Source organism: Phragmites australis, chromosome 4, assembly GCF_958298935.1.
Source record: "Phragmites australis chromosome 4, lpPhrAust1.1, whole genome shotgun sequence".
Classification (NCBI taxonomy): Eukaryota; Viridiplantae; Streptophyta; class Magnoliopsida; order Poales; family Poaceae; genus Phragmites; species Phragmites australis.
This window is the reverse complement of record NC_084924.1, coordinates 7,661,248-7,724,635: the sequence shown is the minus strand read 5'-3', so window position 1 is coordinate 7,724,635 and position 63,388 is coordinate 7,661,248. Positions and strand designations below refer to the sequence as shown.

General features: G+C 42.8%; 4 protein-coding genes across 5 annotated transcripts in view; 1 reads left to right on the top strand and 3 right to left on the bottom strand.

Annotated features, from left to right (window-relative positions):
* Positions 1-2,676: 2,676 nt before the first annotated feature.
* Positions 2,677-5,840, bottom strand: LOC133915528 (uncharacterized). Its single transcript, XM_062358719.1, has 5 exons — positions 5,345-5,840; positions 5,133-5,260; positions 4,943-5,055; positions 3,819-4,004; positions 2,677-2,933 (listed from the first exon to the last, which is right to left on the bottom strand). Exons 1-5 carry the CDS (start codon positions 5,674-5,676, stop codon positions 2,904-2,906), a joined length of 789 nt encoding a protein of 262 aa, XP_062214703.1. The 5' UTR covers positions 5,677-5,840; the 3' UTR covers positions 2,677-2,903.
* A 2,809-nt stretch (positions 5,841-8,649) lies between these two features.
* LOC133915527 (thioredoxin-like protein AAED1, chloroplastic) lies at positions 8,650-11,667 on the bottom strand. Of its 2 annotated transcripts, none has more exons than XM_062358718.1 (8): positions 11,248-11,667; positions 10,948-10,994; positions 10,723-10,837; positions 10,341-10,385; positions 9,663-9,722; positions 9,468-9,563; positions 9,217-9,355; positions 8,650-9,129 (listed from the first exon to the last, which is right to left on the bottom strand). In XM_062358718.1, the coding sequence occupies exons 1-7, from the start codon at positions 11,524-11,526 to the stop codon at positions 9,236-9,238; spliced, it is 762 nt and encodes a 253-aa protein (XP_062214702.1). In that variant the 5' UTR covers positions 11,527-11,667; the 3' UTR covers positions 8,650-9,129; positions 9,217-9,235. The 2 variants fall into 2 exon arrangements, with proteins under 2 accessions (XP_062214702.1, XP_062214701.1); XM_062358717.1 differs by having other exon boundaries at positions 8,650-8,953.
* A 999-nt stretch (positions 11,668-12,666) lies between these two features.
* On the bottom strand, positions 12,667-13,360 carry LOC133914150 (uncharacterized). Its single transcript, XM_062357293.1, has 2 exons — positions 13,068-13,360; positions 12,667-12,994 (listed from the first exon to the last, which is right to left on the bottom strand). Exons 1-2 carry the CDS (start codon positions 13,313-13,315, stop codon positions 12,823-12,825), a joined length of 420 nt encoding a protein of 139 aa, XP_062213277.1. The 5' UTR covers positions 13,316-13,360; the 3' UTR covers positions 12,667-12,822.
* Positions 13,361-59,843: 46,483 nt separating this feature from the next.
* Positions 59,844-63,388, top strand: part of LOC133915526 (growth-regulating factor 6-like) — a 3,953-nt gene continuing 408 nt past the window's right edge. The window contains exons 1-4 of the mRNA XM_062358716.1: positions 59,844-60,453; positions 61,483-61,698; positions 61,839-62,208; positions 62,673-63,388. The exon at positions 62,673-63,388 is cut by the window's right edge and continues 408 nt beyond it. Coding sequence (XP_062214700.1) covers positions 60,090-60,453; positions 61,483-61,698; positions 61,839-62,208; positions 62,673-63,388 — 1,666 coding nt within the window. The 5' untranslated portion in view covers positions 59,844-60,089. The remainder of the gene's footprint in view (positions 60,454-61,482; positions 61,699-61,838; positions 62,209-62,672) is intronic.

Sequence of the window (63,388 nt, the reverse complement as noted above, 5' to 3'; positions counted from 1 at the left end):
TGTTCGAATGAGAAGGAACAACGCATGAGTTTTGTACTCACGCAAGATATTAGAGAGAAACTTTGATATAGAGGTGTACGTAAACATAGTGCCACGACTAGTGCAAGGTGATACAGTGACTGCTGTGGAAGGATCATGCCAGCAGGTAATGCATGAAGAGAATGGAGGGTATGTCGGGAAGCGCAGTTCCGATAGAGATAGAGCTAGAGTGGACCATTCTGAGGTAGATGCATGTATGATTAAATTGGTAGTAGCGGGATGAAGAAGCTGCTGACAATGATGATTCGGTGTCGATGATCTAGTACTTTCGTGGTGCTATGCTGCTGGATTGTGCCGTCGTTGGGTATAATACCTTATCTAACTAGGGATATCAGAATAGCGACATCCAGATTGAGCAATAATTTCATATCAGGGGAGGTCATCCACTTTATTAGTAAATATGATTTAATGATAAGAAGGGATCGTAAATATGTTCGATCTAACTCTATAGAGTATGAGATCAGATGTATAAAGCACTTGAATTATCTTTACTTCGTACGAACACATAAGCTAAAATATAAAAACTATTTTATAATCAATAAACACGTATCACATGCATACAGCGAAGAGACTATTAGTAATATGAGCCACACTGTTGAACTTCTCGTTACCCTGTTAGCACGAATATCACTCTGGTTAGTACGAACATTTGTTTATCGCCAACGGTGAGGAGAAGAGGAGAAAGGAGGTGTACTGGAATTCGGACGAGGAGTTCAAGAAGTTCATGGGAAACCCATCCATCGAGGCCGCCATCAAGCTGGAGAAGAAGCGCGCCGACAGGAAGCTCCGCGAGCTGGACCGCGAGCCCGACGCCAACCCGGTTGCCGGCCTGCTCCGGGGCCTGGCCAAGGACCAGCTAGCTCGAGAGAAGCACTGGCTGGAGCTGGTGGAGGAGCAGACCTTCAAGGCGCTAGCTTGACCTCAACAAGGTAACCTCCTGCCTGATGTTTGATCGGTCTTTTCTCGATTGGTTTGGGCCGTTTGATGAGGAGATTTTTGATATTTGGGCATGCAGCTCAGGAGCTGTTTTGGGTACGACACGTTCTTCGCGGTGGACGTCCGGAGGTTCGGCGACGGCGGGATCTTCATCGGGAACCTTAGGAAGCCCGTGGAGGAGGTGCGACCGAAGCTGGAGAAGAAGATCGCCGAGGCGGCCGGAACAGAGGTCACCCTCTGGTTCATGGAGGAGAAGAACGACGACATCACGAAGCAGGTAAAACCTGTTGCCGACGGCCGGCTCCTGAGCCGTTACTGCATTCGTACATTCATATACGATCATGGAGGTAACGCCGTTTTAATTTGTGATTTGGGTTTAGGTCTGCATGGTTCAGCCCAAGGCAGAGATCGACCTCCAGCTCGAGATCACCAAACTGAGCACGCCGTGGGGCTACCTGAGCGCCGTGGTGTTGGCGGTCACGACATTCGGGACGATTGCCATCATGAGCGGATTCTTCCTCAAACCCGGCGCGACGCTCGAAGATTACGTCTCCTACGTGCTTCCTCTCCATACTCGGCGTGTCGAGGTACACAACACATTAATCTCCGGTCTCCTGTCCACAAAGGCTCTTGGATATCATGTGTTCGACATATCTGTCGTGCGCAGGGTTGGACAAAAAAAAAGTAGCTGTGAGCTGGGCACGATTAAATTTTTAATGAGCCAAGCTGAAGATTTAGCTCATTTCGTTAATGATATGGCTCAAGCTACAAGCGAGGCTAGCTTATGTCGCATGATCGTGGCCAGGAGGCCTAAGTCTGGAGGCTATAAGGCACTGAGCAACATCTAGCCCTACCTGAAGCGCAGCCGAGCCAATTCGATCTCCATCGCTAGGAATTTGAGCATCACATCTCTATTAGCTACTCCCACACTCAAGACATCGCCACGCTTGCTCAGTCGCTCCCCCCTATGCTCGCTCGACCACTCCCTTGCCGGTCGAAGCCCATACGCAGACGTGACCACGCTGCCAACGCGCAGAGATGCCCATGCATAGTCGCTTCCCAGCCGACGAACACCCATGCCCACGTAGCCACGCCCCTGACGGTTGCAAGCCGCCTCACCCACGGCACGCTCCAACTCCCGTCAGGGTGGGTTGTTTTCATGTCGAGCTAGCGAGCCTGAGAAGCTGGCTCATGAGCCCAACAAGCCGGGTTTTTTTCTTGTTTCGTTAACCAGCCAAGCTGGCTCGGCATCCAGCCCTAGCGACGACGGAGTTGAGGCCAAGATGAGGCCCCGGCTTGAACCTAACAAGCCGAGTTTTTTTTTCTTGTTTCGTTAACCAGTCGAGCAGGCTCGACATCCAGCCCTAGCGACGACGGAGTTGAGGCCAAGGTGAGGCCCCTCCTTATCCAACTGGCCTGGGGAAACGTACACTTAGCGGCAGCTGGGCACGCTGCCTTGAAAGGCTTCCTCATTTTCATGCCATCGACTCCTATGGAGTTCCTCTCTTTTTTTCCATTTTTTGAGTCCAATCTTCCTGTGGAGCTGAGGAAGCACCAAGGGTATGTTCGAGTGAGTACATATGAACAAGTAGGAACAATCTATTCCTCAAAAAAAAAAAGGAACAATCTGGCACAGTGTAGCGAAATCATATAATGGTAGTAGAAAGTAATTGATTCAGTTGCTCCCAGTGGATTCGAAAATACCGGAACAAGAGGCAAAGTTTATTGATTAGAAGTCAAGCTACATATATAATTTTACAAGTGGTTGATCAGGTACATCTTATGAATAAGATACTTAGCACTAAGTTGAGCGTGCGATCTTTCCAAAGAATTTGACCCTCTTCACCTTCAAAATTGTACTTACACACAGGTAGTTGAACGTGGTGATGGGCGGTAATCATGGCCTTTTATGGCTTCAGCCTCAGACATCACCACCTCCGCACCAGTGATGTGAGTAACTGCATGAAGAGGAAAAAAGCTACTCAGTGTTGCTTGTAACAATTTTGAAGTAGTTAATCGCAATCAATAGTGAAATGATAAGCAATCTGTAAGAATGAGGAAAATTGCTTGTGGTAGATTGCCAAGAAACACAAAGCCTCAACATATTGTTTCGAGGGGAAAAAAGGCTTTACATATTATATAACTTATTTTTGTAAAGAATAAGCAAAAATTCTGTGTTCATCATCTTATTAGTTTAAAAGCTATTCCTAGTTCCTACCTTGTTGCAAAGGTGAGCTTGTCATTCGTGAGATGTTTGGATCATAATATAACAGTGATTTCCTTTAAATATTATATAAAGTCATTTTGTAAAGAATTAGTAATATAATTCAGTTTCGTCGTCTTATTAGTTTAAGTCTCTAGTTTAAGAGCTCTTCCTAGTTCCTAACTTGTTGCAAACATGAGTTTCTCCTTTCATGATAAAACATGTGCTCTTCCTAGCAGTGATTTGAGGGAAGAACATGCCAAATTGGCAGGCAACTAATAGCCTAATACTCTAATACCACAACAAAACTAGGAATGTTAGTTTCATGAAAGAAACATGTTATTCGTCAACAAAAAATTTCAACTAGTTTTATTTTAATAATTATATGTCAAAGAGAATTGCAATAATCCAAATGTGGGGGAACTGATAATATATTGGTATCCAAATAAGATTGCCACCCAGTGAAGTTCAGTAATGAATAAAGCCTATCTTTTTCCATCACTGTTTTGTTTGTATCATAAGAAGGCATAAACCTTAAAAAATATGGAATTATCACTGTTTTGTTTGTATCACTGTTTTGTTTGCATCTGGAATTATCAAATTACAACACAGAAAAAAGGAAAGACCCTGATCTTCTTACCTCAAAAAGCTCGAAAGGACTTCCACGCCGGTAGACATCATCCTGCTGCTTCTGTCCAGTGGAAAGGAGTTGAGAAACCAGGGCACGCCATGCAGTTAACAAGACCCCTGTACTTCCCATGGTAACCAAGATAAAAGGAGTTGGTGGAATATGACCAGATGCCACTGCTCGGATAGCAAGCCCCAGCTAACAGAAGAGAGAGAATCAGAGTCAGCATCAGATATTAAATATCAGTAACACATCACCATTAGATAATAAGACATGAAAATATTTAGAGTTCAGAACATAAGTAAATGCAGCATTGTTTTTTTCTTGAGACGAATGCATCGGTACACTTAAACAAGGTAAAAAACAGTGGCACCAGATTTTAGTTTGCCTTGCTCTTCAAATCACTATTTAGAAATAGGTTCATTGTAATTTAACAATATTATATATGGTTCAACAGTACACAAATGAAATAAGCCCCAATTAGGTCTTGTGTAATGGATTGGCACTTCTGTCTAATAATCATAGAAAAATCACCTTACTCTAACTAATAGAGTAAAACACCCAATTGTGTAGCCTAGGAGACAGTCTATGGTCTGTTTGGATCACTTGTCAACTAATAAAGAAAATATCTAAATTTGCTTAGCAAGGTTGATATATTTAGTAACACCAACAAAAACCATACAAAGAAAATAGTAGGTTGGTTAGGTTATCAATAAGGCATTCAAGCACATGGAAAGCTTATTTGGCTATGTTCGGTGGTGCCCTCCACTTAACCTATTAACAGACGAGAATAAGACAGCCCCTAAATACCTCGCTAAATATAATTGCATGAACAGATGTAGAAATAGATGTAGTATGTAATGTATTTGATGCAAAAAGGCATGGATACTGATGTACAATTGAAAGGCACATGAATAAAGTATTGATACAGAGCAGAATTAGCAAATTTTCATGCAAGAAACTGACGAGAGTCAGTGATAACAAGTTAACAACAGAATGTGTAATGGGGTCCTGCCTCTGTTAAGTAGATGGGTGAAAAAGGTTCACAAAGATTGCAATTCACAATAACATCACACATTGTAGCATGGATATCACAATTCACGGTTCATGTTTGAAACACTAGAACGGAAAATTACCGGTATCCCGACAACCCAGGATTTGGCGGCAGTGATAACAGCATTCCCCACACCATTTCGCCCTTTTGCATCATCTCCAAATCCACCAAGGAGGTAGGCACTCAGCAGCCACCCTGCAGAAGACCCGAACCCATGAGCAAATCCATTCGCCCGAACAGCAACCACGAAAAGGCAACGCCATTTCCCTAACCAGCAATGAACGGGTCGGCCGTCTTGAACGTCTCCGCATCGAGAATGGGCAGGCCATGGTTGAACCTCCCTATCGCGGAGAACACCAGCAGGCAGAGCACATCCCCGCCGGCCAGAAGCCCCAGCTTCCTGCGAACGCAGAGCACGAATCAGCGAACCGGATTGAACCAACGAGCTAGACCGGGGGAATGGCGGGGGCGACACGGCACGTACGCGTAGGAGACGAGCTTGGACTCCCCGTTTCCGTCCCCGGGCTTCTCTATCTGGATGACGCCCTCCAGGGGCACCCCGTCGTTGGTGACGCGGATGAGGACGGGGTCCTCGGCGGCGGCGGGGGAACCGGAGGGGCCCTCACCCGCGGAGGCGGGTATCGTCACGGCGCGGCGGGGTGCGTCGGAGCCGGCGCCGGAGAGCGCGAGGCGGCGGCGCGGTAGGCGGGGGTTGGCGAAGAGAGGGTAGGGGTTGGGGTTGGTGGGCCCCGGCGGCTTGGAGGGCAGCCGCCGCGCGGAGAGGGAGCCGTTCGCGGCCTGGCTCACGAGCAGCATCGTCGCGGCCTCTCGCTCTCGCGCCGGTGATGGAGGAGGGGAGGAAGGGAGCCTTTCGGGTTTGGGTGGTCTAAATTTTGTTTTCCAGTGGTCTAGAAATTGGAGGCGGCGAGGAGAGGAGGTAAGAATCGGAACGATGGTGCGGACGAGAGGAGCGGCGGACCCGGCTAGGATTTTAATTTCGTTTTTAAAAAAAATCGTTCACCAGCGAAAAGAGTCTAAAATACAAAAATAGACAATATACGCTAGCGTATTTGCGAAAATAGACAACATATCGGCGTATTTGTAAATCTAGCATCTGTATTCGGTACTTTAAAATCCGAAAACTCAATTTCGGTACCTCAAACTCCGAAAATACGTCGGGCCCACTGATTTCGGCAACTGAAGTACCGAATACGATACTGTTCACCGTATTCGACACCTCAAATACCAAAAACACGCTGTATTCGGCAACTGAGGTGCTGAAAGCCGTATTCGGCACCTCAGTTGCCGAATACGGCTTCTACCGTGCAGCGACAAGCTAGCAAGCTACAGTAGAACGCAGAAATGTGTTAAAAATTTATGTTTTTTATTTAACTCACGATTTTATTTGGGAGTATAAAAATAGTCTAAAAATTCTAAATATTTTCACGAACAAAATAGAGGTCACTGGCAATCCGTTTTAATTGGTTTGATCCAAAAAGCATGAGCCAATATTTAATTAAAATTCTCTAAATAAGCTAACTTTTATAAATTCTAGTAATTTTTAATACTCAAATAAATTCTCAAAAAATCTAGAAAAAATCACTAATATTCTTATAATGTGATGTACTAATTTATAAAAATATTTTGAACCCTATGTTATTTGGTGAAAAAATAAGTTCCTTTATAATGATACATTTATATGCATTCTTATCATTTCATGTCATATTCTCTTTTAATTCATTTCATGTGACATTCTCTTTTTAATTCATTTCATTTCATGTACTAATATTTTATTATTTCAAGCTCACCCAGCACATTTGACGATGAGATATGCTAATATCCCCTCTGTTTGACATCCTCATTTATATGCATTCTTATCATTTCATGTGATATTCTCTTTTTAATTCAATTTAAATAAAAATAAACGCATACATTCTCTTTTAATTCATTTTATGTGATATTCTCTTTTATCATTTCAAGCTCACCCAGCACATTTGACGATGAGATGTGCTAATATTCTTCTCATGTGATGCAGTCAACATGAACATATTGAGATTGATTTTCATGCACCTTTGTTGTCTGCACTAAGGAAGCAAAATATTCCCAACCAAACATTGTCACTCCTCGGTAGATCGAAACACCTTCGCAAGTGCGCAACATCTTCTTGCCTTGTCATGCTTTTCATCTTCTCAGCCGTATATCTTCACATCACTCCAGCCATGACAACAAGGGCGGTCATCCTCCACAAAAGAGAATATCGCATGAAATGAATTAAAAGAGAATGTATGCGTTTATTTTTATTCAAATTGAATTAAAAGAGAATACGACATGAAATGATAAGAATGCATATAAATGGATCATTATAAAGGAACTTATTTTTTCACCAAATAACATAGGGTTCGAAACATTTTTATAAATTAGTACATCACATTAGAAGAATATTAGTGATTTTTTCTAGATTTTTGAGAATTTATTTGAGGTATTAAAAATTGCTAGAATTTATAAAAGTTAGCTTATTTAGAGAATTTTAATTAAATATTGGCTCATGCTTTTTGGATCAAACCAATTAAAACGGATTGCTAGTGACCTCTATTTTGTTCGTGAAAATGTTTAGAATTTTTAGACTATTTTTATACTCCCAAATAAAATCGTGAGTTAAATAAAAAATATGAATTTTTAACACATTTCTGCGTTCTACTGTAGCTTGCTAGCTTGTCGCTGCACGGTAGAAGCCGTGAGTTGCCGAATACGGCTTTCGGCACCTCAGTTGCCGAATACAGCGTGTTTTCGGTATTTGAGGTGTCGAATACAATGAACAGTATCGTATTCGGTATTTCAGTTGCCGAAATCAGTGGGTTCGACGTATTTTCGGAGTTTGAGGTACCGAAATTGAGTTTTCGGATTTTAAAGTGCCGAATACAGATGTTAGATTTACAAATACGCTGATATGTTGTCTATTTTTGCAAATACGCTGACGTATATTGCCTATTTTTGTATTTTTGCCGCGAAAAGATGAACCTTTTGTTCTCAGAAAACAGTGTTTTGCTTATCTTCTAATGAATAATATTTTTAATTGAATATATTGATAGGCATATCTAAGAATTCATAGCATCTATAAAATTAAGATCCTCTAATTTCACTCATTTGTGAAATCAGATGACTTTAAACGAACCTAAGCTTCTAAGGAGATAATATTTTTAATTAAATATATTGATAGGCATATCTAAGAATTCATAGCATCAATAAATTTTTAATTTCACTCATTTGTGAAATCAAGATCTCGTTGATCAAAGACGCTTCAGATATGATGCTACAACATTGATCTAGTGAACCGTACTGTTTAGAAAGGCTCAGTTCGCTGTACGCCTTTGACTTGACAGCAGTGAAGTCAGAGGATGTCTAGATCTTGATCCAACATCCAAAAAAAGATGGTCAACTAATATATTGGGAAGCATTTCCTCTGAAGTAACGTCAGAGGGCAGTGATCACTGCGTGTGGATCCAGACGTGTGGGATCCACGCGTCAGTGACCACTGCACAACGTCAGTGGATCCCGTCGCATATATTGACAACCTCATTTGCTACTTGGCTTCTGTAGAAACTGTTGGCATTTAAGGTAAATTTGAACTTTTTCAAATTGTTGCGATAAAACAGGCAGTGCAGTTTCTTAGGCCGTGGTGTTGATAGACCAAAGATCCTATTTTAAACGGCACAAAAGATCACATGGACTGTATTTTTCCTAGCTTTCTGGAAGCACCAAACTAAAGTTTGGAAGAAAGAGCCAGGGCTATTGAGCTTCGAACGACGCGTTTAAATTTTACCGACTGTACTCTCCAGATGTGCAGCATTCCTAGAGAATTGTTAACAGCAACTTGCATAATTACAATGCACAATTCACAATCTCTATGTGTACCACAAGCCAACCTCACTAGGCTTCCATCACTGTCAAGGTATCACAAAGTTAACCAAGCATATCGATCCATGCATTAACCTTGGCACATTGGCACATCAGACGTACATTGATGGAGAAGCTACCCTTGCAGCAGCTAGTCTTCGAAATTCGGAAATAATGGGATGCCGAAAGTGCTTTTCAACTGTACAGAAGTAACTTAGAATGAGGTTATGCAACAATTGACATGGAGGGAACCGGCACAACATATAGAACCATGTGCAACTTGTGAGCAAAGCAAAGGATCTGTTGATGTCTAAAGAGAGTGGATGAAGACAATATGCATTAGAAGCATATTCTTACTTCTTTTTTGTAACCAGGCTGCGATAAGAAATTTCTATTAAACAAAGCTCAGAATGCTAGCGTTAGGATGGATAAAGAGCACGTCCGCACGAGTATCTGACCCACCGAGTCGTAGGGCTTGCCATCACACGAATGGAACTTTGCAGCAAATGTTGAGGACATCATCCAAAGGTGCATGGTCACCTGTGCCCTCATCTTTCCTTGCATACAACAGCTCTTTCCCTTTGAACACAAACATTCCGCCCTAAAACACATAAGAAACAAACAGTTCCATGGATCAAGGCTATGTGTTAAATTGCAAAAGTAAGTTCTGATGATGGTGGCAGAAGCTGTCAAGTGATGGGACATAATCTAACCTGTTGCAGGACACCTGCCCTATCATCTGGGGTTGCTTCAATTGTATAGTTCTTCACCGCCTCCTTAAGGGAGTCAAACCGTGAAAACACTTTCACCTTGAAATAATATGCTTAACTGTTTAAGACAATGCCCTTGTATATTTCATGACAAGACAACTGCAAGTGGAAAATCGCTGCTACACAATTGATGCTTACACTGGCTGGGTTGAAGAATGTGCGACCAATACCAAAATATAGACCCAAGAGGTCATACGCCTGAAAAGGTTCAATGGAAGTAGTGCAGTCAGGAAAGGAAGAACGAAAAAGTTTTGACAGACAATAAAAAATTCATAAAATTGATCCTCATGTATCAAATATGGTATCTCCATGCAAGTAGCTCATTCCATGCCTAACGTGTAAGTGTTTTCTGAAGGATATGTATCATACTCTTATTAAGGAGTTCACAGCAGCAGCAAAGAGCATTTATAATAGTATATTTACCAATGAATTTAAAGTCACAAATTTTATGATTGGAAGAAAAAAAATCATGTTCTGCATCTATAGAAGGCAGTCAGTTTGTGAATAAACAGCCAACAGGACTTATATGCATGCATCTTTTGGATTCACATTTCCCCTGATTAGCCATTACCAAAATACAATGTTTTTTTTCACAAAATAGCAATTACACTTTTGTATGGGACAGATTCTGTTAGTGCAATCCACACAATAAATGGCAAGGTTACATCTGTAAGTTTTACATATACAATATAAAAGAAAGCGGTACATTCAACAGTTAAATCATAATATGATGTGCATAGAGGTACCAATTAGGCTTTAGCATAAATTATGACAACACCCGATAGGTTCATAAACAGGTGAGCTCAGGATTAGTACCTTTCGTTCAGGATCTGCATAGAGGTATTCCAACGGAAAGGGCAACTGCATTACATAAATTTCAGACAAAGTTACTCAAGGATGATGAATTTTTTTGCAGGATGCCAGTAAACAAACTAAAATAGATAGGCATGTTTCTCTCTCTTTGTTTAGAAATTCATAAATCTAAAGAAGGGGGACATGTTACATTAAAACCTGGGCATGATTATGATAGTGATCTACCACAACATTTGACATATTCCTCTTATAGAGGAATAGATGAGGCCTAAATGTCAAAATTCAGAGCCTGAAATCAGACGTGCGCCATACATGATGAGGAATAGTTCATGCTGTGCGTGTTAAAACTTTAAAGCTAGGTTACAAAACGAAGCAAACTACATACGCGCTCAGCAAGAATACGGGCTTTAGCTGGACTGCCAACACCAACAGCAATTAGTTTGACTCCAGCTGAATCGAATCTCTCCTTCGTGTCCCTCAAAACAGAAGCCAACTCCCAACTACATGGGGCATAAGCAGTGCTGACAGTTAGCCCAAAGAAAGAAATTAACGGAAAAAAAAACAAATTCATACTAGCTAATGCATATACAAAGGAAGCTGCCTCCCTCACCAGCAAGGGCATCCAAAATGCCTTAGCAGTGCAACGACGGCCATTCCCTGCACAAATAGTAAAGCACTCGCCAATTCATGTACATGCCGAGTGAAATTCATGCAAAATTCTCATAGAGCCATTGAATAATTTTGAGCAAAAGGGGGCAGATTTTATGCAGTCAAAAAATCGTCCCATCTTACGAAAACTTCTAGATTGCAAAACTTAAGTGATTATGACCGAAATATAGATATAAAAAATTCCTAGTCGAAGTATCCTTGCTATGAATATACCAAGCTCGAATAGGATGAGCTTCTCTACCTCGTTCTGGTCCCACAGGTCCCTTAACAGGACGGGCTCGCCGGTGGCCGCGGAGTAGATTTCGACGCCACCGAGGATGCCCGACCCGGGCTCCGGGGAAGAGGAGGGCACGGATGGGGAGCTCGCGGCTGCAGTCCCCACCGGTGATGGTGAGCGGCGGAGACGGAGGTGGTGGCGGCAACGGCGGGCGGGGATGGAGGCGAGGGGAAAGGCGGCGGTGCGGCGGCGGGGCGGCGGAAGGGAGACGCGCGGGAGCGAGGTGGCCGCGGACGCGGCCATGGGTGGGAGACGCGGCGAAACCCAAACCGCGGACGCGAGGAGAGGGAAGTAACCGTTGCGGTGGTTGCGGATGGCGGGTGACGCGAGGAGAGGGAAGTGACCGTAGACTGGCCGCTGCTCGTACTACTGGAGAGCAGGCTCTTCGAGAGACCAGGGCGAAATTGCTCTTCTGCCCATGTTGATGTTGACTTGGCACGTTTTCTAGAACGCGTAGTATTATCTTCTTCTAAATAGCTTGGTTATCTAGTTCTCGTGTCACGTTTTTTTTACTCTGTTCTTATCTAAGAAAAATCTTTAAATTTAGGTAGTTTACTTATTTTTATATGTGACATGATTTATTAATATAAATAAATTAGGAGAAAAATTAGTGAATGATCTTGTTTTCTTATTCTATCTAAAATCAAACTATAACATCGTTTCTAACGTATTTATTTGAAGATACTCTCATAGCGTATCTATATCTACATATGTTAAATTTATAATATATTTATATTTTTATTGTAACACACAGGTACCGTAAAAGTAAATTATTCTAAATAGCGCCTTTGTTGTTGGGTTTAAGACTTTAAGAATTCCAAGCGATTTCTATGGAAATTGCACTGTTATTTCTGAATAATCCCCCAGAATTTTCTGTGCTTTGATTTGGTGGAACTGCATCTGATGGAGAGATGTTACGCGATCATATCTCTCTGTTTTCATTCGGTGGAACTGCATTTGATGGGTTTCAGTCTATGTACCACATATACTCTGAGAACATCGTCCAGAGGAGCATGGTCGCCTGTGCCTTCAACTCTCCAGGCGTACAGCAGCTCTTTCCCTATGAAACGAACGTTCCCCCCTGGAGACAAGTGAGAAACAAGCAGTAGATGAGATTCTTCAGAGTTCAGCAGGTTATGGACGCGCAGGAGTCTGGTGTGTGCAGACGACTTCAACCTGCTGCGGGACACCGGCCAGGTCGGCTGGCGTGCCTTCTAGCGTGTAGTTCTTTGTTGCCTTCTTGATGGAGTCGAGCCTCGAGTATATTTTTGCCTTGAGAAACCCCACCGTTGGGTACCATCAGTAAGCAGCTTCTAATGGAAGAGTTGCACGGTAGGAAGACAGGCACACAGCGGTAGGCTCACGATGACACTGGCTGGACTAAAGAGCGTCCGACCCAGACCATGGTACAGTCCCAGCACATTGTAAGCCTGAAAGACGAGTCCGCGTTCTTACACACGTTGTAAAAACTTGTGATTCATAGGCCACTCCAAACAGTTTCAGAAAAATAAAGGAAACGGCAGCTGCAATGCAGACGTCTCAGAAATTCAGATCGTCACCAAACATGATCCGACAGAATGCAGGTACGAGCTTTACCCCATCGGCGTGAATGCGAGCTTTATCAGGAGTTCCGACGCCAATGGCGATCAGCTTAACCCCGGCCGAATCGAACTTCACCATGGAGTCCTTCGGAACAGAGGCCAACTCCCAGCTGCGAGTATGGTCACCAAAAATGGAAGAAGAAGAAGAAACAGTAAGCATGCAGCGTGTCTCGATCTCCTCACCAGAAGAAGCACCCGAAATCCTCAGCAGCGCCACCACGGCCACCCCCTGCGCGCGTCAACAGCGAGGCCTCGGCATACGGCTCGAAAACCATCGCGTTCATTGGCTTTAGGATGAAGCGAGTACCTCGGTGGGGTCCCACAGGTCCCTGAGCGGCACGGCGCCGCCAGTGCCCGCGGCGAGGACGGAGACGCCGCCGAGGGCTTCCCACGCAGGCGCGCCGGTGGGAGGTGGACTCGCGCGGGAGCATGACGGCCGTTGGGGACCGATGCAGGTGCACGTACCGAGACTTGCCCTGGGGTAGGGATGAAAACGGAACGGAAAAATCCCGTTTCGTTCTGGTGCCGTATCCTTTTTTTTTAGTTCGTTTTCGTTTTTTTTTTCATTCCCGTCTATCCCGTTTTCGTTTTCGTCCGACTGAGAAAATGTGAAAGTAAAAACGATAGGGGAGTTTTTGACCGTTTTCGTCTGTTTTCACCCCTACGTTCACTTATGTCTTTGATTGAGACTTATCACTTATGTTTATTATATGCTCGAGTATCGAGTTAAGGTTTATGTGGTTCTTTTTTAGAGGGGTACAAAACATGACATAGATAACCCATTTACATCACACTCACGTCTAACACGCGCGCACACGTGCATGTCCTAAGCATACACGTTACAGATATATTCTCGCTAAACGGGCACGTTTGTGCATACCCCTAACTACTAAGGAAAAACCCTCGATGAGGCTTGTGGGTCGATCCTAGGGATCGAACCCACGACTGGCCGTCCCTGTCAGTCTGCCATTGAGAGCGACCCAACCGAGCTACTGCTCGGTCGTAAAGCTTATATTGTTGTATCTTCGTATCTTGTATTGTTTGAGTGAAATATTGATAAAAAATGATATGTCATGTGAATTGAAAAAGCATATGACATTTTTTTACTTTAATGCGACTTGCTGATTGGATTGTTTCATTAAACTTATTAATTCAGTGTTATCTGAAGATAATATTAAACTTATACATGTTGACATATCTTGATGGTTCTGTAGGTCGGTGTTTCCATTTTGTGTTTTCGAATCCCGACCGATACCGGTATTTTCCCGATCGGATTGGTTCGTTTTCGACCTTCCGATTATGTCTGACCATTTTTGTTTTTTCCCGTTCCCGCCTATCCCGTTTTTTTTTTCGTCCGACAGAGAAAATATAAAAGTGAAAACGGTTAGAGAGTTTTTCGGACCGTTTTGGTCCATTTTCATCCCTATCCGGGGAGCGCTCGCGAGGTGCACGGCTGCGGGCGTGCGTGGGCGGTGAGTCACTGGCCCGGGGAGCGACCGAGTGGCCGCGGTGCAAGATGGGAGGTGAGGTGCCCGCGTGTGTCGTGGCGCGGCCCTCGGCGCGTAGTTTTTTCAAGTGGCTACGGACCAGGTATTCTACCTGGGCCTTTCGCTGACTGACGCCGACTTTAATCTGTCCGGATGCGGCCCACGAACATGGCCTCGTTTGGCGATGCCCGACGCTGGGCCACTATCCCAGGAGCACTCTAGGCCTTCCCAACGAGCACTCTGTCTTCATCACTACTTTTGCATCATTTCCCACTGGGTTTCGTCTAAAAAAACTCGTTAATTTTGTTAGCTAATTTATCTATCTCCGTTAGCATCGTTAGGATGTACGATATTTTAGTGTTGTGTTTTCAAGGCAGTCGATAAACTATTGTACGCATGGAGAAGCACGAAGGCACATAGACAGATGTTTTCCTTAATACAAGTACCCATGAAGATGTCTCCCTAGCTGGCAGTCTAATGCCAGGGCCGGCTCTGGGCCAGGGCGGGAGGTGCGACCGCCTAGGGCCCAAGCCGGAAGAGGGCCCCACGGCAGCTGTCTCGGGACGTCCGGACGTGGCCTGCAGCCTGCCTCGTGCCTGCTCTGGGCTCTGGCTCCCGTAGTCCGCAGACGGGCAGACGCCAGACAGGCAGACACTAGCGCCCGCCGCCCAGGCCCTAGCGCCCCAGCGCCGACGTCGCAGATCGGCAGACGGGAGACGGCCAGACGCAGACGGCAGGTCGGTAGCGCAGTCCGCAGACGCCAGAGTGCCAGACCGATCACCGACGGCCGGACGGCGCAGTCGCGCGGGTGAGCGGAGCAGTCCAAATACTGGCGTACCGCGTACGGCAATCGGCAGACGGCAGACCGTGAGACCGACGCTGTCGCCGAGACGCCGACTCGCTGTCTCGCTGAGACCGTGAGACGCGAGTCACGCGACGCGCCGACGCCAAGTCGAAGTCCGGAAGTCGACGAGTCTTGTTCAGTTGTTCTTGTCCTGCTCCGGCCTCCAGTGCACGCAGTGACGCAGACGCAGACGCAGCAGTGCAGGTGCAGCACGCCTCACGCAGAGTCACAGACACTGGTTAGAAGATCCCTTATTCCCTTTTTTTCTATTTACCTATTTTGTTTGACTGGATGGCTAATTTAATTGTGCAAATTGCAATTCGCTGATTTAATTTGTACGGTTATTCGTAGATGAAACAGTACACATTGGTTAGGTCGTTAGTGTTCTTGTTGCTTATTTTCCTTTCTAATTTCAGGTGTTAGAATGTTGCCTAAGAAGCATTTGTCGGGTGCTGAGAAAAGGAAAAAAAGAAAACGAGAAGATCAGTTTATTGAATCGCAAAAGGGTGCTATACATAAGTTTTTTTCAGTTTCAAGTAATGTTGTTTCCGGTGATAATCCTGAAGATATAGATGATTGTAGTACAGAAGATCAAGGGCAGGAACCTAATCATAATTTAAATGCAGAAGTTGATGTCAATGAGGATGGTACAGGGGAACAAAATTTATTGCCTTCATCTGATACTGAAAATTCAAATGCTGATGAACAAAAAGATTCTTTGTTAGCTATCTATGATCCTAGAACATGGGACAATCTTGACAATAGGGGAAGAGATATCTTAATTGAAAAAGGACCTGTGAGAGAATTGAATTTGCAGTTTCCTTCGGATAGTAGTGGTAGACATTTTTCATATGCTTACTACTCCAGGAAGTTAAGTAATGGTGAGGTTGTTGATAGAAAGTGGTTGGTTTACTCTAAGCATGTGGATAAAGTTTACTGTTTTTGCTGTCGATTGTTCAAATCAAATCAGACCAAAACTTTGTTGGCATATGATGGATTGAGGGACTGGAAGCATCTCAGTGGGAGACTCAAACAACATGAGAACAGCGTTGAGCATATGACAAATATGAATACGTGGAATGAACTTAGGTTGAGGTTAAGGAAAAATCAGACAATTGATGATGATTTGCAACGGGAAATTGCAAAGGAAAAAGAGCGTTGGAGACAGGTTTTGGTAAGAATAGTTTCTGCTGTGAAGTTTCTTGCTAAACATAATTTGGCCTTTCGAGGATCCAATGAGAAACTTTATCAGGATAACAATGGTAATTTTCTAGGCACAATTGAAATGATTGCTGAATTTGATTCTGTGATGCAAGAACATATTAGGCGCATTCAAAATAATGAAATTCATCATCATTATCTTGGCCACAATATTCAGAATGAGTTAATTTCTATTCTTGCTCATGCCGTGAAAAGTTTTATTTTAAGGATCATCAAGGATGCCAAGTATTTCTCTATTATCTTGGATTGTACCCCAGATGTTAGCCATGAAGAACAAATGACTCTAATTGTGCGGTGTGTTAACATGTCAAGTAACATTCCGAGAGTGGAGGAGTTCTTTCTAGAGTTCTTAAAGGTGGATGACACATCAGGATTGGGGCTTTTTAATGAATTGATGAATGCATTGGACTCTCTTGATTTGAATGTCGCTGATGTGAGAGGTCAAGGTTATGACAATGGTTCTAACATGAAGGGAAAACACCAAGGTGTTCAGAAGCGTTTGCTTGAAATTAATCCAAGAGCATTATATATGCCATGTGCATGTCATAGTCTAAATCTCACTCTTTGTGATATGGCGAAATCTTGCAGCAAAGCTATTTCATTCTTCGGTGTTATACAACGGATATATGCATTGTTTTCATGTTCTACTAAAAGGTGGAAGATTTTGCTTGACAATGTTCCAGAACTAACTGTCAAATATTTGTCTAATACTCGTTGGGAGAGTCGAATAAACAGTGTACAAGCTATCAGGTACCAAACTCCCCAAATAAGGTCAGCTTTGTTGGAACTGGAGACATCTTCTACTGATGACCCAAAAGCAGTGAGTGATGCTCAATCTTTGATAACTGCACTTGAGAATTTTGAATTTTTAGTTGGTATGGTTATTTGGCATGATATTTTATTTTCTATAAATATGGTGAGCAAGAAGTTGCAGTCCAAAATTGTGTGTATGGATGCTACTCTCAAACAAATTGATGGGGTCATCTCATTTTTTAAGAGGTACAGAAATGAAGGCTTCACTTCTAGTATTGATATTGCAGAAGCCATTGCATCTGAATTGGATGTAGAGCCAAAATTTCCTACAAAACGTCAAGGTAAAAGAAAGAAGCATTTTGATGAAGAAAATGACCTAAATGAAGAAACACAGTCAGCTATAGAATCCTTCAGAGTTAATTACTTTCTAGTCATGATTGATGTTGCAATTGCTTCATTGACTAATCGATTTGAGCAGTTGAAGGCATTTGAAAATGTGTTTGGTTTCTTATTCAACTCAAAAAATCTAAAGTCCTTGGATGATACTGATCTACGAAAACATTGCACTACTTTTGTAGAAGCTTTTTCTCATGTTAACTCATCTGATGTTGAGTTAAATGATTTTTTCTCTGAATTAAAAGTGCTGCAAGTAATTTTGCCAGATGTTTTGATGTCAGCACCTGAGATTCTTCAGTTTGTTATAGCTGCAGATTGCTATCCAAATGTCTCTGTTGCCTATCGGATCCTCTTAACTGTACCTGTGACTGTAGCTTCAGCTGAAAGAAGTTTCTCAAAATTAAAATTACTGAAAAACTATTTGAGGTCAACTATGTCACAGGAAAGATTGAATGGTTTGGCTATGTGCTGCATTGAGAAGAATGTCTTGGACAGCATTGATCTCGATATTGTCCTTAATGATTTTGCATCAAGAAATGCCCGAAGGAATTGTTTTTTATGAGAGACATTGGGTATTCATCGTCTCATCTTTTATGAAACATTGTCAATGGAGTCATTTGAGTTTGGTTCTCGTTTTTATTTTAGGTAATCTTACTAGTTTTATTTTGCTGTTCTTTTAATTTTTCTATTGTAGTATCGACATTATTCATCGAGATTTAAGAATATGTTAGAAGTTAATTTTTACTAATTACTTCTCGGTTTATCATATTAGCAATGTTCATTTATATCATCTTAAAAAATAAATGATTTATAAATTATACAAATGAAAATAATATTTAGCTTTAAGGGCCTATAGTGCCGCGGTCGCCTAGGGCCCTCAAAATTGTAGAGCCGGCCCTGTCTAATGCTAAACCTAACCACACTAACCGTGCTATGTACTCCTAAGCTGGGATTAAGCCTTACGTTACCCCCTCGTAGAGATTCGTAACGAGTGCTTTCAGACCGTATACACGAATACACGATCGAGCTGGGGTGGATTCGGACCCTTTCCTTCGGTGTGCCAAATGCACGGCGTTGCTGCACGTACGTGCCGCTCCCTTGGATCCTACGGATCGGATGCGAAGAAAGGCGCGTTGCCGTGTGCATTGCATGCCCCCACTGCCGTCGCCGCTGGAAAGAGGGGGCAGGATCTCCTTCCTTCCTGAGGTTACACTTACACACCGTACAAGAAGATGTTATACTTGGTTCATCACATGAAGCTTAACAATACACACACAAAAACCAGTAGACTTTGGAAAATACTGTACTACCATATGTACTGGAGGTCTACGGTCTACCACCAGGGACGAGTTTCATGCAGGGCCCCACAAAGATGACAACAAGCCGGGGCAGTAAAGTTTTCCAAGCGACATTATAAAATCGGCCACGCACTGATGGAGCGGTGCAGCCAATTTTCTCTTGGCCACGCACGAACCCCAACCCCGGGGGGGCCCATGTAGGAAGAAGTGACGGTAGGGGCTGCGGCACGCGTCCCCGTGTAAACAAACCAGAGATTCCCCTCCCCATGTGATGTGACCGAAGGAAGGCACGCATCATTCCTCGGCCAACGAGAAAACGGGCTCCCAAAGTAGGGTTAGAAAGGGGTTAGTTGGCGCAAACAGGATGCCTATAATCATGTCTTCATCCAAGCTAGGGTTTGCGTGGGAAGACCTGGTGAACCAAAAGGCCCGCCCATTTTGCTGGAGCCAATGAGATTTTATGCAGTCGTTGCAGCCGGTCACCTAGATTTATTAAGAGTTAAACACGGGTATATAGCAAGAGCATGCAGATTTACGAGAATAAAGCTTTGGCTTGGGTAGTTAGTAGAGGTAGTTGTATACTCATGTTAGATCAAATACTAGGTTTGCTTCTTATATATCTCATCAAGACGGGTTCTTTTTTCAGTGGTAGACGATGTATCCATTGACAGCGAGATATTTGTGTTGATTTTATCAATATTCAAACTACATATCTCTGGTATCCATCGACAAGGATATGTGAGTATGTGCGTATTGTAGTGTGAGTGTATATATACGTCTATGTGTTGTACTGAGGTTTTAAAAAAGACAGCAAATATACAAAATGCGCTAGAAGTAGAACCTCTTTTTTCCTAATGTTATTCAGTGCGGTTCCAATTTGTCAGCTCGCATTTTCACCACTTGTAGTGCTATGCACTCGCACATTCTGATGATGTGAAATAAGTTTGGGCATGCAGTATCCGCTGCCCTGGATCGGAAATTGATTCTGGTCTGGAAAACTAATTGTTCTTCAATCGATGTGCAAAGATAGCTTTGGGATTTTTCTTTCTCTCAAAGGGTTGTGATCGATGTTATCCCTGTCTCTAAATTAAGAACGAATTAGCTGTGGTTTGGCATCGTCCTCGGAGTGTTTGATTAAACAAGCCCGGCAGCACCCGTTGGGTTCCTCCCAATCTTGCAAGCAAGACTTCTCTTTTGTTCTTTTCATCTCCAGCCATGTCGTACTTACTATCTTCAGCTCGCTGTATAATTGGTGTAAAGTATGTCTCGCGTGAAAGCTCTCAAACTGTACTCCCTAAACTATGTGAAAAGGATCGAAATGTGTGTTAAGTAAAAGCCGTCGACTCGAGATCTGCAACGTGCGCATTGTATACATGGAGATGTCTCGTGACGAATTAAGTGGAGTGCTTTAATTTTTTTCCTCGTAAAGAAAGAGCGCTTTTGTTGCTTAGTTGCACGGGAATGCAATTATGCGAAACGAATTGTGCACGGCGCTTTGTGTTGACTCATACGAACAGTAGGGGGGAAAAAACCGTTCGACCTGATGTGAGCACGGCGATACCTCGCTCCATTACAGTTTTGGAGTAGTGCATCATTACAAATCGTAACATTGCAGCGTGCTATGTATGTATGTATGTGTGTGTATATATATATATATATATCCCACAGGATCACAGATCATTCATACCCATGCATGCTTTCTGCTTAGCTAGCACATTCGGTTTTTTGGTTAACACGCAGAAAAAGACATGCTAATGACATTATAGTATTTAATTAGTGACGCTGCCGCTTCCAGCTTCCATGCTCCAAACCACTCTCTCCGCACGCAGGCAGGCAGGCTTCGCTCCTCCTCAGTAGCCTGCCATCCTCCCCGGCCTTTCTTGCCAGCTCCTGCAGCTGCTCTGGACAGAGCAAATGCCTTGTTAGTCGACGTACGTACAAACACGGTCGTTTGTCACCTGAACATTAATTGCACTGGATACATGTTGGTTAGTACTCTGTCCAAAATAAATGTCCTTTTAATTACATGTAATTAATTGTTTTAAACTTTAATTATAAATTATTTTTTATGTGTTAAATTTGGATACTTGAAAATGATATAGTTAAATTTATCTTGAAAAATATTTTTATAGTAATATATTTTTATATTTTATTATATATTAAAACAAAAACAGTATTTAATGTTATATTTTAGAGATCGTGTCGATATCTAAAATGATACTTAGGAATTACTAATTTGTGCCTTAAAGAGATACAATAGCCGCTACCTGCTAGTGATCGAGATCGATCGAGCTGTGTACTCGTCCATCATTTCGTAGAGAGACAATGCAGACTCGGAGCAGGTAGGCTGTACGAGCATATGTATAGTAAGTAGCCGGTCCCAGCTGGACAACTCGGGTTCCCATGCGTGCGCGAACGAACATGTGAATGGGGCCGCGCGTGCGCCAGCGCCATCGGAATGATGGAGAGGGGAAGAAGATTTTGGCGGCTCAGAGCCCGGTGGCAAAGTTGAGGAACTGAGTCGGTCGAGAGTTCGAGTCCTCGGTCTCGTACATCCTATCTTCAATAAAAACTGTGGAAATGAGTCCTATTGTTAAAAAAATGAAGTTAAACGCTAATCCAACGACACGCCGAGCACAGGAAGCTAGCGCGCTGCCCCTGGCTGCAACGGCGGCGTGATTTCAAAGCCACGACGACCTGCGTCGCGCGCAGAAGCTCAGGGCTCTCTCTACAAGGCCTAGATTGCTCGCTGCAGTCTTTCGGAAGAGACCAAGATTAGCTGCTGGTTGCTGCTACGAGCTAACAGCACGCTCCTCGCGTGTAAAAACTACTCCCGCTCATCGATCAGAATGTTGTCGCCTACATGTGCCAACACGGTCGAGACGCAATCCAATATCCAAAGGATCTGTACGCAGTTTTCGGAAACCCCAGGGGCAGTATCAATATCTTGGCAACCTTGGCAGAAGGGGTGCCGTGGCCATGACCCCTTGAAGTATAATTTTATTTGCATATGGCAATAATGCCGATTTGACCACGTCGAGATGTGAACGGTCGCTTCAAGACGAAGCCGAGATGCTTTTGAATAGGAAACATCAAGTCATGGGATGGGAATTTTTCCGGCCGGGACGGGCAGAATGATCACGGCATTATTGCAACTTGCAAGCAACAGCGTGCCTTGAGAAAAGGCATGGCCGGCCGTGCCGTGACCAAAAGTTCTTGCTTCTACACAGATGAAGTACTTGGGACAAGTATGGATGCACGCTAGTGGTACCAAACTATCGTTCCAAATCCGAGCCTAGGGACGGGTACGGAATACTGGATTATTGTAACGAAACCTTGATCTCGATGGCTCGATCGAATTAGTTACCCCGCCAGCGTCGCCACTTTTGGACGCAGCGGGCCCCGTCCCGTCCCGTGTGACGAAAGGATAGAGACACCGGCGCCAAGTTGCTAACCAACCACCCCGTACAATAACGCGCCACCGGCCCACCGCCTACATCGAAATGATGAACAAGAGGAGGACAGGGCCACCGGTTTCCTACCCACGCTATCGCATCGGGACTCGCCCGCCTTGAACCGGCCGGAGCGCACACGCGGCGCCGCGGATTGGGAGGCCTTGGGCAGGCGAGCGGGCCGTACGCGGGATGGCAGTGCGCCACGTTTGTTGCGCGCGTCTTGTTTGGTTACGGGAAAAATTCAAAATTAAATACTTCCTCCAATTACAAATATAAATCGTTTTAGATTTATGCATAAAGATTAAGAAAATAGATCAAATGACTTTTTGCCTTTTATTTATTCTGCATTAGAAAAGATAACTCATATATTTGTAAAAGTAGTAGTATTTATTAAACAAGAGCAAGACGGGAACAAAAGAGAAAAAAGTGCATAAAAGTTCGAAAATGACTTATATTTAGAGAATAGTTGAGGGAGTTAAAACGACTTACATTTGCAACCAGAGGGAGTAATATATGTGAGCATATTTACTGAAATAGATAATATGTTATCGTATTTTTAATTTTAGTATTCATATTCGGCATATTATTTACCGAAAATAAAATTTCGGTATACCGTACGTCGAAAAACCGCGGGTCCGGTCATATTCGGCATACCGTGTGCCGAATATAACATTGTAGACTATATTCGGCACACGGTGTGCCGAATATAGCCTTTGCCTGCTGTGCGGTCACTAATTCGACACACGGTCATATTTGGCACACCGTGTGGCGAATACAGTATTGTAGCTCGTATTTTGGCACACCGTGCTGTGAATACGACACTGTAGCCCATATTCGGCGTACGGTGTACCGAAAATCCATTTTCAGTAAATGATGCGCCGAATACGGATGCTAAATTTATAAATACGATAACATGTTGTCTATTTCGATAAATACGCTTATATATGTTGTCTAATTTTGGATTTTTGCCGTTGGGTTGCTGGCTGTGCGACTGAGCATGTGTGTCGCTGCTGCTCCTATTAGATCATATTTAACCATATTTTTTCTATTTCTTTCTCTTCCTAATTTCTCTCTTCATACTTCTCTTCGAAATGATTCGTAAAGGGAAAGTAGAGAATCCCGTTCTAAACGAAATAGCTTTGATAATCACTTCATGACAGGAACTGTGAAAGAAAACCGTTAGAGCGCGCACGTACGCGTGATGGCAGCACGCCACGTTTGTTGCGCGCATCTTGCTAGGTTGTTGGATGTGCGCATGTGCATGTGCATGTGCATGTCACTGCTACTACCATTAGAACATCTCTAACTATATATATATATATTTTATTTTGTTTCAATTCTGATTCCTCTCTTCGTGCTTTCTTTTGAAGTGTTTTATAAAGAAAAAGAAGAGGGAATTTTGTTGTAGATGATGGTTTTAAGAATCTCTTCATGATATAAACTACCAAGTACAACTGTTAGAATTACGAAGGAAACAAAAATCTTATAGAAGGGACTCTCTTGGGAATGGACGTACCAGTGTACTACCTCGCGCTAGCTCTTTGGTTGGAGCTGTCGTATGCTTTCCGTGCGCTTTCCGTCGGATTGCACGGAGCGGTCGTATGCATGACGATCTCGTATGGTCCGCGGAGCCAGGACTGCGCATCCCGTCGGTGCACTGTTTGTGTATACGCTGCATTAGCTGGACTAAAATAAAGTGGTGTGTGCCTTTCAATAAAACAAAGCAGTATGGTGGCTCGCACAAATTGCACGGCTAGAGCCAGATTTAATATTTAAACTCGCAAATTGTCCTGGGTTGGAATGCTTGCAGACAAGTATTGTATTAGATATTTGGCTGAGAAGGTTTTTCTGTAACATTTGTATCTCTGTACAACTTAGTACTCCTATCCTATGAGACGGCTCGATTGCTCAGGCTGTTGGTTCAATTTTAAATCAAAAGGGTTCAAGATAATGTGATTATATAACCGGATTAAGAGAATGTACCTCTGTTGTGACTCTCCCGAAACCACAACATGTAGCGATACTACATCTGCTTCGCTAGACCATCACCGGTAGAGCTTTTGCCCCCTTCTCTTGCACCATTTACAAACTCGGCAACCACAGCCCACAAATTGTGTCCTTACCGGTAGATGGCATATTTTTGGAACGAATTCAACAGCATTAGGTTTGCTCAACTGTTGTGGCTCCTTCCTTACGATCGAGTGCCTGTTTGGTTTCACTTGTATTAAATTTAGCTTCATGGAGAACCAAATGAGACATATTTGGTAGAGGTTATCTGATCTAAATTCTTCGAGGAAGTGATTCTATGATAAAAATTGATTTCGTTGCTGAAAGTAATATTTTAGAAATTTTCTAGTGTAAATTTTATAGAGTAAGTAATTCTGCGAGGAAAGTGAATACACTACTACAAAATATCACATATGTAGCGTCCTATCAGTATCGGTTCAACAATAATTAGCACTGAAGGCATATCAGTGCCAGTTCTTAAACTCTCACGCGCAAACAACGACTGACGAGTAAAGAAACAGCACTGATAGTCACTATCAATGTCGGTTCTTTGCTAGAACTGACACTGATACTGATTTTCAGTGCCGGTTTGTGGTTAGAATTGGCACTAATGTACCAGTACCGGTTTGTGTCTAGAACCAACACTAATACATTAGTGCAAGTTCTAACTACAAACCGGCACTAATACTAGTCACGAACCGTTTGCTACTGTCACAGTTCATCTTAAAAAATTGATAACTTTTTCACACAAAGTCGGATAGAGAAAAACTTTATATGAAAATTATAGCTCTCGATGAGATTTACAACTTTGTAGTTGATTTTTTTAATTTGATGTTATTTAAATACCCAAATAATTATAATAAAGTTACAGCATTGGTCGATGACAACTCATATTAAAAAAATTATAACTTTTTCACATAAAGTTGTATGGGGAAAAACTTTATATGAAATTTGTATCTCTCGACGAGATGTACAACTTTATAGTTGACAATCTTTTCATTTGAGATCATTTAGATTTCTAAATAGTCATTCAAATATTTGGTCAGAAAATGTCAAAATTATTTATTATGCTACTATACTCATGAACGGACGATAGCTGAGATGGTTAGAGTGGTCACGCACGTGCATAGGCTATGAGGTCTTGAGTTTGAGTCTTGGTTGCCACACGTGAGTGAATATCGCGTGACTTGCGAATGTTGGGTGCAGTCGAGTGGGCAGCCTCTAGTCGGGTGCCCCTGGTAGCAGAAATTTTTTTGAAGCTTTTTTGGCACAAAAAATGTTAAATCGAGACCGAGATTATCTGTACCGGTTGGAGCCATCAACCGGCACTGATAGTGATTTTCAGTGCCGCTACCATATCCGGCACTAATAGTCAATAACTATCAGTGCTGAGTAACTAGTGTTAGTTCAAAACCCAGCACTTATGGTAATTTTGAACCGACACTGATGAGGGTTTTTGCAGTAGTGATAAGAGGAAGTTATTTTTTTCGGCTCTCAAGACCTAATTCATTTCCGGGAATTAATTCCACGGAATCACCCTAGGAGCTGAAAACCGCAAATTGCTATTTGGCAAAGCTTCCGCTGATTCCACTCTAGGAGCTGGTTTGGGAGTTTTGCTAAACTGGCCCTCACTACTGCCGCATGTCACTAATGCTTGGTTGACTCTCCTAAACACTACGTAAGAAACCAACATAGGAGACACTACATTAGTGATGGTTGTTTAGTACGCGTCACTAATGTGCTATTAGTGATAGGTTCTATGAGGACGCGTCACTAATGTGACCTTAGGTGAGGATCTACCTCAGACCCATCACTAATGACAATTCATTAGTAACGGTGAGAAAATCACTCGTCACTATTTATAGTAGTGACGGGTCATTTCACAACCCGTCACTAATAACTATGTCATTAGTGACGGGTAGAGATGACACATATCATAAAAGATAAACTAGTCATTAGTGACAGGTGACACCCTCACTAATAACTATGGACCGGACAAAAAAACTATTCATTGCTCTTATATGTCGACTCCTTGGCCTTGGTTCCTCATTTCTCTCTCTCTCTCTCTCTCTCTCTCTCTCTCTCTCTCCACTGAGCTCCCCTCCCTATCAGATCTCCTAGGAGTGCAGAGACTACCTTACCTCCCCTTTGCACCGCTCCCAAGCTACCCGCTACGATGGAAGCAGCGGTGGCCACACCGGCCCACACAGACCCTTCACCTCGCCCACCTTTGCCACCTCCTCAGTACCGCCATGGTTGCCTCGGGTGTTGCCTTCGTCACGCTCGACGCGGTCTACTTCCTCGATGACTCCGACCTCTCCTTTAAGCCCAATTCTAGTGGTGGCTGGGTGACCTCAAGCGGTGGATCCACAACGACCGGATCCAGTGCTCGAGATCCAGGCGCGTGATGGATCCATAGCCACTGGTCGATGGACGACAAGGGGATGGGCGAGCAGTGGCAGTGGAACAACACATCTCTAGGTAAAGGTAAGCACCATAGCATATCACGTGCAGTCCATGGCATGGCCTCCGGTGGCGGCAGCGTTCACTGTGAGGTGGGCAACGTGAGCTCATCTCTCCCTCTTGTCCTCACCGCTACGACCTCCTCGAGGCCGATAGATCCAGCAGTCGTCGCCAACGATCCTGCTCTCTGGGTGTTTCTTGGTTCCTCCTTTCATATGCCTGCATATATTTGTGATGTGTCTTTCCGTGTTGTTTCAACTGCTAGGCCTAAAGATGATGTCGATTGTACAACACCTTTCTACAATATCATTCATGATTATACACTTCTAGATGTTAATTATGTTTCTCATTCTTGCCGTATAAATGATGTAGTTTACATAAATATGTTCTTCTAGTTTTATAAATTGTTTCATTCTTTTTCAGGAGGGAACACATGAAAGAACTAGGTCCTCGCCAAAGCCTCCCTTTGCTCATACCTATAATCCTCACCTAGATGAGGTTATGTTCATGATGTTTGTACAACTTATATAGTGATGCTTTAGCGTTCTGTTCAGAACATTGCTGAACAAGTTTGTTTGCTACTTGCAACTACTATTGTTATTCTATGCGTGCGGCGTAGCGCGTGGACCATCCTAGTAAGTATTTTAACTTTTTTGGTTGTTTGCAATGCTGGCACTTCGTTCCTAATCTGACTATTGGGGCTCTTGTGATTCAGAGCTTGAGGAAACACACCAAGTATGATGAATTTTCTTTCCTTTGCTCATAGGGATGACTTCAGTTTCTATATACACGTTCTAAATTTATAGTTGTACATAGAAAAGAAACCTTTCATGATACTAGATTCATGAGTATCGATTATATGATTTTTTTCAGACTCTTATTTGTAACTGCTCATAGTGGAAGTAGCTCCACTCTCAGCCTATACAATTTTTAAATTTTTGGTTGCGGTTGTTATTTGTGTTTCAGGATACCTCTGGTATAATTTTTAAGTAGTTCTGAACTCATAACCCTTGAAAGTTGTTTTCTGTAATGGTGTTTGTTGATCTATGCACTGTACCAAAATATGGGCCATTTCCTCCTTTTTTTTTTTAGTTTTCAAGTGCTCATTGGTAACTGGTCTGGATCCGACCCATCAGCGATGTACATCCATTAGTGACAGGGTCTGGATACTGACCTGTCACTAATATATATCATTAGTGATGGGTGTAGAACCATCACTAATGTGTTAATATTAGTGACACATTCGGAGTGATGAAGAGTTTACTTGTCCCTAATAAGGGTTATCACTTGTCACTACTAAGCTATTCTGATGTAGTGAAAGCCACAATTTGATGCCTTGCACCCCTCACGAAGGTTTCCTCAATTAGTTTTAGAAGCCCCACGATGCTCATGACATGAAGCTTATGTTGTGGCATCGCGACTACTCTCGATTTTGGGTTTAAGGCTAACAGTGTGCATGGTTAAGCTACAGACTACGATTTTGAGGAGAATGCTAGAGGTGTACATGGGCTAAGTAGTATACTACGATTTTGAGGATAGGGCTAGGGTGTACATGGGTTAAGTAACCCGTCTGACTCTTTGCAACATTGAGTTACTATGGGTCAAACATACTGTCGGTGACATAGGAATCAGGGGTTCTCGAGTCCTGAGGCCAGGACCGCAGAATGCCACGTGGTGCCATCCCTCGGAGACCTTCTCCCCGAGGACCGAGAAGAGCCGTTTCCGGGAGGGGTGCTCGGGGCCATGAACAGTGGTCCCCGAGTACCCAGAGTTCCCTGACGACCCGAGAAGAGGCAGTTCCAAGAAGGGTGCTCGGGGCCATGAACCATGTCCCCGAGTACCTGTAGTTCCCCGAGGACCCAAGAAGAGCCAGTTCTGTGAGGGGTGCTCGGGGCCATAAATAGTGGTCCCCGAGTACCCGGAGTTCCCCAAGGACCCGAGAAGAGACATATCCGGGAGAGGGCGCTCGGGGCTATGAACAGTGGTCTCCGAGCACCCAGAGTTTCCCGAGGACTTGAGAAGCCCCTTGCCGGTGGACCCTACAAGGGCTCAACGGTGAGGTGTCAATTGATGAGAGGCCCGATGCTGCATTTAAGAGGGGGCGTGGCCTGTCACTTCCAACCACTCCCCCCCACGCTTGTCGTACTGAGTACGTCAGTCCCTGCCACCTCCTGGCAGGAAGGCGTGAGGACATTTAATGCGACGGGTCCCATCGCACGTCACCCTGCGGGGCCCATAAAGGAAACAGCTTGGAGATATCGTCGTTGGGCTCGAGGCGTATCACCTACCCCCCTACTGCATCATATCTGCTATGACCGAGAGGGCATGCGGGGCAGTTCGGCGGCTGCCCAGTGGGCCCCCCTGCATCTGTTAACGATGGGTGACAGGACCAGCCGAAGGTGCATTTTCAACCCCCTGTAACATCAAACTGCAGCCTCATGACGGTTGCTTTCCATTTATGGCTCATGGGAACTCGTGCCCCCGTTCTGGGCACGCCGAGCCTCCCCCGACAGGATAAAAAGGGGGGGTGCACTCCGGAGAAGAACAAGCTCTAGCACAGAGCTGAAGGTCGGAGAAATCCAAGCCAAGTAGAAGCTCAGAGAGATCGGCACTTGAAGATCGAAGCTCTAGACTTAGACAAAAAACCTTGTAACACAGAGATCCAGAGAAAGGCATTCCAAGAGCATTAATAGCATATCATACACACATGAGTAGGGTATTACGCTCTGTGCGGCCTAAACCTGTCTAAAATCTCTTGAGCATTTACTCTCACTAGCCGACGATCATCCATCCCGCCTAGATCTCACATATTCGCATTAAATCCACGTATGAGGTAGATCCAGAATCAACCCCCCCCCCCGGTCGAATCTCAAACGGGGTCCCTCAGGATCCCCGCTTGCGATGTTCATCCACCGACACATACATTGAACTAGATTTCCTCTGCCTTCTCCTACTCGAGTGCTTAGCATGGTACCAGTCCCCATTGACGATGGGAGTAGATCTACCTATGGTCACCGAGGTGCTGAGCTCCATTAGGGTATGCTAGTCGTGCTAAGGATCCTACTGTTGTCGGGGTTGTAGCGAACATTGACCTTTTAGAGCATTTATGTGATTTCGGTGATTGATGATAACTTAGTCAATAGAACTAACATATTTATCAAGTATATACTTTAGTAGGTTTTATAGATGCAATACATAAAGAAGCCACCAGAGCCGAACTCAAAAAAGTTTGAATTGGACGAGTTCAAAGAAAATTGCACTCATCGGATGGTCCAGTGCTCAGAAAAGATATCATATTGGATGGTTCGGTGCTTAAACAAGTATAAACACTAGAGTGTTTTGACACAGAAGAAAAGGTTGAAGAACTCACCGAAAGGTCCAATGTTGAAGTGATGTACACACTCGAGTATTTTTTAGGAGGTGCATTTTCGTAGCAAAGGAGTTGTAGACACTGGATGGTCCGACGAAGAAGATGAGTGTACATCGTAGGCTTCACCGGAGTATTTTTCAAAAGGTTTTCAGTGAAGATGGGAGTTGTACACACTGGATGGCCTGGTGATCAAAAGATTATACACACTGGTCAAATGCACGGTGAGATGTGGCTCGGTCGGTTCAAGTATACACACTAAATAGTTTGGTGATGAAGTTAAAGGTTACACTGGAACAACCGGTGTTCACAATGAGTTTGAGTGCAGGTCCAACAGCTAGTTTTCTATTGCTGTATACACCAAATTGTCCGGTGTTTGTACTGCTGTTAACACCAAATCATCCGATGTTTATAGTCTTTTAACCATTGAAGTAACGGCTAGTTCATGGGTTTGAGATATAAATACCCCCACTCGGCCATTTAAGTGTGCTGGAGTTCAGGCAAACTCATAGACACTTAAGAAGACATCCAAGCCATCAAAGTACTAAAAATGATCATATAAGGCAATTAAGCACAAGATTAAAAAGTGATTAGTACTAATAGGTCTAGAGAGAGTTATTGGTAGGTGTTCTTGCCTAGAGAGGGGATTAATGAGTGATGTTACATTATACTAAGTGGTATGTCAGCACCTTGGAGTCTTAATGACTTGCCAGCACTGTAAGCCTTGGTGGCTCATGCTTGTTGACCCTTTGACACGGTGTGGAGCGGCGGCAAAACTCTTGTATAGAGACATGGAGACCCTTGCCTTGGTGTCTCAAACTCCGAAGTGAAGACGACCGCAAGTGATCAGAAGAGAGGTTTATGGTGAGGCCTTGCATTGGTGGCTTAGTGGCTCAACCTACTTAAGGCCTAAGTGGCTCAATCTACCTTTGCATGTTTACCTTTCTATAGTAGTTTCTTAGGATTGGCTATAGGTTGTAAACCTTTTGAACAGTAGAGTAGACACACTAGATGAACATATAGCACATTTAGATAGAAATTGATACAGGTTTATCTTGTGTAGTTTTTGGAGCCGATTAGTTTTAGGTGTCTTAATTCACCCCCTTCTCTTAGGATGTAACCGATCCCTACAGGGGGTGCGTGCATTGCAACTATGTGTCATGCGCCGCCGAGAGTATCGCAAAGAGAGCAACTCACTGTTGAAGTGGATATTTACTTTATGTAGCACTATTATGGCTAAGCAGGCACCTAACAAATTTTTTTTCCGTCGACAATCGGTAAGGTTGATTATGCAAATACCTGTATAAAGTGGAGATATCTAGTTCTCAACTAAATGTATAAAAGGAGGAGACACAAATTTTTATATAGGTTTAACCATCCCTAAGGACAATAGCACTATGTCTTGTTTCGTCTTGATTAATCTTAGGAGAAGATAATTACTATAGGGATATGTCTAGATCTAATCCTAAGAATTTTGGCTAGTTCTCTCATGTTCTAGATCCTGAAGCCCATGTCAGATGAATCTCATCATAGTATAACTCTGTTGGGGAACTCAAATGGTTGTCTCTATTCCTATCCGACTAGACTTGCTCTGTATTGCGTATCCGGCTCACCACTAAGAATACAATTGCTTTGTCTGGGCTCCAATCTGGCTCGAGATCTCACTCCAACTCTCCCCTTGACGTACCCCCTCCCCCTCCTTATATAGTCGGGACAAAGAAGTCATACCACACTCAGAAACTCTGAGTTTAACCTTCCTAGATTGTATTACTTCCAAACATCTAGAAGACTCCTTCTTAATCTGGGACTGATTTCCGTGTAGAACACGATGGACCTCCATATTGATGATTGGTAACGTTGATATGCAAATACTTGTTTAAAAGTAAGGATATATGGTCATCAACGTGCATATCAAAGATAGATACATGAGTTCCTATACAGGTTTAGACTCCCTTGGAATAATAGCCCAACATTCTGTTTTGCCTTTTTAATATCATGAAAAGACAATTACAACCGATGGTTTGTCTATATCTAATCCTAAAGCTCTTGATGAATTCTCTTGCGTTCTAGGTCTTAAAGCCCTTATGGATGTATTCGTTTGTAGAATAACATTGCGTTCTAGCTCTGGTTTGGCATAGGATGCATTTTTCTCTCCCAAGCCTAGATTCCGATGTAGCTCCTACTCTTGGCCTAGAATACGTCGTTCTTAACGTACCCCCTCCCTCACTTTTTATAGTCGGGCTAAAAGGGGTGTAACCCTTGGACTCCTCTGAGTGTACCCATCTTGGATTGTATATCTGTCTAATATCTAGAGGACTCTTTCATAGTTTGGAGATGGTTTCCATATATAACACGATGAATTGTCGGATGTATCGGCATATGCCTTATTTACCCCCTTGGAGGTAATAGAACTTAACAAATCGGGTTAAGGACACATATACGGTAAATACCCTCTCCTAAGATATATCAGATTTGCCAAATATTCATAATTATGATTAGGAAACTCTAGTGGTGGCACTCAGGTCCAATATTTTGATCTTTGGTGGTGCAAGCAATAGCTTGCAACCCAATGAAGCATCTAGACCTCTAATTTAGATTTTGGTAATTATGACAACTTGTATTTGTGAACTAATGTGTTTAAGTGACACCACATGAAAAAATCCATTTGTGACAGGTGATAACCAGCATTAGTGATGGATCCCGTACCCGTCACTCTTAACACGTCACTAATGATAGGTCATTAGTAACGGATGATGACCCATCACTAATGAGATCATTAGTGACGGGTCATATCTGTGACTAATGAGATTATTAATGACGGGTCATAACTGTGACCCATCACTAATATTCAGTCATTAGTGACGGGTCATAACCGTGACTAATGAGATTATTAGTGACGGGTCATAACTGTGACCCATCACTAATATTCAGTCATTAGTGACGGGTCGAAATCGTGACCCATCACTATTGACTGAACATTAGTAATGGGTTGTAATCTCGACCCGTCACTAATGACTGATGAACATTTTTCGTATTTTTTGGACACAAATTTTTTTTTCACCCGCCATCCCAACACAGGCCATACCATATGCCTCACAAGCCACACTTTTTTCACTTTATTTTTAAGTTCGCGTTCCATAGGAATCGAACTTGTGACCTCCTACTCGCGCGTATAGCCACCTTACCACCTCTGCTATCACGTAGTTATGATAAAAACCGGATATTTTATCCTTTTAATCTTCTTTGCCGAAGGTCATTAGTGATACGTCATAACTATGACCTATCACTAACGACTAATTTTATCAAATTTCATCGAGGGTTATAATTTGATAGGTGACCCAGAGTGCATTCAGTAAAACGGGCATAACTTTTGCATACAGACTCCATTTTTTATGTTTTCTGACTCTACGGACATCTAAAAAAAGTTACATCTGTTTCTCCCCCACTTTGTCGGGTTTGGTGATTTTTCTGAGGCCAAAAACGGCTTGGAAAATTGAGTTCTCGCCCCTAGAAGTTTATGCACTATTTTCGAAACGCGTGTTTGTGTACATAGCCGTCACCCCTTATATCAAACTTGAGAAAAAATGTACTGTAGTTCCTATTCTAGTGTTGTTGAGGTGAGAAAAAATAAGAGAAAAATAAAATATAAATAAAAAATATTTACATGTACCGTCATAAATGATCAGAGTTAGTCATTAGTGATGGATTATAAGTTGACTTATCACTAATGGTTGGTATAGGACGACCCATCACTAATTAGTGGATAATTAGTGACGAATCAAATTGTGACCCGTCTCTATTGACTGGCCTAGGATGACCTATCACTGATGACCTTATCATTAGTGACGGGTCACAACTTGACCTGTCACTAATGACCGGTCTAGGACGCCCTGTCACTGATGACGTTATCATTAGTAACGGGTCACAACTTGACCCGTCACTAATGATTAGCCTAGGATGATCCGCACTAATAACCTAGTCATTAGTGACGAGCCACAACTTGACCTGTCACTATTATCATCTGTGATGGATCATGTTACGACTAGTCACTAATGACCATTCATTAGTGATGGGTCTATATCTGATCCTGATCAGAAGGGACATTAGTAATGCGTCCTTGTTGGGCTCGTCATTAATAAGATATTAGTGACGCGTGTTGAGTAGTCGTCACTAGTGTGATGTCTCCTTTGCTGGTTTCTTACATAGTATGAGGAATGTGAAAGGTTGGTCTTGGAGATGATGTAAGAGCTAGAAGATGCAAGTGTGAATGCATATTGGAGATAACTAACTAAGGCAAAGGTATAAAATAGGATATTTTCTTTTGCCGGTCAAGTGGTGATTCAAGAAGAAAATGGCCGGATTGTTAAGAATAAATATTGTACTATTAAGAGGGGTTGATGTTCATTTACTCGAGATATCTATAGTTACCACTTTGTTCAAAACTTGCATTGCATGCTAGACGAAAAGACTAGTTCTAGAGAGTGTATAAATCTTTGCCCTAGAAAAGATTAAGTGTTGAGTGCTTGGCAATCTAACTGTCATGGGTGGTGGTCTAACCGTTACCTACGTTGAGAAGGCAAAGTCTCTGAGAAGATCCCGCAGAGAAATCGTCCGTGTGGTGGTCTAACTCTTAACAGTTGAGAAGGTCTGACTGCCAAATGGGTGATCTGACCATCAGAGCACACAGAGAGAAAAAGCCTTCTGAAAGGGCTTGTGGTTTGATCATGGGGTCTCATGGTCAGACAGCTAGAATGTGTGAAGGAAAAATTAACCATTGCGCCTAACAGCAATCTGGCCACCATGTGTACTGCAATTTGACCGCCAGGGACTTAGAAGTCAGAAATTCTTGTATAATGGCTACAATTCAAAGTGTAGCCTATAAATAGTCCTCTAGCAGGTGTGAGGACAAGCTCTTGGACATCTAGATTTAATAATTTAACACCGTGAGTCCTTCTCTCCCTCACATTACTTAGTTGTGCATCTTTTGTAAGAGTGAGAGTGTTCTAATGCATAGTTTCATGAGTTTGTGCTTTGTGGTACTAGTGGTCCCTCAAGCAAGCATTATCAACTTGTTATTCTTGGAGGTTGTTGAATCCTAGACACCTTGGAGGTTGTTGACTCCTAGACACCTTGGAGGTGATGAAATCAGGGAGCCATTCAAGAAGGTTGTGAAGGAGCCTAGGTGGTTATTGTCAGAGGTCTTGTGCACACCTCTCTGGAGTGGTAAGTGCAACTCTAGTGAAACTGAAGTTATGAATGATTCATTGGTCTAATACAGCTCAAGATCAAGTCCTTCTCTTTTGTGAGAATCGGTGGCTTTATAGAAGAGTCGTTAGAGGCTTGAACCTTTCTCAATGTGGATTATGGGTGATCGATATGTCATCGATACCACGGGATTAAATTTGTTGTCTCCTTGTACGTATCTCTTAAAGCTCAATTTATATTTTTACAAATTCATATACTTTTTATTTGCATTCCTAGAGATTGAATTTGTTGTATGTCACCCAAGGATTGCAAAACTACTTGTGTGCAACTTAGGTGTAATCATATTTATCTTGCTTAGTGATCAATTTATTGAAATTTCGCAACTGGATTTGATTGGTAGGCAATTAGTTTTATAACCGTATATTCACCTCCTATAGTCGGTATCATAGATACTACAAGTGGTATCAGAGGCTAGGAGTCCCTTTTGGTAAGGATTTTACATTTCGGGAGTAGAATAATAGCTAATGATGCTCATGTCAATGTGGGAAAGGCACCATGCTTTGATGAATCAAATTATGCATATTAGAAGGATAGAATGATTGTTTATCTTAAGGCAATGGGTGCAAAAGTATGATAAATTATAGATCAAGGCCTAGCTATTGTTGATTCCAATAGTCTTGCTGATAGCTTCATCAGTGTCTTGTAGGTTGCACTGTCATGCCAATCCATAGCTTTATCGGTGTACCTTGTCACCATCATAGGTCGTGACTTCACCATCTGCAGCCTGCGGATTATCATGCTAATCCATAGCTTTATCGGTGTACCTTGTCACCATCATAGGTCATGACTTCACCATCTGCAACCTGCAGATTATGCCTTGCTCACCGCTTACGTGATGCCATGACCTTGTGATTCACAATAACAAATCTATTGTCTGGTTTCTAAACTTCCCTCACAAATTCAATCACACATAGCTCCTCATCCTCATGATATCGTGACTGTGAGGTGGATGTCCTAATCTGAGCACTCATGTCCTATCATGCTGATTTATGGCTTTATCGGTGTCCCTTTTCTATATTGGAGGTCGCGGCTCCATCATCTACGATCTGGGGGTTGTGCCTTGCCTTGTCGCCTACTTGGTGCCACAACTTCGTGATACGCAGTCTAACTTCTAAATGTCCCTGACGAATTCAGTGAAACACCAATGTGTCCATGACATCTAGAGATTTGTTGATGCCTGAGGTCACGTTCCATCATCCTCGTGGTCTGTGAGCTGCATCCTTCCTTGTCGCAATTCTGACACCGTGACCTTGAGCTACACTGTTCAAGCCTAGTGCAGCAGAGCCTGTATCCTCATGTATCATCTAACTCCCATGTCTTGCTCTGCATATCAATGGCTTCATCGGTGTTCTTTGTCACTGTGAGAGGTTGCGGCTTCACCATCAACGATCTATGGGCTATGTCTTGCTTTAGCGCTTGGCTAACGCCACAACCTCAAGCTATAGGGTCCAAGCCCGGTGCAACAGCGCCTGCATCCACCCTATCGATCCTTGTCTCGATCGGTGTTGGTGCCCATACAGGTCCCTGGACTTTTCTTTTTTGTTGCATTCACCTCGGTCATTCGCCATTTGATACACGGTCCGACACTGCGTTGATCATCCCTACATACCACTATGCTTTGTGACCTCCTCACAGTCTACATCCTCCCACCCGACACCACACTCATCCCCTTTCGTTGCTGCAGACGGGCAACGATGTCGGTCATCGAACTGCTAGCCTTTCTACATTGTCCAGGAGGAAGAGAGAATAAGTTACATTGTTTTTTTTCTTTGAGGGAGCACTCCTTTTTTTCATGATTTGAATAGATCGGTTATCCTCATATGGGTCTTATCTCCTTTTCTTTCTTTTTACAGCTCTCATATTGAGTTAAGTTTCTTTTTTCTATTATATTTTTATTTCAAAAGATCATTTGAATTGCAACTTTAAACTCTTAAATGCATGCAAAGTGCAACGAACTTATGCATTAATCAAAGATGGGTAATAGAGAATCATGTATATGTGTACTTTGGGTTAATTTTTTTTAATGACAAAGATGGGTATTTCTAGATAGGTGTATGGACATTTTGCTTTCTTTTTCTCTGATTACCTTGAGAGTAAAGTAGGAGACTTCTTTTATTGACTGAGTACTATGATAATAGATTTAAAAGTTTTGCCGTCATGCATTTACCCACCTTATGTCCCTATATATATTTCGTGAATCTGAATGGATAACTAGCCTAGCCATGTTGTCTCTAGACAAGCCTATATCCTAGATGAGTAGAAGCATGCTGAGTAAATGCAGTGACTTCGAAAAGAAGAGTGTTTAGTTGTTTACTTAGGTGAATGCAATGACTCTACACCTGCGGATGTAACAACTACGTGAAGGTGTTTGGTTGCCTGCATGGATGGATGCAATGAATTACACCTGAGACTAACGAGTGTATCCGTTGCAGTACTATAGCAGATGCAATGCATCCACCAGGCTAGGCTCTAGAGTGAAGCTTGATTCGGACGTATCCACCGGGTCATGTTTCAACTGTATAATTGCTTCCGCGGATGCAGGGAGGAATATTGCACGTAGATAACAAAACGACCTTTTCCGCGAGAATATACATACATGCATAGTTAAATGCCCCTAATGTGGGCAACCAAAAACACCCTAAATGCATGAAGAGTGCAACGAACTTATGCATTAATCAAAGATGAGTAACAGAGAAGCATGTGTATGTGTAGTTTGGGTTAATTTTTTTCGTAATGACAAAGATGGATAAGTTCTAGATAAGTATATGAACATTTTGTTTTTTTTTCTTTAATTAACATGGTAATTTCGAAACCTTAAGGTTCAATGAATGGATACCTAGCTTAGCCATGTTGTCGCTAGAAAACCTATCTAATTTAGTGGTGGATCTACTATGGTGCAAGAGTATTCACTTGAATACCTAACTTGTTTGAAAAAAATCTATATATAGAAGCTATACATAGACGTATATATTATGTAGCTTAGCCGGGCTGGATTTTCTTTATATATTTTATGATTTGGACTATTTGAATCATTTGTACCTAATTTAAGCTATTGCGGATCATTTCTATGTTGAATGAGATGTTTTTTCTTAAATATCCAACCATTAAATCTTGAATTTGCCACCGTATTCGAATCAGCAGAATCTTGCAAGGGCAAAGTAGGGACCTCTTTTTCAATGACCGATGCACGACTTGCACATACAGGAATAGGTGTACGTAACTTAAACCAGAAGCCGGCAAGGGGCCCCGGCGGAGCATAATCGGAAAAGAGACCATGGGGGCAACACCTTCATTTCTAGGGATGGAAACGGATCGAATACGTATGGAATCGAATTCGGATAGTACGATTTATCATATTTTAATTCGAATACGAATACGGATCCGGATATCTTCGAATACGAATACGAATCGGATAGTTCGAATACGAATCCGCATTCGGATATCTACTCGATCTTCGAAATTCAGGTTGGAAATTTAAATTTTTGAAAAAATTTGACTGAAATTTGATAAAATTCGAATGAAATTTGTTCTACTTTGATTGGGCCGGAATTTTACAAATTTTGTTCAAAATTCGTGTTGAAAATTTAAATTTTTGATCAAATTTAACTAAAATTTGATGAAATTTGACTGAAATTGTTCCAATTTGATTGGGTTGGAATTTCGTTCATATCTGAAATTTCTAAAACTTTAGCAAAATTTAGTTCCCTAGTTGGCGGATACGGATACGAATCGGATATATCTCGAATTCGGATATCCACATTTGAATCCGAATCTCAAAAACGAATTCGAATATATCCATTTTAGTATCCATTTCAGAAACGAATACGAATACGGATATCCATATTCGCATTTTAACGGATACGGAATCGAATAATTCGAATTTCCTGCCATCCATATCCACCCCTATTCATTTCGGTGCGGACCAGCGCGCGAGGAGCAACCAAATAGCCAATCAGAATCAATCCGCTCCCTCTCGCTGGTGTGCGGCTGCTGCGGTGCGGTGCGGCGCGGCTGTAGACGTGTCCGCGGATGGGACTTGACGTTGGGGCTGTGCCGACGCGATGGCTGGCAGGGCCCCTCTTTATTCATGTCGGCCACGAGGAAGCCGGCCCCGTCCTTCCCTATCACATCTCGTCTCGTCTCGGTGCCTGGGTCGTACAGACTGAAATCATTGGGCCACTCCTCACAAATGCGTCCCTATATCCGGCAAGTACTCACAGAAAAAAATATGCCGTTTCCATTAAAGATGTCTAAATATATCGTTACTATTAATCGGTCCAAAGTATGGTACTGTAAGTATAATTCAAGCGCGGTTCAGCTCGAATTTAGATGGGTTAGATCGGTACGGTACGAGAATCCAGGCTGTACTTGGGCCAAGCGCACAACACGTCAGGCCAGTACAGGTACACCCCAGCCCGGGCAGACACGAGCATGGCTCGAACCGCCCCGGGCACGTGGTGGTCTAGGAGGCACGATCGGTCCAGCACGGCACACGGTAACCCAGGCGACACGGCCAAGGCGGCACAACCTGGCCCGGTTCGCAACGACCTGGCCCAGGCGACACGCGGCGGCACGGCCCAGCGGGCACGCCTGGGCAGCTGTAACCGTAGTGCATGGGCCCGGCACGCAGGGGCACGAATGACACGTGGGAGCACAGACGACATGCGGGGGCACGCGAGTTTAACGCGTTACCCGTTTAATCCGTTAACATGGTATTTTTTTTTAATTTTATAGCCGTTTTGTGACCGTTTGAACTCAAAAAAATCAAAAAAGATTGCCAAAATCACTATTTTAAACTTATAAATAGATGATCACCCTGCCCTTCCATTGCACACCAGCAACACAATTTGCTCTCTTGTTTCCTCCTCTCATTCTTGTCTCAAAGTTCTTGAGAATTAGCGATAATTTGACAAAATTAGTTTGAATTGTTGCCAAAAATCCGAACAATTCCAAAACGATCATCCTGTTGTCTTGACGTTGAAAAATCTTAGTGATTTTTTAGCATTGTTGTTCATTCTTGTTTTATTATTAGTTTTATTAATTGATTATTTCTAACTTTGAATATTTGTATTTTTTATGTCATTCGACATCGATCATGGATGCTGGTGATCATAATCATAATACATCCATCGATCATGAATTTTTTCTCGAATGACTCACAGGGGATTAAGGCCCCTTTGATACCAATACAACAGGTGATAATGGACCCGATGGTGAACCTCTGATTGGTTCACATGCATGTGATGCAGCAGCACCTTCATCGTTAGGCTCTACAAGTGAACACATATCAGCAAGCACCAGCTCTAAAGGATCAAGAGTCGGTACTACCGAAGTTTGGCAAGACTTAAAAGGTTCTACGGAGAAGAAGATGGGGTAAGTATCAGGTATCCTATGTGTTATATTTGCAAACATTAATTATCTGCAAAGCCCTTAGGTGGAACGGGACATTTGAAGAGGCACGCCACAACTTGCAAGCGAAAGAGTAGATCAGCCATGAAGCAGACGGTGCTGCAGTACAACCCCGACGGTTCTGTTCATCATTGGGAGTATGACTCTACCAATGCTCGAAAAGAATTATACCGCTTCATTGCAAGAGTGGATCTACCACTCAACATCAGTGAGTCTCCTGCATTTGAAGATTACATTAAGCAGGAATATGGTAAAATACTACAATGCATGTCGTAGCAAGCTTAAAAAATGTTGCAACCATGTATATTTTCAGTTGCTTTGACCTCGGACATAAGGGCAGGTAGGGTTAGAGAGGATTATCTTAGTGTTGTTGCTCATTTTGTTAATAATGATTGAGAATTAAAAAAAAGGATAATAGGTTCCAGGTTGATTGACAACACGTATACCGGTGAAAATATTGCTGAAAAAAATATTTCAAGTAGTTCAAGACTTTGGTCCCACAAATAAAATATTTCCTATCACTCTAGATAATGCCGGTGCAAACTCTAGAGCCATTGATATTCTTACTCTGTTGTTTAGTACATATGTTGAATCTTTCTTGTTAGATTAATGATGTACTTATCATATTATCAATCTTATAGTGAAATCCGGTTTGAAGAGGTTGTCGCAATACCTTAGATGATTTTCGTACTGCAATATCTTTTGTAAACTCTTCTAACCAACGAATTACAGTATATAAACAATATTGTGCTACAATGAATGTGCATCCATGTAAGTTTGCTGTGGACATACCAGTAAGATGGGACTCTACTTTCATGATGCTCAAAAATATTGTACCATAAAAGAGCACATTTGGTATATTTATTCATACACACTATCATTAGCATGGGTCAAACTTTACTCACAGAAGCGCATTGGTATGTTGCCGAAAGGATACTAGAGTTTCTTGATTTTTTTTTATGATTCAACTGTGAGTTTATACGGAGTTTATTATCCAACATCTTGTTTAGTAGTGCATAATATTGTTGAAATTGCTACTCATTTAAACATGTATGAAAATGATATTCTTCTAAGAGATTGTGTAGTTCCTATGAAATCTAAAATTTTAAAATATTGAAAAGAAATTCCTTTATTGTATGCATTTACTTTTATTTTAAATCCTAGAGCTAAAATCGCGGGGTTTTTTAGAGTTCTCACAATTCTATTATTTTCGAATGAGGAAACCTATCAATAAAGCTCATTTTTAGAATTAATTATGCCTTCCTATTATTTTCTAAATTATTTATTATTTTCTTTATTTTTTGAAAAGCGACCCGGGACCCACCACCCACCTCTCATCTTGACCTATAAATAGCCACTATCCGTCTATACCAAACTCCCACTGATCCAAACTCCAAAGCCACTTGCCCACTTCAACAAATCAAATCTATTATTTCTATATTTCCAATTTTTCATTCATGGATCAATAAATATTGTAATCTTTTTTCCTTCTAGTAGAAATGTTTTTAACGAGGTTACCAATCAATAAAGCTTATTTTATTTATTTTCTATATTTTTTATTTTTGTAACTATTATTTTTTAATTTTTTTTCTATTTTTGAAGTGTTGCCGGGCCGGCGTAACCAACCATGCCGTTCAGGTCGCCTACCTCCGTCGGGCCGGCTGGGCCAACCGTGCCGCTAGGCCACAATTGTACCTGTACCGGTCCGGTATGGCACGGTGGATGACAGGACATGCCATGGGCCGAGGGGGTGGCACGTGGGCCGGCACGACATGTAATAGTACCTAGGCTGCTCGAGCCAAGTTGTAGCCAGACCATGCCTAGACGGGCCCGTGCCAGGCTGGCCCGAACGATCCATTTGGCCATCACTAGTTTCGATATCTGAGAGAAATGACATGCTCATAGAGTTATAGTATCCCTCTCGAGGGAAAAGAAATATAAGGCACTTGTAGTATCACTCACTTGACCTTTAGACCATCCTCAAGAGTCCCTTCACAAACGAGAATATCTTCGTAAAGGAATTTTCGTTTTTTCAGTGTTCTAACGGTTTATGTTCACGGTTCTTGTTACGAAAAGATCTTAAAATCATTTTCTTTAGGATGGAATTCTTTCTATCTTTTTTTTTCACGAATTTCTTCGAAAGGAAGCTGTTGGAGATAAAAAAAAATAAAAAAATAAGAATAAAAAGAAAAATCAGAAAGGGAACGAAAAAAAAGAATATGGTTAGAATGTTCTTAGTCCTTACACGAAGCTACGACAAACGTTTCCCAAAAGTATTACAAGCATATCATGACTCGTTAGTAGACGGGTGCAACTCGTGTGCGATTTTCCCATCCGGAACGTCCTGGTCCGTCTACTCTGCCACAAGCCCACAAGGCACTAGATATGATGAAACAGATGTGAATGTGCGTTCTACTCCGTACGTGCGTAAAATTACGTGGATGATTGTACACACCAATTATTTAACCATCTTGAATATTCTATCTCGATGCAGCACAAAGATGGCTCTCCTAACATTTCTTATGAGCTTATTTGTAAAGTTAAACCTCCTTTGAAGATCAAAGTTTTTGTGGTTTTTAGAGTAAAATGCGCTGGTTACTAGAGATAATATGCTGAAAAGAAAATGAATTGTAGTGGAACTTGCTATTTTTATACTCAACAAGAGTCTTGTGTACGCTAGGTAGAATGACATGTTTCGCTGCGTCCGTCTCGAATAAATATAATGTTAAAATGTTGTGTGATTTTTAGATTCCAATTTGAAGGATAAGATGTGTCTTTTTTGGGCTTTTTTATAGCCACACTTATTAAAATGTTGTGATTTTAGCTTTTTATTTAATACATCAAGGCCCATGGATCACTTATGAATTTTGTTTTTTTCTATCGAGTATTTATGTGTGAAGTTGATGAACTGACAGTGTTGTAATTTTTTTATCTATTTTGTCCATTTTATCTTCTTTTTTTGGAATCGATGTAGGAGAGTACTGGACTTAGTAATGTACTGGAGATAATAAATCGAAAGGCACTGTTTGGACGAAAAACATTGATAGCTGAATTCATTATTCTTGTTCTACATATACTTGTTCAGGTAGAATAGTAACATGAATGCGATATAATATTTACAGCATGAAGGGTCATCACATACTTGGTGTAGAAATAAACTGGAGAATAGTTTGCCTAGGCACAATAGATATGTGCTGATGTAATAGTATATATTCAAAATCAGGAAAACTAGGTAGGCAGTTCTGCCAGAACTAAACGGTAGAACATTGCGTTCAGATACGGTTGATCCATTCCTGTTATTTTTCCAATTCACTTGATTCTGAAAAGAACATAATAGGTGAAATGAGATGGAGTTCTATTTCTTTCAAATCTTGAAGAAGTTACAGGGTAGTTTTCTCAACATGCTTTAGGCCTTTTTGCTATGAGACCACCAGAAACCAAAGCACTAGAAATTAACAACAGAATCAATCTGCTAAAAGAAAAAAAGTTGGCAAGCCATGGTGGCAATTCATGGTAGGAAAGGGAAGTATAAAGCATATTCCAGTAACCTAAATACTGAAGATAGAGAATTACCTTGATGATTCAACTCCTAAAACCACATAATGCTGTTTGTTACCCCCTAATTTCTACACATAATAAAAATCGGAGCTTGTCACTGCTAACAACAACGGGAGGAGGGAAGCAAATGGGAGAAATAAATAGGGAAAGGGAAAATCATTTGCTGCATCACTATGAAGAATGGTGGAAGGAAGAAGGTGTACGGGAGGAATGACTAAAAAAAGAGCAATTGGGGAAACAAATCAATTGAGAGATCCAAAAGAAGGATAAGGTCAATGTTTTACTTTAGCTATTGATCGCTTAACAGGCCTTCGAAAGCGGCAATGGGGAGAACGGTGACCGCAGGGGCGACGGTGAGAGATGGCGAGAACCGCGACCGGAGGGGAGCAATGAGAGAAAACTGGAGAACACTCTCGATTAGATTTGATAGAGAAAGGTGAAGGGTCGAAAGTTTAGAGGTCTGTAGCAGTAGTCGGTTACCATAATTGGTATGAAAGGCCAGTCACAAGGATAGTATTGGGTTACCTGTGCAAAATAGCCCGCATGTGCCGGTTCAAGAAATGTGCTCATAAAGGAAGGAGCCAATGATTAGCTGAAACGTGGCAATAGGACCAAATCCGTAGAGTTGGACCAGCGACTGGGGTTGGCAGAAATCCTAGTAAATTAACCATGGTTACAGTTGAATGAGTGATCCAGTAACTGAGGTAAGTAGTGAGAACTCATGCACAACAACATCTTTCGAGGACCTAGGAGCTACAGTACCTCAGCCCTTAGGAACTCGCAGAGTCCTGGAACTTTACAATATGTAATGATGATTTGTTCTTCCTTTGTCTAGTAGCTAAAGCAGTCTTGGTTTTTATTGCTCTGTTCATTAGAGCTAACTTCATTCCTAATTCTATCACTCAATTCATTAGCTGGATTAACACTTTGTTGTCTTAGAAAAAGGAGTTTTATGTGATTGGTTTGGCAGTAGTTTGCTGGGCCATTTGGGAAACAAGAAATCGTGCCTGTTTTGAGAAGTTAATTTGTGATCCTAGCGAAATCATCTTTCATGCTTGTTCTTTCTTTAATATTTGGGCAGATCTGTTGAAGGGTTTGATCAAGGATGTGCTGATGGAGGGGGCTCAAGGCATGCTTCATACGGTGATGAATGATCTTGCCGACCATAAGCAGTCCTCATCTAGAGCTCTCCCATGCAATCAAGTGATTATTTCAAAGGATCAGACCGAAGATGAAGTTCAAAATCTCACTGAAGACACCAAGGAAGCTCATAGATATCTTCCAAAACCTTTTTGTTCTAGTGGTTGTTGTTTTCTGGTGCTTATCTTGCAGTCTCTAGTGACTTTGGTTATGTTTTTTAGTTTTGTTTGGTATATGTCTTTGAATAGGTTTTATCTCTGCTGAACTAGTGCTTTCCGTTTCTATCCTTTTTTGTCGGATGTAAGATACTTAAACGCTGGTTCCGTTACTTGGTAATATAGATGAAGTATCCTGTATTAAAAAATGCACCACAAAGATGTGATGTTAGCTAACAACAGTCGCAAATATAGGATTTCTAACGATGTGAAGGAGTTTTGATGAAGAGAAAAAAAGTTATGTCTTGAGCCGGAGACAATATGTAATATGTAAAACGAATTTAATATCTCTTGTACTGTATTTATTATGAGCCAGTACAAATTTTCAATTTATTATAGATTATGTCTATATTGTTGTCTTTAAATAATGTGGAGGATGTTACAAACAACAGCTGTCTATAAGTTTGTACATACACGAAAGCTTTGTACTCCTTGGTCCATACAGGCACAATGGTTTACTGTAAACCGCTCAAAGCCTAAATCTAGCACATCTCTTGTCAAAGGCATTCTAAAACTGTGTTTATAGATGTTTGTTAAGGCTCATGTATGTGGCATAATTGAGGTTAACTACGTAGATCAGCTTTGCATAATCGGTTCTCAGGCTTAAAGATGTGACCGCAGTCCAGTAACGCCTCTCCCTATTACCTGGTGGCTACAAGGGAGGCATGGCCCGTGCAAGCGCGGCTAGCCAAGCTGGTCTAGTCTAACACACTGCCACCTAGGACCGTGTGCTACCAACATGACAAGACATACAAGACCCCGACGTACGTGCAGTTATTGTGGATCACACCAGATACTCTAGTACATGATAGAATAGCAGCAGCACATAGCAACCTACCTACTCGTTAGGCATGACTACTTAAGCTTTTTAGGAGCTGCAGCCTACATGGAGCTATGGAAATACTACTCCGTAGGGAAAAGGAATAGAAATGTACTGTGGTGAAGGAGCTACGTTCCGGAGAGAGATTCGTGAAGCAGGAGGCGCCGACACGGGACGTCCCGCTCAGGCGACGACGTGTGACTTGACGACGACCTGCTGCGCCCACGCGCGTGTAGCCGGTGAGGACAGCCGGGCCAAAAGCCAATGCCGACCTGGCTCCTGGGCGCTGCCAGCCTCGTGATCCGGGCCGTACGCCAGCGACACGCCTTCGCCCCCCACGAAGAAATACCAGGAGGAGGCGCGGCGCGGTACGCCCGATCGACCCGTCCCGGGGCGCGCTCGATCGCGGACGAGGGATTCTACCGGGTCACTGGGTGGGGAGCGCGCAGGGGCCGCGGTCTCGTCCGTCTCCGTCTGCGCGCGGGGCCGAGGCACGCACGGATGATGCAGTACTGGACCATCCATGGGCACGTGCTCCACAGCCCCGCAAGTGGTGTAGTACCCTCGCCTCACCGCTGTTGCTGCGGAAAAGGCAACTCTGCAGTGACGTGAATATATGGATTATTTTGTTATTCATTTTCTTATTTAATATTTATATCTCTGTTGATTCTTCTACTTATTTTACAATTTTTTATATATTTTTAGTACAAATTTAAATACAAACAGACAGTTCTTTTAACATTTCCCCTTTACTGCTGCTGCATGCAGTAGTTGGAGTTCGGTAAGTGGCTGGCTGCCTGCTCCCCTGTCCTTGGTTTGCTTGGACGCCGCGACGCACCAACCATCGTATGCCTCGCCGCCTCGCTCGTCGATCTGGTCCCTACACGACGGGAGATCTTGTTTCGTCGGCACGATCCTCTATCTTGACAAAAGAAGGCGGCCATGTGAGAGTTGACCGAGTAAAAATCTCCACTTTTAAAATCGATTCGCTAGTGACTAGACTCTGGCGGATTCATGCGAAAAATTCCTCTCGTGCGTCTTTTTTTCGTATGAAATCCGTCCCAAATTGCCTTATCGTGATGGACCATGAACGGGCAATTGAAAGTGATATTAGCAACTGATTTGCGCGTCGGAGCTCAGATCGATCGGTCTATCAGGTCGTTGCAGGTGTAATTAGAGGCTAGTAACATGCTTGTTGCCGGATCGGGGACATGCATATTTATGCACCACCACCACCAGCAGCAGCAACCATCCTCTTGCCACTTCCACACGGTACGTACGTACGCGGCATTCGTGCGTCGTGCAGGCAGGCAAGCAAGCAAGCAAGCGGCTTCCTATGGCCCCGGAGGTACATGCAACAGATCGAGCTGATCGATTGATGCAGGATCAGTACGAGGGAGTAATTACCAACCACCATTGACGAGCTAACCTGGCCCAAAACTTTCGACCCTTATTAAAGCATCGACCGAGAGCAAGGACCCTCTAGCTAGTCTGGTACTCCTCCCTAATATTGATGCTGGCCAGCAGTTACAGTACGCACCCACACCAGTGTCTATTCGCATGACGTACGGGGAGTAATTCTGGTTCACCAGGACCATCCGCCATGTTCACATGGTCACATATCCCTGAAGACAAAAGTGTTCGCGCATGCACAAGCATGAAGCATCAAGCATGGATCTAGTGATCGCGAGCTCGCAGCCATGGTATACGACGACCTTGCTCATTCACCACGACCGAAAACTTCATGGAAGTGGTAAAAAGTAAGCAGACAGCTGTTACTCGCGTCACTACTTACAGGCAGTTAAGTTACTGTGATAGGCGCTTCTCCTCACGTGCATGGCGCAGCGCGCCCTTGCCGACTGCCGAGCGCGCGACATTCCTCACGTTTTCACCGAGAAGTTACGGGCGGCAGGAGCAGGTGAAGTTACGGGCGGCCGGGGCGGATCAGGCCATGAGAGGGGACTTGCAAGAGACCGGCCTCAATCCAGAGTTCCGACCAAAGCCCCGGCCCTCCCCGTTGGCTCAGCGCACATCATGATTCGTGGCCCTCACAGGCAACTCTGTTCATTAGCGCGTGGTGATGGAGCAGCGTTTCACGTTTACCAGCAGCAGCTACGGCTCCCTGTGTTTCCTGTAGGAATGCACTGCGCTCATTTTGCCAAGAAGGGCCACCTGCTTTTTCACCACCACTGCTAGCTAGAGTATGTAGGTGTGGCACGACGCTTTCTATACTACTCCTGCTGGCTACGACCCAAGTAATGTGTTCAACGAGAGGTATATTAATTAGTGAGGGACCGGTTCCTCGATGAAAAGGTTTAGAGGGACCGCAGCGAAAAAGCGTTTTGGATGGATAAAGAGTGCATAATTTGGTGGCCGGCGACCCCAAGAGAATAGTGAGATCTATCATCTGTGGATGGTCTTGACGCAAAGAGGGGCAAAGGGTGAGGTAGAGGTCCATGCACACACATACTCGTGCAGGACCTCGCTCATGCCGCGCGTGAGGATGGCACGGATGCACAGTGATCCTATGCTGCTGGTGTTGAGGAAATTGTGAATTTCAATGTTGTATTGGGCCCTTTCTTCGGTGAACCGGCTGACCCATCTGTCTACCTAGTGTTCATGCCCATTCGGTGTTGGACAAAATCAGCTCGGCAGTGGTCGGCTAGGGTAATCGAAGGGAGAAGGAGAGAGCAGGAAGAGAGCAAGAGGGTGCTAGCCGAAGGCTGTGGCGGCGGTGCAACCTCCCAGCCGATTCCTTCGTGAGTCGTTGGGATGGAGGGCGTAGAGGCTTTCATATCTTGCGGCTCCCTCTCCCTGCAGGACACAGAGAGAAAAACTCATTTCCCCCTTCCTCCCTCACTGATTTTCCTCTTCGATTCGGTTGACATCTTTGATTTGAAGTTGAGTGGATCTCAGGCTCCGGTCTTGGTGCTTCAATGCTTGAAGAGGTTGAGTGGGAGGAGCTCCTTTGTCGATGCTTCTCGGAGCGGTACTCGTCGAGGCTTGCCCGCACGCGCCGACGTGATGCGGTGAGGCGTTATATCTCCGTCTTCCTCTCCGGCAATAACGACGGCGAATAGGATTTCTAAGACAGCAACTTGCTTGTTGTGCCTTGCCTCACTTATTGACTCATTCGATTGCATATCACTATAAGTATTCAAAGTTCTCTCTCTCTCTCTCTCTCTCTCTCTCTCTCTCTCTCTCTCTCTATGTTCTAGATAGCACTTATGCTCGATGCTCGATGATGATTAAAGGTTCTGAGATTGGGCATGCTCCTTGGGTACACGAGCATATACCTGCAGTTTCTCTTGTTGTTGGTTGATTTTGGTGGTACCTGGAGGCTTTTCGGTGTGTATGTTATTTCTGTTCCTATATACCAAGCTACACTTGGTATTGGGTCCCCATTTTCTATCTGTTAATCTAATCTGCAGTAAGATCTGAATATACATAACGTATATGTCTCTAGATGGATTGCTAGTTCAAATTGCAGTCATTGTTTTTGGCAATTTTGTTGTTCATTTCCATCGCAGTCTTGGTTGTTTTGCTCTTATTGTGCCGACTTGGTGTATTTGTTTTGGACTGCAATACTGTCTAGGATAAGAATTTAGACTTGAGAAGTCAGGCCAGGTTATAATTTTGCTAGCTGAGATCTTAAGAATATTGCCCAATTGATGAAATACTTGTTAGGACAATTAGGGAGCATGATCGTTATGGTCATGGGGCCAATTGTCAAATCATTTTTTAGAACAATTTCACAAAAGTCGTATGTGTGTTGTTCAGTTCTTATGTCACACATGTTTCTGGTTACTGTTGTTACAAAATTTCAGTTCTTCCATTTATTGTTCATATGCAATGGATTAATGTTATTAAGCTCTTATTTTTGTGTATATGGAATAATATCAATGCTCAAATTATCTCATTGTTTACAACAATCTAGAAATCCAAGCTTTTAGACGTCTACGTGGGGTTCGAAGAAGTAAGAAGGTGTGATCGGAGCTAAATAACAAGTACGCTGAAAGCGACAATGACAATGAGTCCTTCATGGTGGCTAGTTACCTGAACTTTCGTATGGGAGATGAAAGATCGGTCATGGAACAAATCCATGAGTTGCAGCTGATTATGCAAGACTTAGGCCAGTATGGTTGTATTCTCCTCGGGAATTTTCAGGTTAACACTATCCTAGCGAAGTTGCCTACTTCTAAGCGTGACTTTGTCACTACGCATCGGCACTTAAAGCAAAGGTTGACTCTTAATGAGCTCATTGCTGCTAAAAATGTCGAGGAGAAGTCCAAGGCAGGCTATGGTGGGATAAAGGCGCCTGCTCAAGCTAACCTTGTCGAGCACAAGAACTAGCTTGGAAAGAATATGAAGAAAGAGAAGACCAAGCATGAATACTTAGGACCGAAGGCTAATGCTATGAAGAAGAAGAAGAAGCTTGAGATTGTTTGCTATATCTGTGGTGGGTTGGATCACAAGGCTAACAGATGTCACGATCATAGGGGCAGGGGGCTGATACCTGAGCAGCAGAAGGCAGCCAAAGCTCAAGTGCATGTGGCGGTTGCGACGACCGATGATACCGGCAAATGCGACTCTACTAGTGGGTATGTATTTGAAGCCTTTATGGCAAATTCACCAGTAAGTTGGAGGATTGATACCGGTGCAACAAGGCATATTTGTGTTGTTCAGACGTGTCTTACCTCTCTTTAGGGTGCAGATGGTGGATATGTACTGATGAGAAACGGGGTCTCGGTAGCAGTACGTGGAGTAAGACAAGTGAGTCCGAAGCTAACTTTCGGCAAGACTCTTGTCCTGAAGGACGTGCTGTTTGTCCCTGCTATGACTGGTAATCTAGTCAGCTGATCGATGTTGTGCCGGCAAGGGATAAAGTTAGTCTTCGAGTCAAATAAAATAGTATTAACCATGTATGGGTCATTTGTAGGAAAATGCTATAATTGCGGAGGCATGTTCCGTATTTCTATTCTTGATAGTTCCGCAAATATTTTATATTCTTCATATTCTGATAAGAATATTGATATTTGACATTCTCATCTTTGTCATGTTAATAATGAAGCAATAGTGCGCTTGAGTAAGATGAATCTTATTCTCTCCTTTAATTATGACAAGAGTCATAAGTGTGAGGTGTGTGTGCAAGCTAAGCAGCCCCGTAAACCATTTCTTTCAGTTAAGGGGAGAAGGTGTGCCACTTGAGCTGATCCATTCTGATCTTTGTGAGACAAATGGAATATTAACCGAGGTGGTAAAATATATTTCTTTACTCTTATAGATGATACTACTAGGTTCTGCTATATTTATTTGCTTAGAACAAAAGATGAAGCATTAGAATACTTTAAGTTCTATAAGGTCAAGGTGGAAAACTAGATGGGGAAGACAATAAAAGACTGAGGTCTGACAAAGGTGGGGAATATATTTCCAGAGATTTTTCTTAGTTTTGTGAAGAAAGTGGTATAATCCATGAGTTTATGCCACCATACTCACCACAGGCTAATGGAGTAGCTCAGAGAAAGAACCGAACAATTTGTGACTTGGCTAATGCTTTGTTACAAAGTTCTGGTATGCCTAACTCATGATGGGGTGAGGCTGTTCTCATAGTTAACTATGTCCTGAACATGGTTGCTCCTGGAAATCGCGAGGTAACCTCTTATGAAGGATGGAAGGGGAGGAAATCGAATCTATCTTTTATTCACACTCAGGGTTGTTTAGCTAAAGTACGTGTTTCCTTGCCGAAGAGAAGGAAATTATGGCCAAAGACTGTCGATTATGTATTTCTAGGGTATACACACCAGAGTACTGCCTATAGATTCATAGTGGTCCATTCTAAGGTCTCAGACATTGCCGTCAACACGATAATGGAGTCTTGGGACGCGACATTCTTTAAGCACATCTGCAAGCGAAGGAGGCTGATATCCTTGATCTTTTAGTTGATGATCCTGCTCCTCAGAGTGTTAGTGACATGGTTCCTGAATTTGAACTTAGGAGAAGAAAGAGGCAAAGAACTGAAAAATTGCTAGGAGATGACTTTGTCACTTATGTCTTGGATGATGAACTACGAAACTTTTCAGAGGCGTACGCTTCTCCAGAAGCGGAGTACTGACAGGAAGCGATCCGTAGTGAGATGGATTCAATAACCACTAACAGAATATGGGAGTTAGCAGACCTCCTAGTTGGCTACAAGCCAGTTGGCTGCAAATGGATCTTCAAGAGAAAATATAGACCCGATGGTACTATAGAAAAGTATAAGACTCGACTAGTGGCTGAAGGTTTTACGCAAAAGGAAGGTGTGGACTATTTTGATACATATTCTCCTATTACCAGATTGTCCACTATCCGTGTGCTCTTAGCACTAGTTGTTTCGCATAATCTCCTTGTGCATCAGATAGATGTCAAGACCGCTTTCCTCAATGGTGAGTTGGATGAGGAGAATTATGTGCAGTAGCTAGATGGATTCGTGGCAACGGGACATGAGAGTAAAGTATGCAGATTAATAAAATCCATGCGTGGTCTCAAACAGGCCCCCAAGCAATGGCATAAAAAGTTCAATACTACACTGACTTCGGTCGGCTTATGTGTCAATGAAGCAAATAAGTGTGTGTATTATCGTTATGGTGGGGGACGTGGTGTCATTCTATATTTATACGTGGATGACATACTGCTATTTGTGACAGACTTGGAATTGATTAAACAGACCAAGTCTTTTCTATCTTAGAACTTTGATATGAAGGATCTGAGAGATGCTGATGTAATTTTAAACATCAAGCTCCTAAAGGACGAGAATGGTATAACTTTATATCAATCCTATTATGTGGGCAAGGTGCTTACATATTTTGGGATGGTAGACTATAAGCCTGTAGTCACGCCCTATGATCTAAATGCTAAGCTGAAGAAAAATGTAAGCCATGGAAAAAACCAATTAAAATATTCATAGGTGATAGGTTCTCCCATATATTTGGCTAGTGCAACTAGGCCTGACATCTCGTATGCAGTATGCAGGTTGAGTCGCTATACATCCAACTCAGGAGATGATCATTGGATAGCACTGGAGAGGATACTTAAGTATCTGAAGGGGACAAAAAACCTAGGGATTCATTTTTTTTTGCCATCCCACAGTCATAGAGGGATTCAGTGATTCCAATTGGATATGTCTTCACTCTAGCAGGCGGAGTTATGTCGTGGACGTCTTCTAAACAGATCATCCTTACTCGCTCCACGATGAAGGTTGAGCTAGTAGCACTAGACTTAGCAGTTGTAGAGTTAGAATGTATCAGAGAACTCCTTTCTGACCCGTCGATATTGGATAAGCTAATTCCAGCTGTTCTGTCCTACTATGATAACCAAACCATTCTAGTTAAGGTGAAGAGTAGAAATGACAATATGAAGACTTCAGAGCATATAAAATGCCAACTCAAGTCACTAAGGCATGTAGTAGAGACATGTATAATCATCGTGAATTATATTCAGTCTGAAAGAAACGTTGCAGATCCTTTTACAAAAGGAATGGCTAGAACAGTCATTCAGGCAGTATTAAGAGGCATGAGATTACTATCCACTGATAAGTTTCACACTAGCAATAATCTATTCTAGGAGATCAGAGATCTCGTGAACTAGGCTCTAGAAAAACAAGCTGTGTGGATACATGAGCAAATCTATCCCATTTGCTGCTTTGCTCTTCTGTAGGAGAGGGTGAGATGTTAGCTCTTAATGAATTCACTATCGTATGGCAATAGATGTCGTCTGACAGGATATCTAGGAGAATTCACCTATGTGAGTGTGATTGTGTGGTCGCAATAATAGAGTAGCTGGGTACTTCTCTAAGTGACACTCATGAATTAAGGTACATGGATATTACCGTAAAGTCCAACGTGAAAGCTAAGGCAAAAGCAGCCTCATACAGGGCATTGCATATGAGGAGGCCCTCACACCAAGGCTGAGGATCAAGGTTTAATTCTCATCATCCTGTGTGAGCCAATTCATACGCAACTACGTAACTTGTTTAAACCCGAAATGTACTTGTTACTCAAATCTTGTATATCAAACTGATAACTCCAACATTAAAATTTGATGAGGATTGTTGAGAAAATTATGAATTTCAATGTTGTATTAGGCCCTTTCTTTGGCGAATCGGCTGGCCCACCTGTCTATCTAGTGTCTAGGCCCATTCGGTGTTGGACATAATGAGCTAGATAGTGAACGGCTAGGGTGATTGAAGGAAGAAGGAGAGAGCAGGGAGAGAGCGAGTGGGTGGCAACCAGAGGCTGTGGTGGCGGCACAACCACCTAGTTGATTCCTTCAAGAGTCGTTGGGATGGAGGGCGTAGAGGCTTCCATATCTCGCCGGCTCCCTCTCCCTGCAGGACATAGAGAGAAAAACTCGTTTTTCTCCTTCCTCCCTCACTGTTTTTCTCTTCGATTTGGTTGACATCTTTGATTTGGAGTTGAGTGGATCTTAGGCTTCGATCTTGGTGCTTCGGTGCTTGAAGAGGTTGAGTGGGAGGAGCTCATTTGTTGGTGTTTCTTGGAGCTGTACTCACCGAGGAATTCCCGCACGCGTCGATGCGATGAGGTGAGACTTTGTATCTTTGTCTTCCTCACCGACGGCAATAGTGGCAAATAGGATTTTTGGGACAACGGCTTGCTTGTCATGCCTTGCCTCACTTATTGACTCATTTGATTGCATATCACTGTAAGTATTCAAGATTTCCTCTCTCTTTGGTCTGGACAACACTTATGCTCGATAATGATTAAAGGTTTCTAAGATTGGGCATGCTCCTTAGGTACACCATTATATACCTATAGTTTCTCTTGTTGTTGGTTGATTCTGGGGGTACCTAGAGGTTTTTCTGTGTGTATGTTATTTCTGTTCCCGTATATCGAGCTACACTTGGTATTGAATCCATATTTTCTGTCTGTTAATCTAATCCTGGATTGGTGCTACAGTAAGATCAGAATATATATAACGTATCTGTCTCTAGATGGATTGCTAGTTGAAATTGTCTTTGGCAATTTTGTAGTTCATTTCTTGGCTATTTTGCTCTTACTGTGTCGACTTGGTGTATTCTAGTTTTGGACTGCAGTACTGTCCAGAATAAGAATTCAAAACTTGAGAAGTCAGATCAGGTTATAATTTTACTAGCTGAGATCTTAAGAATATTGCTCAATCGATGAAATACTTGTTAGGACAATTAAGGAGTAAGATCTTTATAGTTCTAGGGCCAATTGTCAAAACTTTTATGAGAGAAATTTCACAAAAGACGTATTTGTGCTGTTTAGTTCTTATGTCACACATGTTTTCGGTTACTGTTGTTACAGAATTTGACATGTTCTATTTACCTGTGCAATAGATTCATATTATTAACCTCTTATTTTTTATATATAGAATAATATCAATGCTCAAATTTTCGGGTTATTTACAACAGCTGGATCTCTCCCTCTGTCTCTCGCCCTTGTTGTCTCGGATGCAACTTCAAGGTCCTTTGCTATGCGTAGATTTCCTTTTCGAAACGTGTTGCAACAAGCGATCGAACGAGATCTCCGGAGAGAGAGAGAGAGAGATGCTAGCGCCCGAAAGGCTTAAAGGTTTGACCCAGACCTAATAATATAAAGAAACAAATTGTGCATGGTCTACTCGGTTTCATTAATATTTGAGGCAAAAATGTCATCAGGGACAGCGGGATTGTAGACCAAGTGGTGGATTGCAAGAGCAAAACTATTTCAAACTTCATCCCAAAGAAAAGTCAGAGAATTCTTTTTTGCCCGGCAAGCCTTGAAAATCGTTACTCTCTCCCGTAAGTCCATTTTCAACGTATACTTTTTAAATTCATCATCTATAATACTATTACAGTATCCTTTAATACTATTACAACATTATTTATTTTTTCATCTTCAACAGCTACCTTATTTTCTACATTCTATTATTTTTTTTTCGACCCTACAATCATACTCTATGAACAGTATTGAGGATCGTTAAAGTAGTCCGTAAATTTGGAGCACGCTCCCTCCCACCGTATCCCTATAGCAGGTGATACGACATCTGTTGGAGACCGATACTGGAGCCAGGATCGGCAAAAGGACAGTACAACATCGAGCACAGTGTTGCAGACTCGATTTTGCAGATGTTGCTGGAGCTAGCCTCAGAATTACATGTGGTTGTCAGACATACATGCAATCAAACTTTTAAAAACAAATTTTATAAAACTACAACTATTTATATTTAATTATCACAAAACTATAACTTTTAAAACGAGTTTTATAAAACTACACATATTTATGTCCCTAATAACATAAAACTATTTTTTTTATTTGTATAAAACTATAACTATTTTGCATAAAATAGTTGTAGTTTTATGAAAATATATAGTTTTGTGTTATTAGAAATATAAATACTTATTGTTTTGTGAAATTTATTTTAGAAGCTATAGTTTTGTGGTAGCTATATGTAAATAGTTATAGTTTTTTAAAATTTATTTAACGTTTAAACATTTCAACCTTGTCTTAGATGCCGTTAACCAGCTTTGATGCCGGGCTTCTTCGCTGGAGTTCGGAAAACTGAGACAGACTTGGTTCATATTTCCGCCAAAAAAATTAATAATTGGAAGCATTTTGTTCTCCTCCAGACCGTGCTACATTTATTTATGCGTAACCTTAAGGTTAGCTGCTGTAAAAAAATAGTAAAGCCCCACCCATCTGATAGCTATAAGTATTAGGGTCGGCTCCTCACTAGAATCTCAGAGTTCCTTTGACCGAGATCACGACCGCCCGAAAAAGATCTCCGATTCAAAGCTCCATTAGACAGAGATTAATCGAGTACTCCTCAGATTATAAATATATATATCATTTTAAAAAAGTTAGTTAAAATGTTAAAACTTAACTAACAATAAGTTTTAAAATATTTAGTTTAAATTTTTTAAAATTTTATAAATATATTTATCTTAAAAATATTTTCATAATATTACAAATTAAATAAATTTTATAAATATATTTTAAATAGTCAAACTATGGATATGACACCGTATTTTTATTTGAAATGATATATATTTACGAACAGATAGTAGCTAATTTCTTATTAAAAAACCCGGGCCCTCGTGATGGTTTGGGGTGGTCACGTGAGGCAGCCGTGCCCTTGGACCATCCGTTCCGTTTTTCAAATGCAGTAAATACATCAGGGAGTATTTCTTTTGGATCGTAGCGCCCGTCTGGAGCATTGTTTATGCCAAGTGCTATGATTATGTCATGTGGTCAGATTTTTAGGTTATGCTTTTTTGACCCCGCGGTAATAGTAGCTAAGCAAATATTACTGAGGAGGTAAGCATCCAGAGGAGAAAACTGTTACTCCTATAATCTTATTCTCTGGCAGTTAAAAAGGTTAGTAATGAATTGAAGTTGTTTCAACTCTCAAGTACTGGAGCGAGCGAAACTGTCGGAGCCTGTGAGAGTTAAAAAAGAGTTTGGATAACAAGTTAATCCATCCAAACCTTTGTGAGAGTTACTGGATTACTGCCGTTGATTGGAGTTGTCCCGTAAAGACCAAAGAACATAGATCTAGGCTGAGAGATCTTGGTCGGCGGATGGGTATAATTTTGTAAAAAGTATGTTTAATTGTCTATATCTATTATTTTAATTTTATCGTTGGTGTAAATATATATTTTTAGCTTAGTACAGTGGGTACACGCTACTATATCTGCTAATACAGACATGCCCACTTGTCAGTGTCATAAAATCATCTTCACGTGAGTAATTAATCACAATCTCAACTATTGTATTTTAATATGATCTCAAATTCAATCAACTAAATATAAACTCAGTTCAGCTTGTCTAGATAGATACAATCAAAGATTAAAATTTGATCAAAATTTTGTGAATTGCGATAATTTTAGAGAGAAATTAAATATCTAATTCTAAAATTTTCTTTAAAGGACGAAAAATGGCCGATATTTTGATAAAAATTCTATAATTTTGGTCTTTTCACTAGTGAAAAAAATATATAACAAAATTAAAATATCTCGATACAACTAATAATTTTTTTCTTTTGATAAATATGATTCCCATCCGTCTATTCACGAAGATAAGATATACGGAAAGTTACCGCAACCTTATTGGTTAGACAGAGATTCCAAGGCAAAACGGAAAGTTACCGCGGCACCGCACGACGCGACCCAAAGCGTAGCATGCAGAAACCGCACGCAACCGCGGCCGACGGGACCCGGTTGGCGTCCTCGATCGCTTTGCATCACTATTCCGGGCTTCCTCACAAAAGGAAGCTACCGGGATAGCTAAGGATCCGTGACTCATGCGTGCGCTCCCCCCACGACGGACACGTGAATACTCCAGCATACTATAGTACCCTGCTTGCACACTTTCCAGCTATGGTTTCAAAGCGCATGTTGCACAGCATCGATCGATAGGTTTGCGACTCCAGAGCCTACGACTCGACTCTACCGAACTATCATTTCCATGCGCAAATAAGCGGCCTATCAGAACCTCAATCTAACACCAACAATTAGCTTTAGATCATGTCACTGCCTTTTTTATTTTTTTAATTAGAGCCCCTAATACTAGCCTTCTTTAGAAGTTTATACGGAAAAATATGTGAGACGGGGCTCGAACCCCTACTCCCTCCCACTTGAAGTTTTGCCACTAAGCCAGAGGCTCATCCGCAGATCATGCCACTGCCTAACTGCTAAACTACTCGCTGATCTATCTGTAGGCAGTATATTTCTAAACTACTTACTGATCCATCTGTAGGTAGTATACTGTATATAGCTGTTCCGGGAGACCTCCACAGTGGAACATCATCCTGAAGTTTTCCCTCTTCCGCAATCCTAATGCATGCATACATCACAAGCTTTGAAGACGATGAAACTTTGCATGAATGGCAGGAGAAAATCACAGGATGCGTTGGTTTCACTTGCTGGTGTATCTTTTTTTTTTCAAGATAGGAATAGGCATTAGCTCCTGTCAAAATTGTACCTTCACAAGACTCTGTCACTATTGTCTTCCAGGTATTCCATGAGACCCTGTGGTAATTAACATTTCGCGCAACTTTACCTTGCAAAGATATCGCCCCTTGCTCAAATGGAAAATATCAACAGCAAATACTACTGTGGTAAAGCATACAGTGCAGCAGTAAGATCTCTCATTGCTAGGAGGAGGCTACTACCATTACCATCTCCTCTGCCTACCATCAATTTTGTTGGTAGGGTGACACCTAAATTTTCACCCTATTTATCCTCACCCCTGCTGTCTCTACTCTCTCTCTCTCTCTCTCTCTCGGTTGCTTCCAAAAGAAAAACCAGCCGGGTTTCCCGAGCGCGAGTCGCAACCACCCCAGTAAAACCCAAGCCGAGCACCAACCTAGCAGCGCACACACAGACACCAGCAGCTACCGGACCACACCACGGCAAGAAATGCCGCCTCCCTTTCCACTCCGCTACCTCGCTCCTCTTCAGCCCCATGAACGCCAGCATTAGCGCGACAGCACGACGAGCGGCGGTGCCATGGACCTGGGCGGGGTGGTGATGGCGGCCGTGGACCCGGGCGGTGCCTCGGAGCTGGGCCTGCTCGGCGGCGGATCTAGGCTGCTCAAGCACGGGCGGGGCAATGCGGCGGCTGGGAGCGACGAGCACGGGTGGAGCAGGGCGAAGCAGGCCAGGGTGGTGGCCGCAGGAGACGTGTCGGAGGCCGCCAAGGCGGCGGCGGCGCCGTTCTTGCTCGGGTCATGCAGCCCCGGGCACGGCGGGGAGCACATGCTCAGCTTCTCGTCCGCAGCGTCCTCATGCCCCTCCAGCGCTGCAGCCGCCGCTGGTGCTGCTGCTGATGGGGCGATGCCGCTGTACTACGGAACCCCTGCTTCTTGCTCAGGTGAGGATGGTGCCATGGTGACCGCCGGTGGTGCAAAGCTTCCTTTCTGCTGCTTGTTGATCGGACTTGGTGATTGAAAAGCTTGTTATCAACTCCTTTTCAAGTATTATTGCTTTTTGATTCATCTTGCTTTCTTTGCGCTTTGGAATGGTAGGTATAGATTTATTTTTCCGTATTTTTAGCTGTATATATGTTGCTCCTCCTTTTGCTTTATGCTTTGCTCATACCAGAAATGGAGCTGATTTGTGCTCTCTGTTGTTTTTACTCTTATTTTCTAACTTCAGTTAACTTTAGTATTTTTCGTTTAGATTCGGAAGTTTTCATAATAAGTTGACTCTTTTATGCTGCCACTGCCACTGCCAATGATATTTATGGGTTTTGTTCCCTTTTCGTTTTCTGGCTTACCCTGATTAGATCAGTGACTGTAAAGAGTTCTTGCTCTAAAATAACTCATTTTTATTACTAATTTTTTTCGAATCATTCTTGATATGTATCGATATAAGTTTTCAGATCTTTTTGCTGACATCCACCACCGCTTTCTTGTCCTGCGTGATCGTGTGGATTCCTTTTTGTCATGCCGTTTGCTAGTAATACTAAAACAGAAAAAATAGAAAAAAGTTGTGATCTCCGGCACTAAGGCACTATATCCACTTCTTCTCAATCAAAAATAAAAAAAGAGCAGTTAAAAGTATAAATGCATGCAAGAAAGGTTCATGAAAACAATGGAGTATCGCGAATCAAGCTTACTTCAGAGACCAAACTGTGTGATTTTCGGGCGGCTTTTTACGGACTTCACCTATGAATCTGTGCTGCTTATCAGGTTTCTGATCCTTGCAGCTAGCACTCTGTTCCAGATTTGTTTTTTGTGTCTTTTGCTTGCCTTCACCCTACGCTAGGGTTGTGTTTAGGAAACGCATGCATCTTGGTGGTCATCTCTATGAAGTTAGTACATGTTTTTGGCTGTGCCTTGGCTCTCACTGCTCTGTTGCTCATCTCTGTGGTCTAACTCTGCCTCCCTGTTCCACCCAGGATTGAGCTCAGTGAGCTTGAGCACCAGCATGCCGGGAGCAATGGCCAGGGTGAGGGGCCCCTTCACACCGTCTCAGTGGATCGAGCTGGAGCACCAGGCCCTGATCTACAAGTACCTGGCTGCCAACAGCCCCATACCTCACAGCCTTCTCATTCCCATCAGGAGGAGCCTCGCATCATCCCCCTACTCGCCTGCTTACCTCGGCACAAGCACATGTAAGTCAAGAAAGAGAAAAAAGCAAAGCAACCAAGTGCCTTTTGGGATAGCTTCAGTTCCATCATGCACATCGATATGATAAAAGCTGTGTTGATTCCTTCTTTTCTGAACCATGATTGGCATTGTTGCGCGTTGGCAGTGGGATGGGGGTCTTTCCAGCTGGGCTACTCCGGCAGCGCGGATCTGGAGCCCGGGCGGTGCCGCCGAACCGACGGCAAGAAATGGCGGTGCTCGAGGGACGCGGTCGCCGACCAGAAGTACTGCGAGCGACACATGAACCGGGGACGCCATCGTTCAAGAAAGCATGTGGAAGGCCAGCCTGGCCATGCCGCGAAAGCGATGTCCGCGGCGGTGGCGGCTGCTGCTGCCTCTGCTGCTACCCAGCCTGGTACTCTGGCTGACTCCGGCGCCGGAGCTGCTGCTGCTGGCCTCATTGTCAATCAGCACCAGCAGCCGGTAAAGAGCTATGCCGCGGGTGCGAGTGATCCTTGCTCTCTGCAATATAACAGGTAGAATCTGGTAGCATTTCAGCAGCTCCAAGAATGTTTTCTTTAGCATGCTCACAGTGCTTTACCACACATTGGATGTGTTTAGTTATGCTCTTCCTAGTTTGCTTATCCAGGGACTATGTATTTGCCAAATAATACGAATGAAATGTGATTTTGCTTTTGCTACTACATTCCTCTTGCTGTGCTAGTCTGACAGTGCACTTGTGCATGAGCGTTTTGGTGGCTAATCTTTTTCATTTTGTAGATCACCAATCCTATTTCCATTAGAATCAAATATTCTAGTTTTGTGATATCATAGGTGTCCAAGTAGTGGCAGAGTGAGATTTACGCCATCTAGTCCCATCTCAGTCTTACTACAGAAGTTTTTCCTTGAATTTGCAAAGACGAATAAGTTCATAAACTCTGAAAGTAAAGTCATTCTATGATACATGCTAACTAATCCCATTCTCGAACAATTACTGTAGGGAACTGGTGAACAAACAGAACGAGAGCGAAAACATACAGGACTCTGACAATCTCTCCATGCTGACTTCCATGAATACGAGAGACACAGGCAACCTCTTTCCATTATCAAAACAGAACAATCCTTTTGAAGTGATCAGCTCAAGGCCAGATTTTGGCCTTGTTTCATCAGATTCACTGAAGAGCTCTCCTCATAACTCCTTGGAGAATGTCAATTTTCTCACTTCACAGAGTCTGAATGAACACCAGAGTTCAGCTTCCCTGCAACACTTTGTGGACTGGCCCAGGACACCTGCTCAGGGAGGTCTTGCATGGCCTGACGCTGAAGACATGCAAGCTCAGAGAACACAGCTCTCGGTATCTGCTCCAATGGCGGCGTCTGAGCTATCATCGGCCTCTACATCTCCCATCCACGAGAAGCTAATGTTATCACCTCTTAAGCTGAGCCGCGAGTATAGTCCTTTTGGTCTCAGCATTGCAGCAAACAGAGATGAAGTGAGCCAGGTAGAAGCATACTGGACGCAGATGTTCCGTGATTCTTCGATCGGCGGGCCATTAGGGGAGGTTTTGACCAAGAACGGTAACACAGAATCAAGGAATTGCCTGTTGGCGCCTCTGAACCTTCTAACTGATTGCTGGGATTCAAGCCCAGGGATGGAGTCATCCCCTGTAGGAGTTCTGCAGAAGACCACCTTTGGATCAGTCTCCAGTAGCACCG

Coding starts and splice junctions, on each gene's coding strand:
- LOC133915528 (XM_062358719.1), bottom strand. CDS start 5,676: ATGCTGCTCGTGAGCCAGGCCGCGAACGGCTCCCTCTCCGCGCGGCGG. Junction 5,261..5,344: donor TCCAAGCTCGTCTCCTACGC/GTACGTGCCGTG, acceptor CTGCGTTCGCAG/GAAGCTGGGGCTTCTGGCCG. Junction 2,934..3,818: donor GTCCTTTCGAGCTTTTTGAG/GTAAGAAGATCA, acceptor CTCTTCATGCAG/TTACTCACATCACTGGTGCG.
- LOC133914150 (XM_062357293.1), bottom strand. CDS start 13,315: ATGCTCCCGCGCGAGTCCACCTCCCACCGGCGCGCCTGCGTGGGAAGC. Junction 12,995..13,067: donor GATTTCGGGTGCTTCTTCTG/GTGAGGAGATCG, acceptor CCATACTCGCAG/CTGGGAGTTGGCCTCTGTTC.
- LOC133915527 (XM_062358718.1), bottom strand. CDS start 11,526: ATGGCCGCGTCCGCGGCCACCTCGCTCCCGCGCGTCTCCCTTCCGCCG. Junction 9,723..10,340: donor ATGCAGATCCTGAACGAAAG/GTACTAATCCTG, acceptor GAACCTTTTCAG/GCGTATGACCTCTTGGGTCT. Junction 9,356..9,467: donor GGGCAGGTGTCCTGCAACAG/GTTAGATTATGT, acceptor TATGTGTTTTAG/GGCGGAATGTTTGTGTTCAA.